Below are 66,901 nucleotides of genomic sequence, written 5' to 3' on the forward strand. Positions count from 1 at the left end.
TGTTAACCAAGACCTACAAAACTCCTTGTGTAGTGCAGGTTCATATAATTCATGTAGTTCAGCTCCAATTAAGATACTTACTGTATTTCTCTCCTGAAGTGATTTCCATTCCTCTGCTGACAAAGTGGATCCACTGAGAGTTTTACTTCCACTTTAAAGCAGAACTAGTTCAGCCTCCAGAGGAGATGAGCAATCTTGGCCGTCAAATTGTTTTTTTCACCAGTAAATCTTTCCTACTGTAACATGGAAGTGAAACTGCACAAGGCATCAGTGCACATGATTGTTAAAGACACACAACAGTTTTTTGTTGTTGAAGATGTGGGTTTTAGGGCATTCGCTCAGTTACTGAACCCTACTTACACTATCTTTGAGAACAAAAACCTTAAAATCTATGATAGAGGTCAGGTATACTGCCCAATGAAAGAAGGCCATTGCTGAGATGAGACAAATTGCTGTGCCAGCCTTACTGCTGATATGTGAACTTCCATGACAATGGATGTATATCTGGCAGGCACTTGTCACTACATTAGTGAAGAAATGAAGCTGTCCACTGATATTTTGTGGATAAGACAAAAATATTTTTGTGGTTTCCTGAAATGCATACAATTGCTCATCTTGCTGAAACCAAGGAACAACTCCTGGTAGTCACAGAGGGGCAGCTAACATGGTAGCCTGTGTGAACCTGTTACATCTGCAGCATATGGCGTTAAACAGTGTTACTTTATTGATGGTAGTTTTGTAGCGACTACTATTTATCATGAGTTTGAATCAGATTGGTTAACTTCTGAACACAGCCACATCCTCAAGAGAGTGGCATATTTATGGAACTGCATTATTTTAGTTTATGTTTATTTTCCCCCCTCTGAATTATACAACGTTGTGATTCAGTTGAATTGCACAGATTTTATGTGATATTAAAGTGGAAAAAAATCTGAAATTATTTATATTGATTTTTTTAATCATAAAAACCTGGCGTAGACTTTTTACATCCACTGTATCTTTGTTCTAATATGTTGCATATGTACAGTATATTTTCTATTCAATAGCTATTTTCAATATTTGAATACTGTCCTTCTTGGGGAAGGAATGTTTCACTCAGCTGTTGAGAAATCTGATAACACTTAAGTGAAGGGCAATGTTTTTTAATCAAATGACATTATGGTGTCATGGCATTTTTTTGCACATTATGACAACTGATTTTGTTGCTCAGTGGTTTTTTTTTTTTTGGTGGGTCAGGATGACACAATGTTGAGATTACACAGCTTTCCATTGGGAACTTCAGCAACATGCGTTGAAGTGTCACTTATATTGTCATACCAATGGCATGACATTATATATCATAAAGACACGCTCTCAGCCTCATGTTATTTCACAACATGTAATGAAACATCTTAATGAGCATTGTTGTTGGCAAAGGAAAAAGGAAAGAAGGACGATTGGGGGGTAAGGAATGAATGAAGGGGAGGAAAATGTGTGTGTGAGAGCCACTGCTGTTGTTAAAGAGCGATTCAGCTAAAGTCATCACAAGTGCAGTGCCCACATGGATTTACTTCTCACTGAATTGTAAGAATCAAATTCTCGTGAATTTTGGACATAGATTGCCCATGTCGTCTCTGTTCTGATGATTTGGTACTCTCTGTTCCTCTTCTGTCCAAGATGTGCCCTTGTTGTGAGATGATTATGCAAGATTTCCCGAACACCAGTAGCAGTTGGCTAATCTCCATCTCCCAACCGAGCATCACTCCTCTCTTTTCCACACCCGCACAAACTGCATCTTGCACCGCTCCCTGCCTCCCATGTTGTCCTCCAACCGCACACATACTTTTCCTTGTCCATTCAGTAAATTATGGCTTCTCTGACTAAAGTCAGAGACTCTGGTCTCTTGATTTGGGTTTGGTCTCCGAGCTCATAGAGAGAAGACTGGACAGAAAGGGATGGCTCTTTAAGAAAGAATTCAAATACAGTGAAATTGGGGTACAAAGGTAGATATTCATGTTTTTGAAAAATAATTACCAACATAGTAATACAAATATACAACATAGTGTGAGCATACATATATGTAAGCATTCTGCTGCAAGAATAATAACGGTCAAAGACATTTGGGTGGCAAGAGATGAACATGTGTTTAATCACATGTCACAAATGTGTATGCTTCTGTCTGGGGATGCTGGGTAATTAAACCATAAATTAGAATCTTGGAGTTTCTAGAAACTAGTGCTTCCCAGCCCCACAGTGGGAGAGTTTTAGAGATATAATTTATGATCTATTTATTAGACAGATTAGTTGTAATCTATAAAGTAATGGCTGGGAGGCTTCAAATTACAATAACATCTCCACTAGTCACAAGTCTGAATCTCATCAACACCAAATACCAGTAAACACCCAATATTTTCTTACATTTAATAATTCACCTTTTGCTTTAGGCCACAGTAGTTAATTCTGATCTGTATCCTCCCACCCCCCCACCCAAGTGAAGTTCATGTAACTTGTCTTGCACTCAGCAAAATCATCCATGATGGACTCCAAGTCCAAATTCCTGTCTCAAGCATTTTCAATAGACAGAACAGCCAAACCATTAAGTGTCTCCTGTCTTCAGAAATAAGGGTCCTGTTTATGAAGCTTTTGTTCTTGAATTTAATTAACATCTTCTTGTAGAAATTGTTCCCTACATACTATGTCACCATTCTTTCGTTCCTCTTTTTCTTAAATCAGGCAGACAAGATATGTCTGTTACTGAATAAGCAGAGTTACAGTTGTTTCATGAACACAAAGGCCTATAACTATTTTATGACTCTCTTAAAATGCTTTGCAGCCCACATGCAACATCATAAATTCCTTCCAAAATCAAGTTTTGTTTATACTCTCTTAATACCAATCTCAACAGATTAGTCATGTAGTTGTGTAACAAATTCTTGAAAACTGTTTAAGCAGCCAAGTAAGCAAATACTATAATATAATGGAAATACTATATGAACCTTTTAACACCGAGTACTACATGAAAATTAAAATTTCCCCCATAAATTTGATAGCTTCCACCAGTACTTCACAGAATACATCAAAAGTCAAAGTCTCTTCCTACATTAACCTGTAAGGCAGGCTCGAACCCAGGTGGGCTGGGTGAGCAACCACACACTAATGATGGTGGGCCTGTGCGCAGAACAGTTAGATCTCGAAACAGGTAAAACAAAAAGAAAACGCCACAGGAAGAATGGCAACCCTGATGCACTGGGGAAAACCAAACGAAAACTTCCCAAACAAAACCAGAAAACAGGGAAGCTTGGGAGAGAGACAGACTCAATAGGGGAGGGGATGTCTAAAAAGACACCCTCACAGGGAAGAAATGAGGTGTAGTATGAGGGCTCACAGACCTCAATACCTGAAATTACCAGATAGGAACTCAGCTCAAAACTTTAGCAAAGACCCAACACTGAGTGACTGGGTCACTGGGCTTATATAAGGTCTAGCCCAGCTGTTGGGCATCAAGGCTGATTAGTAGCGTTGTTGACTCGAGGCCTCCCTCTGGTGGCCAGAGGGGGCTTCAGCCTGGTGTCAACCCTTACATTTTCTAAATATTTACAATAGACTATTTGGATCACAATAAATATACATCATATTTAGTTAACACACTACTGGCCACATGGAAAATAAAATACAGTGTATGTGTGTGTGCAAAAGGATTTCTTGTAGGCCAGTAGAATGTGAGTTTGTCATTGTTATCATGAGTGTGTGTCTCTGCTTATTTTAAGTGTATGCATATGCAGTGCATGCATATCCAGTTGTGTGTGTGTGTGTGTGTGTGTGTGTGTGTGTGTGTGTGTGTGTTTGTTTGTTTGTTTGTTATTATTCTATCCTGGTGGGCATATTGACCTGAATGCAGAGTGACTCATGACTCACTTGGCAGGGCCCCACCAGACACTACAAAACAGTATCAGAACATGCCCCATGCAGTTTTCTAGGAGGCCCCCTGGGGGTAATTTTCATGACAAAAGACTGTGTGTATAGCTATGTGTGGGCAGTGGTAGCTCAGTGGTTAAGGTACTTGCCTTGTAATCAGAAAGTTGCTCGTTTTAAGCCCCGCCACTGTTGGGCCCCTGAGCAAGGCTCTTAACCCTTAATTGCTCAAGCTGTACTCAGTCATAAATTGTAAGCTGCTTTGGATAAAAGCATCAGGTGTAAATGCCCATAGTATTCACACAGAGTACTACAGTCCTCATAAGGTTTGGGAAGTGTGCTTCACTCTCTACTTGTCAAAAAAATATTACAATTTGGGAATATATTTTATCCTTTGTGTATTTTTTGACCAAAGATAGACATAAAATAAAAATAGATTTTCAAATGAATCTTTTGTTGAAAGTACTTAATCAAACTGGTGCCACTTGTTAAAAAAAGCAGAAAGAATAGCCTTGTCATTACCTGCCATTACATTATAACAGGCACCGTAACGTTACGATATGTTAATTAGTTAAGATTAGTTTAATCTTAACTAATCAATATATCACTGGTCAAATGAAGCACAGAGAAGCATCAAGACGACACAGACGATGTAGCATAGCTTTGTTACTTGCAGGACTCTGCATTGTGAGGAGTGCTGGTGTGTGGCTCACAGCTTAACGTTCCCATAAACCAAAGGTCACTGGTATTTTACTTTGTATATTATGGTTAAGAAAAAAGTGGAATTACTATTACACATAAAAATATTCATAGTAATTATGATTAATACATCTAAAAATACATTACAAATCCATTGGAAAGAACTATGTGGGTCCACCCAAAACCTGACTTAATGGTGATTGATGTACGTATGTGTTAACGCATGGTTGGATCGCTCCATAGGTGAAAGAAATCAACACGGGAGCATTACGTTGATATAATTTAACCCCTGCTCTTGAGAGAAAGAGAGATATTTATAACTTAATTAGTTATAGAGCAAAAGATCCATAACATCAGCAAGACAAAGGAGCTGATTGTGGACTGCAGCAAGAAGCAGGAGCGGCACTACCAACCTGTGAGGATCAGTGGAACCGCGGTGGAGAGAGTAGATAGTTTCAGGTACCTTGGAGTTAACATCTCGCAGGACCTGTCCTTGTCCTGCCACACCAACTCCCTGGCAAAGAAGGCTCGTCAGCGTCTTTATCACCTCAGACGCCTAAGAGACTTCAGACTGTCCTCCAAGGTGCTGCGGAACTTCTACACCTGCACTATCGAGAGCATCCTCATGGGGAACATCACAGCCTGGTTTGGGAACAGCACCACGCAGGACAGACAAGCTCTCCAGAGGGTGGTGCGTTCAGCAGGCGCATCACTCATATGGAACTTCCTGACCTGCAGACCATATATTATAAGCAGTGCCAGACCAAGGTCAGGAAGATTGTGAAGGACACCACACATCCCAACAATAGGCTCTTTCTCCCTGTTGAGGTCAGGAAAGCACTTTCGCTCCCTGAAGACCAACACAGAAAGATTGAAGAGGAGCTTCTTCCCACAGGCCATTCGGGTTCTGAATCAGGGCATCTGTATGATGTCCACAATAACATCATTAAGAAAACTGTAAAAACTGTAAATTGTACATTGTATATATGCATATTATACACCCCCTCTTCATTCAAAGTAACATATATCCATTTCCCTGCATCTCTCCTCGGCCATGGACAGAGCAGTTACAAAAAGCATTTCACTGCCAGTTATACCATATGTAACTTTGTAAGTGACAAACTTTGAACTTTGAACGCAATTCTGTAAGTATCATCTCATAGCTAAAACGAGACAGTCATTTCTGTTGATGACATCACAATGTGTATGAAGTCATCGAACCAGCTATTTAAAAAGCGTGACTGCCTAAGTTGTTACCATTACAGACAGAGAGCGCAAGCTGAACACTGCAAAATATAAATTGCATAACTTTTAGGCATAATCCACATATTGGATAAATTGGATAATTAATACAGTTGTTGATTTATTCAATATCAAAGGTAGGCCTAAAAATGTTTCCATACATTGTTTTGATTAAGATAAGTTTAGACAAAGTAATCTGTACTTATAAACTATTTAAATTGTGTTGTTCAGTTTAAGAGAATAGATTAGATTAAGAGAAACAGAAATGTATTTGTATATCAAAGTATATTTGCAAAATGTATTGAGATTCAAAGAATGTTGAATTGATTTTTTTTTTTTTTATCAAGAGACAATTAAAATCGAATTGAATTGATTATGTATGTCTAAATTATTTAGAACTTTTTATGTGTTCTATAATAATAATGGTTTATACACTGCATGGGCAAAAAAAAGGTCACTACCTGGAATTAACTAAGCAAATAGGTAAGAGCCTCCCATTGGATAATTACTGCATGGGTGATTATGTTTCAGCTGGTAACAAATTATTTAACCCTAACTGATGCAGTGAGTAGCTTCTTATTTGTTAAACAACCATGTCAAAAGACACACCCTGTGGTCATGGAAAAGATGTTAATCTGTTTCAAAAGGGTCAAATTATTGGCATGCATCAAGCAGAGAAAACATCTAAGGAGATTTCTGAAACTACTAAAATCGGGTTAAGAACTGTCCAACACATTATTAAAAAGTGGAAGGACAGTGGAGAAACATCATCTTCGAGGAAGGAATGTGCTCAGAAAAAAATCCTGAATGATCATGATCGGCGAGCACTTAAACGTGTGGTGAAATCAAATTGTAGAAAAACAACAGTAGAACACAGGGATGTGTTTAATAGTGAAAGTAAGAGTATTTACACACACACAATGTGAAGGGAACTCAAGGGATTGGGACTAAACAGCTGTGTAGCTGTTTAGCAGTTTCTTCTTGATGAGGTTTGTCAGCAGCACATCTACTGAGGTTGAAGCTGTTACATCACACAATCTCTCATTATTCTGGAAATCTAGAGGAAGTCAACACTCATCCAGACCATCAAAAATAAACATGATTTTGTAAGCATCAGAATCTATGAATTGTAATTGTTTTGAACTGGGGAAAAAATCATGAAGCAGATCCAACAGACTGAACTTTTTCTCCTTTATCAAATTCAGCTCTCTAAAAGGAAATGGAAATATGAAGGAGACATCCTGATTTGCTTTTCCTTCAGCCCAATCCAGAATGAACTTCTGCACAGAGACTGTTTTTCCAATTCCAGCAACTCCTTTGGTGAGCACTCTTCTGATGGATTTGTCTTTAAAGAGGTTGTTGCATTTGATGGGTGTCTCCCATGTTGCTGGTCTCCTGGATGCTGTCTCAATCTCTCACCTCATGTTCATTATTGACTTCTCCATTCCATCCCTTTGTGATATAGAGCTCTGTGTAGATCTCATTTAGAAGGGTTGAGCTTCCATGCTGTGAGATTCCTTCATGAAATTCTTTATATTCCTTCTCCAATTTGTATTTGTGGAATTTGGATTTTTCAATCCATCCTAATAGGAAACACAGAAAACAACAACAACAAATAATTTTACTATAATCGTAACTGTCTATTTAACAAAAAAACAAAAAAAACCTTAAAAAAAAAGTTGTAGCTGCTTTTTTGGTACATTTATGTAGTTATGTGTACTGTGTGCATTGTGTTTGTTTTATGTCACACCATGGTCTGGAATAAATTATATTTGTGTGAGCAAGTTATATGAAGGAATGTCAAACTTGACTTGATAGACATTACTGTCAGTATAAGCAGACATCCAGTAAATTAGGAGCCATGTCTATATTCAGATGTCACCTTCAGTAAATAAGCAGGGATTAGTATATTCAGATGATAATAATTGCTAGCACTGGTAGCAGGAATCTCTGAAGCACCTCCAGTCTGAACTGTGCTGGTGCTGGAACTGGACACTTCCTGAGCTGGAGGAGGGAATATTGGAAAATAAGAACTTGATGATTAAATTAATGATGTTTATTCCTCTGTTCAATCATAATTAAAGAGCCCAGACTCAGTGAGGAGGATTCACATTCATATTCATACATACTGCTACTGTGTCTTACTTTAATGGCTTTTTGGTCCTGCACCATCCTATCTGTTTTTCTGGAATTGCCCTGAGTAAATGTCGTTCATCTCAGTGTTTACATCTGACTTCACCTCACCTCATGTTCAGTAGGATTCACTGTTGACAAACCATTTGACCACTAACGTCACACTTCCTCGTCTGCTAGCTGAACTAGTTCAGTCTGGTTTAAAGAGGAAATAAAACATTCAGTGGATCCATTTTTTGAGCAGAGGAATCACTTTAGGAGAGAAATAAGTAAGTATCCTAATTGGAGCTGGAATATATGAAATATATGAAGCTGCACTAAATGAGGAACAATTCAATTGGTCTCAGCTAAAAAATAAACTATGTTAACTAATAACTTTTGTGTCAAATGCTTCATGGACAGTATCTTAACTAAGACCATGGTTTGTTTACACTGTAAAAATCAAATTCAAGATTTTTTTTAATGGACAGATTACATTAATGTTTTCCTTCCTTGCATATCTCAGTAAGGAAAACAAGATCATTTTAACTGGGTTCAAGATAACAATTTTCCAAAGAAACACTTTGCTCTTTTCTAAGACTAGGTGACAATGTGTGATTGATTGCATGCGTATGTGTTCCCTGTTTAGGTTTCTGTGTCTTCTTACATGTGGGATTGAGAAAATAAAGCTAACGGAAGCAAGTTGTGAAAATGGATGAATTAGTGCAGACCAACATCACAGCTCAGACAGGAGGGAACGTCTGTGCTCCTGTGCTGCATGGGAATCAGATTCACGCACCAGTGACACTGAACATTACATATGGATGTAAGTGATAAATCTGATTGCCCAAAGCAGCATTTTTCAGCAGAGACTGCAGCCAATATTTATTTGTACTCATATATACATATGTGGTATATGAATAGAACAGCCCACAGTTTTCAGTCTGTGAATCCTCCTCACTGATTCTGGGGTTCTTTAATTTCTTTGAACAGAGGAATAAAGATCATTAATTTAATCAAGTTCTGCTTTTCCTATATTGTCTCCTCCAGCGCAGGAAGTGTCCAGTTCCAGTACCAGCACAGTTCAGACTGGAGGTGCTTCAGGGACTCCTGCTCCCAATGAAGGTCAGTTTATACACATCACTACTTATTAATATAAGGTGACATCTGAATACAGCCATCACTGAGCTCATGAAGACATATAATATTAAAATGTTATTTGTTCTTTGTGTTTCAGGATGGTTTGAAAATTCTAAACTCCACAAATCCAAACTGGAAAAGGAGTATAAGGAACTCCATGAAGGACTCCCACAGCATGGAAGCTCAACCCTTCTGAATGAGATCTACACAGAGCTCTACATCACAGAGGGAGGGAGTGGAGAGGTCAATAATGAACACGAGGTGAGACAGATTGAGACAGCATCCAGGAGACCAGCAACACAGGAGACACCCATCAAATGCAACGACCTCTTTAAACATAAACGCATCAGAAGAGTGCTGACTAAAGGTGTTGCTGGAATTGGAAAAACAGTCTCTGTACAGAAGTTCATTCTGGATTGGGCTGAAGGAAGAGCAAATCAGGACGTCCTCTTCATATTTCCACTTCATTTTAGAGAACTGAATTTGATGAAGGAGAAAAATTTCAGTCTGATGGATCTGCTACATATTTTTTTCCCTGAATCAAAACAGTTACAAATAATAGATTCTGATGCTTACAAAATCATGTTGATTTTTGATGGCCTGGATGAGTGTCGACTTCCTCTAGATTTCCAGAACAATGAGAGCTTATGGGATGTAACAGCATCAACCTCAGTGGATGTGCTGCTAACAAACCTCATCAAGGGGAATCTGCTTCAATCTGCTTTCCTCTGGATAACCTCTCGACCAGCAGCAGCCAATCAGATCCCTCCTGGATGTGTTGACCTGGTAACAGAGGTACGAGGGTTCACCGACCCTCAGAAAGAGGAATACTTCAGAAAAAGAATCAGTGATCAGAGCCTGGCCAATAGAATCATCACACACATGAAGTCATCAAGAAGCCTCTACATCATGTGTCACATTCCAGTCTTCTGTTGGATAGCAGCCACTGTTCTAGAGAGAATGTTGGATGAAGCAGAGAGTGGAGAGATCCCCAAGACGCTAACTCAAATGTTCACATACTTCATGATCTTTCAGATCAAACACAAGAACAGCAAGTACCATGGAAAATCTGATACTGACTCTAACGAGACTAGAGAAAGAATTCTGGTATTGGGAAAACTAGCTTTTGAACAGCTAGAAAAGGGCAACCTGATCTTCTATGAGGAAGATCTGAAAGAGTTTGGCATTGATGTCAAAGAAGTGTCACTGTACTCAGGAGTGTGTACCCAAATCTTCAGAGAAGAGTTTAGGCTGCACCTGGGGAAAGCATTCAGCTTTGTACATCTGAGCATTCAGGAGTTTCTGGCTGCTCTTTATGCATTTCTTTCCTTCATCTCCAACAAAACAAATGTGTTGGAACAGCAAACCACTGGATTCCTACGTGGGCTTAAAAGATCAAAAACAATGTCTGACCTTTTTATGAATGCAGTGGACCAGGCCTTACAGAGTAAGAATGGACACCTGGACCTTTTCCTTCGCTTCCTTCTGGGTCTCTCTCTGGAGTCCAATCAGACTCTCTTACGAGGCCTACTGACACAGAAACAAAGTAGCTTTCAGTGCAAAGAGAAAATAGTTAAATACATCAAGAAGAAGATCAGGGAGAATCCCTCTCTAGAGAAATCCATCAATCTGTTCCACTGTCTGAATGAACTCCATGATCATTCTCTAGTGCAGGAAGTCCAAACATATCTGAGCAAAAGAGGCAACAGTCGTCTCTGTGAAGCCAGTCTCTCTCCTGCTCAGTGGTCAGCTCTGGTGTTTGTGTTGCTGAACTCAGAAGAGGAGCTGGATGAGTTTGACCTGAAGAAATATGACCCATCAGAGGAATGTCTACTGAGACTGCTGCCAGTGGTCACAGCATCCAGAAAAGTTGTGTGAGTATTTTCAGTCATAAACGCATTACTGCACTGGGGGTGAGTTTCCCAAAAGCATCATAAGACTAGACACAGAAGCCTAAGTACATTGTTAACGCCAACATAAATTACTGGCAATTAAGCATTCTCAAAAGTTGTATTAAAATAAATGACATTAAAATAAAACAAATCTTCTTTTATTGAATTCATGGTAATAATTTAGACCCTTGTTCATTGGGTAAGATTTAGTGGGCAAGATAAACTTATACTGAAGGTGTTGCATACTGTCTCAATGAGCAACTGTTTGGCCAGTAGCTCCAATTTTGCATTTTCTGGGCAGCAGTGGCCTACAGGTAATAGAAGTTGGCTTGGGACTGAAAGGTTGGCAGTTCAGAGTATTTTCATTCTAAAACACATAACTACACTGAGAGTGAGTTTCCCAAAAGCATCATAAGACTAAATAGAAAAGCATAGTAAGGTTGAATTCATTGTTAATTCTGACATAAATGACACTATAAATTCTCAAAGTTGTATTAAAATAGATTACAGGTCTTCTTTTAGTGTTTGTTTAGTGAATACATGGTAATATTTTACACTCCCATTGTTCAGTGGGTAAGATAACTGATATTGAAGCTGTTTGCATCTAAAAGAGTGAATTGTTTGGCCAGTAGCTCCAATTTGGCTTTTTCATTTTCATTTTTGATTCTTGATCAAATTATGTCGAGTTTGATATTGCGGAGCTGTATGTGGGGTGGGGCATCCTCTAGTGGAAGGTTTTACTCCTGTATTTGTCCAAGAACATGGGTTTGAGAAACATTGTAAATTTGAATAGTTAAAAATGCATGTTTTTGCTGAAGTCATAACACTTCTTGAAGGAAAGTTTCTTTTGATAAATTTCTTCTGATAAGCCAGTCCTTTTAGCTGGTTCTGATAAGTGGGTCCTTGTGGGTGTTGTTAGGGTCAGTCAGAGGGCAGAACTGCAGAAGGGAGGGTGAATGGTCATTCATATTCATACATATATATATATTCATACATATACCATTCACCCATGCACTTTGCCTGCACAGCTAATGAAGGACCTCTGTCTGAAACATCATGACATCTTGTGTATCTAGAAACTGTGTAAGAATGTAAGTTTATTTCTGCAGAAGGTCTACTATGTTCTCCCTGTGTCTGTGTGGGTTTCCTCTGGGATTTCAAGTTTCAAGTTCAAGTTCGGTTTATTTGTCACGTACATAATCATACACGGTATAACTCGCAGTGAAATGGTTTTGTGAGTGCTCTGTCCAAACTGAGGAAAGAAACAGGGGTGTATAAGGAAATATGTATATACAAAAATACAAAAAATATATATAACAATATATTTATAATATGTATATATACACAATGTACAATGCGTATATGGACGTATGTGTATGTACACAATGTACAATTCCAGTTTACAAATATACAGATATACAGATTTAAAGTCACATGGTGGTGGTGGTCCCCACAGTTTATCAGTTGCCCTGAATTTGAGAAGGGCACTATTTAAATTATTATAACCACTAGTAATAGTGTCCAAGCTAGTATCAGAATATACCCCCTCATAACCAGAGCACACACTTCTTCTATATATTATATACTATATACTTCTACTATATTCTATATATGTCTTGTATATTCTGCATTTTTAAGCAATAACTGTTACCCTCCCCCAGGGGTTTATAGGTTGTTGTTTATTGGCAAGTTGCACAGCTGTAGAGTGCGTAAGCTTTATAAATGCATTTCAATGTACAACTGTCTCTGACTTTCTGTTACAAATTAACTTGAAACTTCCAGCTTCCTGTGTTTTGTGTGCAAGCTAATGATGTGTGTGGCTGCATTTGTTTAAGTGTGTTTCTATGTACACGGGAGGTCGCGCGCTGCACAGATCAATCGGTGGCCGCTCTGCAGGACGCTCTGGATGACGCGGACTGGGACATGTTCCGGCGCAGCACTGATGATGTCAGCGAGTTTACGGAGGCAGTAGTGCGGTTTACTGGGAAACTGGTGGACGACACGATCCCAAGAATCACCATCAAGAAGTTTTCCAACCAGAAGCCCTGGGTGGACAGAACTATCCGCGAGGCTCTGAACTCTCGCACTGCTGCCTTCCACGCAGGGATCATCAGCGGGAACATGAACGAGTACAAGTCTGCAGCATACGGAGTGCGCAGGGCGGTGAGGGAGGCGAAGCGGCGCTACGGGAGGAAACTAGAGACACAGTTCCAGCAGAGTGGCTCTAGATCCCTGTGGCAGGGACTACGGACGATCACCGACTACAGGAACCCACCCTCCGGACTGATGAGTGCGGACGAGTCTCTGGCGAACGAGCTGAACACATTCTTCGCTCGCTTCGAGGCTACATCTAGCAGCGCTAATGGTGCTATCGGCGCATCGCCCTCTCATCATCATCATCACGGAGAGTGACGTGAGGAGTGTTTAAAAGGGGAGAATTCCATGAAGGCGGCGGGACCAGACGCTATCTGCGGGAGAGTCCTCAAAGCCTGCGCAGATCAGCTAGCCCCGGTATTCACCGGCATCTTCAATCTCTCCCTGACGCTCGGTATCGTCCCGTCCAGCTTCAAGCGATCCACCATCGTCCCCGTCCCGAAGAAACCTCGACCCTCCGGCCTCAATGACTACTGCCCTGTTGCTCTCACATCAGTCGTGATGAAGTGCTTTGAAAAGCTAGTCAGAGACTTCATCACATCTTCACTGCCAGCCTCCATGGACCCACTGCAGTTTGCATACTGCCACAACCGCTCCACTGATGATGTAATTGCACATCTGCTTCACACCATGCTGAGCTACCTGGACAAAGGAAGGGGTAATTATGTTAAAATGCTCTTTGTTGACTACAGTTCAGCATTTAACACTATCATCCCCTCCCTACTCACTACTAAGTTGTAGGATCTAGGACTGCATACATCCCTGTGCGACTGGATCTCCAACTTCCTAACAGACAGACCACAATCAGTATGGGTAGGCAACTGTGCCTCATCCACCCTCACCCTCAGAACTGGAGCTCCTCAGGGTTGTGTCCTAAGCCCCCTGCTTTACTCATTGTACACCTACGACTGCACAGCCACGTCCAGCTCCACCATCATTGTCAAGTTTGCTGACGACACCGCTGTCATGGGCCTGATCTCAGACAACGATGAGAGGGCCTACCTGGAGGAGATTAAACACCTGGAAAACTGGTGCCAGGAAAATAATCTCCTCCTAAACATCAGTAAGACAAAGGAGCTGATCGTGGATTGCAGGAAGAAGCAGGAGCAGCACTACCAACCTGTGAGGATCAGTGGAACCACGGTGGAGAGAGTAGATAGTTTCAGGTACCTTGGAGTTAACATCTCGCAGGACCTGTCCTGGTCCCGCCATACCAACTCCCTGGCAAAGAAGGCTAGTCAGCGTCTTTACCACCTCAGACGCCTAAGAGACTTCAGACTGCCCTCCAAGGTACTGCGGAACTTCTACACCTGCACTATCGAGAGCATCCTCACAGGGAACATCACAGTCTGGTTTGGGAACAGCACCAAGCAGGACAGACAAGCACTCCAAAGGGTGGTGCATTCAGCAGAGCGCATCACTCATACAGAACTTACTGACCTACAGCCCATCTACTACAAGCGGTGCCAGACCAAGGCCAGGAGGATTGTGAAGGACCCCACCCATCCCAACAATAGGCTCTTCTCTCTGTTGAGGTCAGGGAAGTGCTTTCGCTCCCTGAAGACCAAGACAGAGAGACTGAAGAGGAGCTTCTTCCCACAGGCCATTCGGGCCCTGAATCAGGGAAACTGATAAACTGTTGGGACCACCACCACCATATAACATATAACTGTAAATATGTTCAATTACCACCAAGTAACATATAACTGTAAATATGTTCAATTACAAGATGGAACTGTACATTGTGTACATACATATATACATATCCATATATACATTGTACATTGTGTATATAAACATAATATACATATATTGTACATAAATTGTTAATATATTTTTGTATAAATATAGATATATATTTCTCTATGCACCCCTGTTTTTCTTTTTCCTCAGTTTGGACAGAGCGCACTCAACCATTTCACTGCGAGTTATACTGTGTATGACTATGTATGTGACAAATAAACCAAACTTGAAACTTGTGTGCATGTGTGTTTGTATGCACTGTAAGCACAAGGGGTTTTTATCCTTCTCTCTGCAGGCTGTCTGACTGCAGTATAACAGGGGAAGGCTGTTTTGCTCTGGTTTCAGCTCTGAGGTCAAACCCCTCATCACACCTGAGAGAGCTGAATCTGAACCTCAATAAACCAGGAGACTCGGGAGTGAAGCAGCTCTCTGCTCTACTGGAGGATCCACACTGTAAACTGGAGAACCTAAAGTGAGTTGCTGACTGTCTCGTTACACACGCACATCACTGTATCTTTCCCCCACCCACAAACATGGTGTTCCTCTCTCTGTCACACACAGATACATGTACACACAAACGTTATTAACACAAACACACACATGTCTCTGTGTCATAGTGTGTGGTTGTGTGTCGCAAATATTTTGTCATTTGTGCAGCTGTATGTCTGCCTGTGCATGTGAGAGACATTGTGTGTGCATCTGCTTGTACGAATGTGTACGTGCATCTGTGCGCATGTATGTTTTTGCGTGTTCTGTATGTGTTTGTGTGCGTGGGTGTGGGTCATAGTGTATGTTTTTGTGTGTGTGGTTGGTTGTGTGTTGCTTGTGTATGCATGCCTATACATGTTTGTGTCTGTGTACACATGTGCATGTGAGTAATGTGTGTCCATTTTTGTTTGCGTGTGTGTGTGTGTGTGTGTGTGTGTGTGTGTGTGTGGACATGCAGTGCAGTGGTGAGACAAAGATGAACACTTTTACAGTATGTGTATGAGAGAAAGATGCATATCATGATGCATATTTCTGTATTTGGGTGTGTATGTTTTACACACACACACACATACAAACAAAAATGCAAGTGTTGGGCTGTAAGTGTGAGGAATTGTTCTGTTTCTGCAGCCTGGAACACTGCAGTATAACAGAAAAAGGCTGTGCTGCTCTGGCTTCAGCTCTGAGATCAAACCCCTCATCACACCTGAGAGAGCTGAATCTGAACTACAATAAACCAGGAGACTCAGGAGTGAAGCAGCTCTCTGCTCTACTGGAGGATCCACACTGTAAACTGGAGAAATTACAGTGAGTTACTGACTCACTGTATGTCACTCTCTCACACACACACACACACACACACACACACACACACACACACACACACACACACACGCCATCATTGTATTGTTCTCACACATAGTATCAGAATAACATGGTATCAGTCTGTCACACAATCACATACACACACACACACACACACACACACACACACACACACACACACACACACACATAATATAAAGGGAGAAATTATTTTATACCACTTTCACCGAAACTAGAAATATACAAACAACAAAAAACAAAAATGTTGTGTGTGTGCGTGCGCACGAATTGTAGCTTATATTTTGTGGTTGTGTGTGTGTGCGCCTGGATGTCTTTGTGTCTGTGTGCACAAGTGTGTGTGATTGCTGTCTATTCCTGTATTTTTGTGCTCATGGTAATGTATCTGGGTGACATTGTCTTTGCATGTGTTTGCATATGAAAGTGAGCATGTGTGTCTTTGCATTTTTGTTTGTGTGTGTGCCTGTGTGTTAGTGTATTTGTGTGTGAGAGTGTGTTAGTGTGTGTATGATGTGTGTATCTGTGTAGAATCTGTAAGTGTGAGGAGTTTTTCTCCTTCTCGCTTCAGGTTGTATGACTGCAGTATTACAGAGGAAGGCTGTGCTGCTCTGGCTTCAGCTCTGAGGTCAAACCCCTCATCACACCTGAAAGAGCTGAATGTGAAACACAATAAACCAGGAGACTCAGGAGTGAAGCAGCTCTCTGCTCTACTGGAGGATCCACACTGTAAACTGAAAATACTACAGTGAGTTACTAACTCATTACACACGCACATCACTGTATCTTTCCCCCACACACAAACACATTATGGTGTTTCTCTTTCTGTCACAAACAGACACACATGTACACACAAATGTTAACACAAACCCACACATACAAATGCACATGCGCCCACACACATGTATGTTTGTCGTATTATTTCTTTACACACATGCACACACATACACACCATCACTGCATGCATGTCTGTTTCCCTGAGCAGGTGTAGATTGTATTTGTGTTTGCCTGTATGTTGAGCTGTAAGTGCGAGAAGTTTTTCACCTTCTCTCTGTAGGCTGTCTTACTGCAGTATTAGAGAGGAAGGCTGTGCTGCTTTGGCTTCAGCTCTGAGGTCAAACCCCTCATCACACCTGAGAGAGCTGAATCTGAACTACAGTAAACCAGGAGACTCAGGAGTGAAGCAGCTCTCTGCTCTACTGGAGGATTCACACTGTAAACTGGAGAAGCTTGAGTGAGTTACTGACTTAGTATTTCTTTACACACACGTGCACACACACACCATAATTGTATTAGTTTCAAAAACACAAACACAGACATAAGTGTTCCTCTCTCTCACACAGAGATGGGTACACACATAAATTGTATAATTTCTTTCACAAGACCTTTGTTTGTGTGCTTGTATTTGTGTTTGCCTGTGTTTTGAGCTGTAAGTATAAGGGGTTTTTCTCTTCCTCTCTGTAGGCTGTCTTACTGCAATATTAGAGAGGAAGGCTGTGCTGCTCTGGCTTCAGCTCTGAGGTCAAACCCCTCATCACATCTGAGAGAGCTGAATCTGAACTACAATAAACCAGGAGACTCAGGAGTGAAGCAGCTCTCTGCTCTACTGGAGGATCCACACTGTAAACTGGAGAAACTAGAGTGAGTTACTGAATCACCGTGTGTCTCACACACACACACACACACACACACACACACACACAAAAGCATTTGCACAAACAAGAGTGTTTGCACATTACTGTATCTTCTCTCTAACACATACAAACCCACATATTGTAAAGGTCTTCCTCTCTTTCTCTCACACATGCACGCACACTTGCACAAACACAGGAATCAACAGCACTCGCACACAAATACAAAAACGCAATGACGTACACATGTCATCACAAATCGTTGTCTCACATAGGTGTGAGAGTGAGGGTGTGTGTATGTGTTGAGCTGTGAGTGTGAGGAGTTTTTTTTTCCCTTCTCTCTGTAGGCTGTCTTGGTGCAGTATTAAAGAGGAAGACTGCGCTGTTTTGGCTTCAGCTCTGAGGTCAAACCCCTCATCACACCTGAGAGAGCTGAATCTGAACCACAATAAAGCAGGAGACTCAGGAGTGAAGCAGTTCTCTGCTATACTAGAGGAACCACACTGTAAACTGGAAATACTAGAGTAAGTTATTGAATTACTGTCTCTTTATACACACCCACACACCATCACTGTATCTTTCTCACACACACAAACAAACCCTCTGTCATGCCTACACATATACATTAATTAATTGTATTTTTTTTTTTATAAATAAACACATACAAGTGCACATGCATTCACACAGAATACACACAAACAACAAAAAATTACAAAATTGACTAACTCAGGGGTTGTGTGTATGTCTGTGTATGTTAGAGGGAGAAAATTTGTGTCTGTTTGTGTTTGTACATCATAGATTGCGTTTGTGTACAAAAGATACTTTATTTGTCGTGTGAGTGTGTGCCTGTCTGTTTGCCTGTGTGTGTGTGTGTATGTATGTGTGTATGTCTGTGTTTGTGTGCTGCATGCATTCAATTGTGTATGTGTGTGCGTGTGTCTGTAGCACCAAATATGACTGTCAGTCTGATATTTGTTGATTCTTGAGAGTTCTGTGGCATTGAGATTGTGTTTGTAAATAACATTTGTAGGCTGTGTAATAGATATATTCATTTTTGTGTGTTTCTATGATGGAGAGACACAATGGAACTGTCTGTCTCCCTCTTTGTGTGTGTGTTTGAGTTCTCTAATGTCATAATTTCTCTTTTGCTCACTGTATGACTGTTTTTCAATAGACCAACGAGTGTGTGTCTCTGTGTGTTTCGTGGTAGTGTTTGCCAGTGTCTGCCTGTGTATGTGAGAAACATTGCATGTGTGTACACATGTGCTTGTGTGTGTGTTTGGGGTGGGGTGAGGGTGCATGGGCATGTGTGTATTTGCGAGAGAGAGATGAACAGTGTTTGTATGTCTGAGAGAGAAAGACGGTGTGTGTATGTGTAGTGGAGAACTGCAGACCCCCTTTCTTCTCGATTGCACTTTGACTAAACCCCACAACACCCATCCTGGATGACCACATCATAAGAGACAGAGCACACATGGCTCAAGTCTGAGCCGCACCACCATTATCAGGTTTTAAATTTTAAACAAATATTTATGACTCCTGCAAGGACAGACAGGCCAACTTTCCTGGTTCCCTGGCCTCTCCTGATGAGCTCAGGTGCTGTAAAATCACACTTGGACTTTGTAGATTTTCAAGTTTAGATGCTTATTAAAACTCTATATTCCTGAATGACTACTGAATCCTAACGTTTCCCAAAGGACATAACTTTTCATGGGCATTATAACAATGCCAAATTCGACACTTTCTATTGAAGAATCAATAATTACATATTTGACTGTTTTAAGCTGTGGACCCACAGTGACATCCACTGACTAACGGGATTCTCAACATGAACAAGTAGAATGTGCACTAACTCATTATAAAATAGCTTGTGGTGCATAAAACATTTGGAATTGCACTTAATCTCAATCAAAATCCAATTAGTCATTGCAATCATCAAATTGTTATCTGTTGTCTCCCTCTATCTAAACATATTGTTTCTTTGTTTTCAAGCTGAATTATGCAATGTATTAATGTCACAAGACAATTTTCCTACTTCAGGACATGTCCATGATCTTCTAGTATATATGTAGTAATGTTTGTATATTTTATTAAAACGTTGTTGCCTCCTCAACCTAGCTAAAGCAAAAATGAGGAAGTCTACCTTAGTCATAGACGCAAAATTAGCTCTGACATTTTGATAGACGCAGAGTGAGACGCGGGTGTTCAAAAAAACGAAAAGATTTTAATAAGGATAATACAAAAAAAAAAAAAAACAACACCAAGAATTGTTAAGAAGCATAAGCACGAAAAGGGATTCTTGATGAGCGGGCATGGCAGACGACTCATAAATTCAAAGCACTAGAGTGAGGCACCTGTGGGATTTAAATATGTAAACAGACACGTGAAAGTTGAAGGGAATATCTAATAATGAGGTGATTGTGATCAGGCAAGTGAATGGGCGTGATCACTGGTGGATGGTTGGCTAATTGGTGATGTAAGTACAACTATAATATTTATCTAGTGTCCCATGATAATCTGTGTTTTCTGTCTTGCATGTCTTTAGGGAAGTGTATAACCATTTTTCCTTATATATTGTGGTTGTTGCTTTATTACTTTCTTTTATTTGTAATTTAAAAAATTATCTTGGTGTTATCTAAGGAATCTTACGTCTTAGTGTAGGACTGATTCATTTTGCTTGGGTTAAGTGCTTAGAGTTCTGGATTTATGGTTTTATTCATTTTTTTTTTCATTTTGGTTCTTTATTCTAATAATTGGTCAGTTTCCTAGACCCGAGACACATCTGTTTCTCACATTTACTGTATCTCTTAATGCTTAGATTTTCTTGATATTGATTTCATTAATAATCTTTGTATTTAGAAATGCATTCTAAATAAAAATTAATAGGTCACTGCCTACATTTTGAACTCTTTTTCAGAATGAGACTGATATTGTACTGATTAGGCTTTTGTAATTAATATTCAGTAGTAATTAATAATTTCCCTATATTTAGGATGTTGCTCCAGTTGTCAATAATTTACCAGTTTAAACTCCTTTTCTCTGCAGGTTGGAATGCTGCAGTATTCCAGAGGAAGGCTGTGCTGCTCTGGTTTCAGCTCTGAGGTCAAACTCCTCTTCACGCCTGAGAGAGCTGAATCTGAACCGCAATGAACCAGGAGACTCAGGAGTGAAGCAGCTCTCTGCTCTATTGGAGGATCCACACTGTAAACTGGAGAAACTACAGTGAGCACCTGGCTCACGCACACACACATGCGCACACACACACCACACACACACCCAAAATCACCATCACTAGCCTGTCTCATGCATACAAAGACTTATTGTAATGGTGTTCTTCTGTCTCTCATACATACACACATGCACGTGCCCACATGCACATACACACAGTAGCCAGTGAGACATCATTTGATACCACTTACACCAAAACCTGAAACAAACAACAAAAACTATAACAAACATCAAAGTGAATTATGAATCAGGGAAAGGGAGTGCGTGCGTGCTATATGTTTGTGTGCATGTTGAGCTGTGAGTTTTAGTTTTTTTCTCTCGGCAGGCTGTGTGGCATCAGTATATCAGAGGAAGGCTGTGCTGCTCTGGCTTCAGCTCTGAGATCAAACCCCTCATCACACCTGAGAGAGCTGAATCTGAACCTCAACAAACCAGGAATTTCAGGAGTGAAGCAGCTCTCTGCTCTACTGGAGGATCGACACTGTAAACTGGAGAAACTAGAGTGAGTTACTGACTTACCCTGTCTTTATACACACACACACACACACATACAGAGTCACTATCCTTCTGTCTCACACTCACACAGACAATTTCTCTGACATCACTACCCATAGCCCCTTCACTAACTCATTCTTCTCTCTCTCTCTCTCTCTCTCTCTCTCTCTCTCACTCACACACACACACACACACACACAATTACTATTTCCAACTTTCTCTCTCTCACACAGCCACTGAATTAATCAGATTTCTCACTCACTTGCTCAGTCGGTTGCTGTCTCTGTTTACACACATACATTATCTCTGCCTCTCTCTCTATCATCAACATAAATAAACACACACACACACACACGCGTGCACACACACAAAACATGTTTGTGGTGTTTAGTGAATCGTGGTGCAGTTTCACTTCTAAGTGAGTGTGTGTGTGTGTGTGTGTGTGTGTGTGGAAGAGACTGTGTGTATGTGTGCACATGTGTTTACGCAAATGTGTGTGTACATTGTGGGTTAGACATTTTGTGTGTTCATGCTTGTGGGTGTATGTGTATGCGTGCACCTGGATGCTTGTTGAGCTGTAAGTGTGAGGTGTTGTTCTCCTCCTCTCTGTAGGCTGTCTTACTGCAATATTACAGAGGAAGGCTGTGCTATTCTGGCTTCAGCTCTGAGGTCAAACCCCTCATCACACCTGAGAGAGCTGAATCTGAACCACAATGAACCAGGAGACTCAGGAGTGAAGCAGCTCTCTGCTCTACTGGAGGATCCACACTGTACACTGGAGAAGCTAAAGTGAATTTTCTCTCACGCAAACTCATCACCGTATGCGTTTCTTTCACACTTCACATCTGTATATTACTCACACATGTGCACACTCTCTTTATCATGCTGTCGTTCTTTGGTTCACACGCACAAACAGGATATTTCTTTTTCGATTTGTAGTTTGTGTGAGAGAGATGTGTTTCACATATAAATATAATAGCTATTATGCCTTTAGCTTATGACACTACCACTTTCTGCTAAGTTTGGCAGCTTTTGGACCCATAAATCAGGAAATAAGGTCACAAAATTATTTTTAGATAATTGTAATTTCAAAATAATGAGTACAAAATACAGAAAAAAATACAAATGTGTACAAAACACAAATATGTACATTTTCTGGCAAAAGAAGAGAAAGATCATGTGTAGCCATATCCAGTGTTGCTATGTATATGCACGCACAAGCACACATATAAACACTTATGCATACATATAAGTACACACACACAAATATACCTGTATATACCTAATTACATCAGTCTACAAGATCAAAGCATTGTAAATGAATATACTCTTAAAAATAACAAGCAGTGTTTTCCAATCTGTTCCCTACACCAGCCATTGTGCAGATACAATTTGGTATAAACTGATATTGATAAATATAAAAAGAATGAAGGTAACTGGTGCATGGCAAACACTGATTCAGACAGACATAAAAAGCATGGAAAATAAAGAAAAAGTGTGTGTGTGTAGTCTGATGGCTGAGTGTGTGTTCATTTTTGTCCTATTCTTTGTCTTGCAGCATCTGGACACCACGCTGAGCTGATCTGAGTCTCACGTGGAGAAGAAGATGACCAAAGGCATACACACATATATCTCTGTACAAATGATTTTCCATGGAGAATGTGGATATGGCTGCCGCACAGGAGTGTGTGTCCTCCACAGGTCTTCCATCACCTGGACACCACACGCCTGACCTGGACAACATGTACTTGACTTGCACACAACACACCTGGCTTGGCTACCACACCTCTGCCCTGCACACAACACACCTGACCTGATCTAAAACTGCTGTTCTCTGGTGCTCATTAGTATGAAGTTTACAGAGATCATTAAAATTAAACCTAGATATGTTAAAGTTTAATTGTACAGTTTTCCACTTTTCCCAAATTATCTCTTGGATAACTAATTACTTAGTTCCTTTGAATATGAAACAGTATTAGTAATGTGGATAATGGAAATATTTGGACAGTGTAGTTACAAAGTGGTCTGAAGCAAATAAATAAAGATACTTGCTAGCCATATTAGCCTCGTAGCTCCAGTGCAAAAATAACAACAAAAGGTTGGACTGCATTTGCACAAAACTCAGGGGAGTACCCTGTGAATGTTACACATACTGTATCATATAACCAAAGATCAAGGATGTTACACTTACTACTGTATCATATAAGCAGAGCTCACAGAGCAGCATCCAGTGGATGTCACACTTACTACTGTATCACATAAGCAGCAGTGAACCCATAATAGAAGAACTTTGGGAAAGACCACAACCGCACCTTTAATATTGAGTGTGCGGTTGTGTGTGAGAGCCTTTCCCTTATGGACACTGTGTGTCTGTTCAAAGTCGAAATATTCACCATTGTTCAGAGGTTCAATACACATCACATTACATTCGCAAATGTATTTTATGATGCTGTAGTCAGGCAGTGTGTTCATGTGTTTTGGGGAGTGGATTTGGACTGAGAGCTGAAGGTAGGGGGTGGGACTTTTTGGTAGGATTTTGAAAAAAAAAAGTAGCTTACACTTGTTTTCTACAAAAATGATGTTCAGCTTTAAAGATAAATCTGTAGAATCCATAAATATATGGAAAAAGTTGGATAAATGTAAGATATATTTAAATGCTTGGGTTTTTATCGATATTTTAAGAGATATATAGATATTTGGTCCTTCACTTAAAGAAATTGAGGAGGGTTTTCTTCACACGCCTCCTATGGAGCTTTCTGAAGGCGCACGTAACGGCCCGAGAGCAGCAGGGCAAGGGAAAGAACGCAGACGCCTCCCTCGACGTCGCCGAACATGCGCTGCGGATAAATACGGAATAACGCGGATAAACAATAAACACGGGCGACACTCGCACAGTACCGACCAGTGGAATGTGATGAAACCACAGTTCACAGGACCATCGAGCACGAGTAGTGACCAATGATCACGGACACCTTCTCTACTGACACAGGGGTTTAAATGCATGCACAAATGACACGCGTGGCGAGGGGCGGGTGTGTTGGAATGCAGCGACGACAAGGAGGCGTTTTTACAAACACGAAGGCAGTCGCAGTGAAAACAGTCAACAAATACGACTCCCACGTGGCGGGCCATACCACTTGATATGTGGAAAGGGGAGCGTAGCGTTACAGCGCACAATTATGGCCTTATACGAAGATGCTTTTGAATTTACATGAATGAAAAAGACACTATATGAAAATGTCAGATTTAGTGATGGATTATGAGTTGTACATGAGTGTCTATGTGGGTGGGTCCATTTATTTGTAGTTCTGATTCTGCACATTTTGACTGATTATTAATCAACTTGAATGAGCATTAGGAACAGGAAGCTGAGGGTAGGTCACTATTTATCAGTTCTAAAAAAACAAACAAACAGTTATCACTCATGTCACCAGCACTTCCTCTGCCTCCTACACAGCTGAAGTAGAATAGAAACCAGGCCACAACAGTCAGTTCCTCTGTTTTTGGTATTTCTGGTCGGCGTGTATGTCTATGGTGTCTCGAGGGGATGGATGGTTGGAGAATCTATTGCTTCTGCAGAGCCTTTGTTGTTTTTGAGAACACGAGGTACATAATGATGAGTGTTGGATGGTAACTGTTGGTTTTATGCATTAGTTTGATGCCCCATTTACTCCTGAACTGCCTGTACAGAGATGCCTCTTGTGGCACTCAGTGCTACTGCATTTTACAGCCTCCTGTTTGCCCTTCTCAGGAGTTCAGCTCTGACTTCAGTACTCAGTACAGTTTCACTGTACAACTGAGAAAAGCAGCAAAAGCAGAGATCTAAATATTTGTTTACAACTTGGAATCTATTTGAACCACACACACACAAACACATGCGTGCGTGCATGCGCACAAACACACACACACACACACACACACACACAGTGTTTCATTGGGTACTGTAAGAGCAAAGAGGGCAAGAAGGAAACATTTGACAAATTTACACAATTTACATTAAACATTTGACAAATTTACACATAATAATGGCTACAATGGCTACACATAATGGCTTACAGATAAATATTGTCTCTGACATTGTTTTGTTTAAATTCACATGAAGGCCAGATGGAGTGTCTTTATTTGGTTATATAAACGTGTTTACAGTACAATGATTTGCTTCTCTTCACATATCTTTCTGAGCTGGGGTCAGTCATTGTACTGTACAGCTGCCCCAGTGCGAAGATGGTTAAGGGCCTTGTTCAAGAGCCCAACAATTCAAACCCATAATCATGCAGTTGATAGCCCAAAGTCCTAGACACTAGTCTCTCAACCAATCTTTAAGGCAGATTTAAGGCAAATTTCTTTTAGATTCTCACTCCTCAGTCACTGCATTCTGACTTTGTTTTTCACCAGTCTGAGCTGTAGAAAAAAAAAAATAATAACACCACAAACTTATTAAAAGTGACGGTGTTAGAATGTCCCACAATGATTACAATTCTCCCTAGTGGTAGAAAAGCATTATTGCATCTGGGTTTGCTGCTTGTGTCTTTGAGACTCACATTGTACAAATGTGGTGAGAGACGTTTGAGGCACAGAACCAGATCTTTGGAACCAACATGAGCTTTGGTGATCGATGTTGGTCAGTGATCCTCAGAAAGTTACTACAACCATATCATCATCTCCTACTGCTATTTTAAATTAATTTCTACTGCTGTCTAAATGTATTAAGGCAAATCCTCTACTGAGAGATTATTTCTAGATTTCTGAGCTTTTAGTCCAGTGTGTGTAAGGGGAAGAGTTCCTACCGTGAGCTCTGTAGCATTTGACCCCCAATATGATAGACACTAGAAGATATGGAAAGACTGCCAGGAGACTACTGACTAGCCTGATAACTGAGAAAGGATTTTCTGAACAAAAGACACACACACACACACACACAAATTATTTCAATGTAAACATTCCCCCGTGAAATGCCTTTAAGACAGGGACATCAGTACAAACACAGCTATAAAATTACATGTTTCATACTATTGCAGAAATTATTACCAGGATCCCAGATTCACTGTTTAGGAAGGACACACATCATGCTTGAGTGAGCAAAGGTTGGTTATTGAAAATACTGGCTGGGATTATTCAACAATACAGGACTGCAGTGGAAGGGTTCTCTGCTTGACCACTCAGCAGACTGCACCTTACTATACCCACTTCTCCACCACACAAACAGTACACAATTCCTTTCAGTGGAGAACTCTCACAGAGGGCCTAAAATATTCTAAAAACATGTTTTAAAAGACATTAGTTCTAATTTTATCTATTCATAATTTGAAAATCAACATATACAAATGTAACAGATACAAATTAAAAAAAAAAAATCATCATAGAATTTGACTGCTGAAGGAAATGAAGCACACAGTTCAGTTCCTGAAGTGGTAGAGTTCACATGCTGCTCTCAGAGTTGTTACCATGGTAATTACTCACCTTTAACAGACAGATGCACTCCGTTACTGTACCGTGATGATGTAGGCTGGTAATCTCTTTCTCCCCTACACCAGTAGTTATCCTGGTCTACTGGTGAGCTGATGGTGAAGGTGTTTATCTCAGACTGATGGACTGCAGTCTTACTGCTGCCTTTATACCACTGATACCTCCAGTTATGGTTAGACTCTATTTCACACTTCAGAGTGACTGACTCTCCAGTGAACACAGGACCCCGAGGCTCCACAGACAGTGTAGCAGTGGGTAAAGCTTTGGGATGAAGAACAATAATATTTTGATTTATATATCGTTAGAAATGTCCATCATTATCAGATTAAAAGTGCATAATTAAAATACTTTTGGATTTTTAAAAATGTCATTAAAATATTTCAGTACATGTTGCAAACCTCTCAAAACCACAATACTGTGACAATTTCAAATCTGTTTAATAATTTATAGTGATCTTGTATTACATGGCATTTTATAAGCATTTAAAACATGAACATCTCACTGTAAGAGTCTCTTTATTTAATCTAGTCAGACACCTTGCTCATATTTTCCAATGATGTGTCATCTTTAATTATGCCTGTGATGTCATACACTTTTATGTCACATTCATTTTCATGAGAGGAGAGAACTCTACTGCCCCCCTGTGTCATTATTATGTCCAGGCAGTTACACCCTCTCCTGCTGATTCACAGGTGAGTGTGATGGTCTCTCTACTCAGTATTTGTGACCAATTAGGCTGCACAGTCAGAACAGCTCAGGCTCCAGTGTAGAAATTGCATAGTACTGATATTCTGCTTTTATGTTCACATTTCAGTAAGCACATGGGTTAGAAGCTTGTAAAGCCTACTAATACTGAACACTGGATGCTCATTGCTGAAATGTACACATGTCTCTGCACCACACTGTGTGAGGTTACAGTGTACTCTCGTCTTTAACAAGAATAGGAAGTTCTTAATGAGATCATGTTTTATACATTTCAAACTCAAGTCGAGTAGGGCCACAGTACAGACTAGTTCAGTGTTTCACCTGGTCAGACAAAATTGACTAATTTTTATAAATGTTGTGTATCACGTTTAAAATGAAGTAGAAAGTTTGCATTTAACAGCTGTGTTATCATGCAGTTTAACTGTAATTACTGCTGGAGGAAATGAAGCACACAGTTCAGTACCTGAAGTGGCAGAGTTCACATGATGCTCTCAGAGTTGTTACCATGGTAATTACTCACCTTTAACAGACAGATGCACTCCGTTACTGTACCGTGATGATGTAGGCTGGTAATCTCTTTCTCCCCTACACCAGTACTGATCCTGGTCTACTGGTGAGCTGATGGTGAAGGTGTTTATCTCAGACTGATGGACTGCAGTCTTACTGCTGCTTTTATACCACTGATACCTCCAGTTATGGTTAGACTCTATTTCACACTTCAGAGTGACTGACTCTCCAGTGAACACAGGACCCCGAGGCTCCACAGACAGTGTAGCAGTGGGTAAAGCTTTGGGATGAAGTACAGGAATATTTTGATTTATATATTGTTAGAAATGTCCATTATTATCAGATTAAAAGTGCATAATTAAAATACTTTTGGATTTTTAAAAATGTCATTAAAATATTTCAGTACCTATTGCAAACCTCTCAAAACCACAATGCTGTGACAATTTCAAATCTGTTTAATAATTTATAGTGATCTTGTATTACATGGCATTTTATAAGCATTTAAAACATGAACATCTCACTGTAAGAGTCTCTTTATTTAATCTAGTCAGACACCTTGCTCATATTTTCCAATGATGTGTCATCTTTAATTATGCCTGTGATGTCATACACTTTTATGTCACATTCATTTTCATGAGAGGAGTGAACTCTACTGCCCCCCTGTGTCATTATTATGTCCAGGCAGTTACACTCTCTCCTGCTGATTCACAGGTGAGTGTGATGGTCTCTCTACTCAGTATTTGTGACCAATTAGGCTGCACAGTCAGAACAGCTCAGGCTCCAGTGTAGAAATTGCATAGTACTGATATTCTGCTTTTATGTTCACATTTCAGTAAGCACATGTGTTAGAAGCTTGTAAAGCCTACTAATACTGAACACTGGATGCTCATGGCTGAAATGTACACATGTCTCTGCACCACACTGTGTGAGGTTACAGTGTACTCTCGTCTTTAACAAGAATGGGAAGTTTTTAATGAGATCATGTTTTATAGATGTCAAACTCAAGTCATGTAGGGCCACAGGACAGATTAGTTGAATATTTCACCTGGTAAGACAAAGTTGACTAATTTTCATAAATGTTGTGCATCACGTTTAAAATGAAGTAGAAAGTTTGCATTTAACAGCTGTGTTATCATGCAGTTTGACTGTAATTACTGCTGGAGGAAATGAAGCACACAGTTCAGTACCTGAAGTGGCAGAGTTCACATGACGCTCTCAGAGTTGTTACCATAGTAATTACTCACCTTTAACAGACAGATGCACTCCGTTACTGTACCGTGATGATGTAGGCTGGTAATCTCTTTCTCCCCTACACCAGTACTGATCCTGGTCTACTGGTGAGCTGATGGTGAAGGTGTTTATCTCAGACTGATGGACTGCAGTCTTACTGCTGCTTTTATACCACTGATACCTCCAGTTATGGTTAGACTCTATTTCACACTTCAGAGTGACTGACTCTCCAGTGAACACAGGACCCCGAGGCTCCACAGACAGTCTAGCAGTGGGTAAAGCTTTGGGATGAAGTACAGGAATATTTTGATTTATATATTGTTAGAAATGTCCATTATTATCAGATTAAAAGTGCATAATTAAAATACTTTTGGATTTTTAAAAATGTCATTAAAATATTTCAGTACCTATTGCAAACCTCTCAAAACCACAATGCTGTGACAATTTCAAATCTGTTTAATAATTTATAGTGATCTTGTATTACATAGCATTTTATAAGCATTTAAAACATGAACATCTCACTGTAAGAGTCTCTTTATTTAATCTAGTCAGACACCTTGCTCATATTTTCCAATGATGTGTCATCTTTAATTATGCCTGTGATGTCATACACTTTTATGTCACATTCATTTTCATGAGAGGAGAGAACTCTACTGCCCCCCTGTGTCATTATTATGTCCAGGCAGTTACACTCTCTCCTGCTGATTCACAGGTGAGTGTGATGGTCTCTCTACTCAGTATTTGTGACCAATTAGGCTGCACAGTCAGAACAGCTCAGGCTCCAGTGTAGAAATTGCATAGTACTGATATTCTGCTTTTATGTTCACATTTCAGTAAGCACATGGGTTAGAAGCTTGTAAAGCCTACTAATACTGAACACTGGATGCTCATGGCTGAAATGTACACATGTCTCTGCACCACACTGTGTGAGGTTACAGTGTACTCTCGTCTTTAACAAGAATAGGAAGTTCTTAATGAGATCATGTTTTATAGATGTCAAACTCAAGTCATGTAGGGCCACAGGACAGACTAGTTTAGTGTTTCACCTGGTCAGACAAAGTTGACTAATTTTTATAAATGTTGTGTATCACGTTTAAAATGAAGTAGAAAGTTTGCATTTAACAGCTGTGTTATCATGCAGTTTAACTGTAATTACTGCTTGAGGAAATGAAACACACAGTTCAGTACCTGAAGCGGTAGAGTTCACATGCTGCTCTCAGAGTTGTTACCATGTTAATTACTCACCTTTAACAGACAGATGCACTCTTTTACTGTACTGTGATGATGTAGGCTGGTAATCTCTTTCTCCTCTACACCAGTAGTTATCCTGGTCTACTGGTGAGCTGATGGCGAAGGTGTTTATCTCAGACTGATGGACTGCAGTCTTTCTGCTGCCTTTATACCACTGATACCTCCAGTTATGGTAAGACTCTATTTTACACTTCAGCGTGACTGACTCTCCAGTGAACACAGGACCCCGAGGTTCCACAGACAGTCTAGCAGTGGGTAAAGCTTTGAGATGAAGAACAAGAATATTTTGATTTATATATTGTTAGAAATGTCCATCATTATCAGATTAAAAGTGCATAATTAAAATACTTTTGGATTTTTAAAAATGTCATTAAAATATTTCAGTACATATTGCAAACCTCTCAAAACCACAATGCTGTGACAATTTCAAATCTGTTTAATAATTTATAGTGATCTTGTATTACATGGCATTTTATAAGCATTTAAAACATGAACATCTCACTGTAAGAGTCTCTTTATTTAATCTAGTCAGACACCTTGCTCATATTTTTCAATGATGTGTCATCTTTTATTATGCCTGTGATGTCATACACTTTTATGTCACATTCATTTTCATGAGAGGAGAGAACTCTACTGCCCCCCTGTGTCATTATTATGTCCAGGCAGTTACACTCTCTCCTGCTGATTCACAGGTGAGTGTGATGGTCTCTCTACTCAGTATTTGTGACCAATTAGGCTGCACAGTCAGAACAGCTCAGGCTCCAGTGTAGAAATTGCATAGTACTGATATTCTGCTTTTATGTTCACATTTCAGTAAGCACATGTGTTAGAAGCTTGTAAAGGCTACTAATACTGAACACTGGATGCTCATGGCTGAAATGTACACATGTCTCTGCACCACACTGTGTGAGGTTACAGTGTATTCTCGTCTTTAACAAGAATGGGAAGTTCTTAATGAGATCATGTTTTATAGATGTCAAACTCAAGTCATGTAGGGCCACAGGACAGACTAGTTTAGTGTTTCACCTGGTCAGACAAAGTTGACTAATTTTTATAAATGTTGTGTATCACGTTTAAAATGAAGTAGAAAGTTTGCATTTAACAGCTGTGTTATCATGCAGTTTGACTGTAATTACTGCTGGAGGAAATGAAGCACACAGTTCAGTACCTGAAGTGGCAGAGTTCACATGACGCTCTCAGAGTTGTTACCATAGTAATTACTCACCTTTAACAGACAGATGCACTCCGTTACTGTACCGTGATGATGTAGGCTGGTAATCTCTTTCTCCCCTACACCAGTACTGATCCTGGTCTACTGGTGAGCTGATGGTGAAGGTGTTTATCTCAGACTGATGGACTGCAGTCTTATTGCTGCCTTTATACCACTGATACCTCCAGTTATGGTTAGACTCTATTTCACACTTCAGCGTGACTGACTCTCCAGTGAACACAGGACCCTGAGGCTCCACAGACAGTGTAGCAGTGGGTAAAGCTTTGGGATGAAGAACAGGAATATTCTGATTTATATATTGTTAGAAATGTCCATCATTATCAGATTAAAAGTGCATAATTAAAATACTTTTGGATTTTTAAAAATGTCATTAAAATATTTCAGTACATATTGCAAACCTCTCAAAACCACAATACTGTGACAATTTCAAATCTGTTTAATAATTTATAGTGATCTTGTATTACATGGCATTTTATAAGCATTTAAAACATGAACATCTCACTGTAAGAGTCTCTTTATTTAATCTAGCCAGACACCTTGTTCATATTTTCCAATGATGTGTCATCTTTTATTATGCCTGTGATGTCATACACTTTTATGTCACATTCATTTTCATGAGAGGAGAGAACTCTACTGCCCCCCTGTGTCATTATTATGTCCAGGCAGTTACACTCTCTCCTGCTGATTCACAGGTGAGTGTGATGGTCTCTCTACTCAGTATTTGTGACCAATTAGGCTGCACAGTCAAAACAGCTCAGGCTCCAGTGTAGAAATTGCATAGTACTGATATTCTGCTTTTATGTTCACATTTCAGTAAGCACATGGGTTAGAAGCTTGTAAAGCCTACTAATACTGAACACTGGATGCTCATTGCTGAAATGTACACATGTCTCTGCACCACACTGTGTGAGGTTACAGTGTATTCTCGTCTTTAACAAGAATGGGAAGTTCTTAATGAGATCATGTTTTATAGATGTCAAACTCAAGTCATGTAGGGCCACAGGACAGACTAGTTTAGTGTTTCACCTGGTCAGACAAAGTTGACTAATTTTTATAAATGTTGTGTATCACGTTTAAAATGAAGTAGAAAGTTTGCATTTAACAGCTGTGTTATCATGCAGTTTAACTGTAATTACTGCTGGAGGAAATGAAGCACACAGTTCAGTACCTGAAGTGGCAGAGTTCACATGATGCTCTCAGAGTTGTTACCATGGTAATTACTCACCTTTAACAGACAGATGCACTCCGTTACTGTACCGTGATGATGTAGGCTGGTAATCTCTTTCTCCCCTACACCAGTACTGATCCTGGTCTACTGGTGAGCTGATGGTGAAGGTGTTTATCTCAGACTGATAGACTGCAGTCTTACTGCTGCTTTTATACCACTGATACCTCCAGTTATGGTTAGACTCTATTTCACACTTCAGAGTGACTGACTCTCCAGTGAACACGGGACCCCGAGGCTCCACAGACAGTGTAGCAGTGGGTAAAGCTTTGGGATGAAGTACAGGAATATTTTGATTTATATATTGTTAGAAATGTCCATTATTATCAGATTAAAAGTGCATAATTAAAATACTTTTGGATTTTTAAAAATGTCATTAAAATATTTCAGTACATATTGCAAACCTCTCAAAACCACAATGCTGTGACAATTTCAAATCTGTTTAATAATTTATAGTGATCTTGTATTACATGGCATTTTATAAGCATTTAAAACATGAACATCTCACTGTAAGAGTCTCTTTATTTAATCTAGTCAGACACCTTGCTCATATTTTTCAATGATGTGTCATCTTTTATTATGCCTGTGATGTCATACACTTTTATGTCACATTCATTTTCATGAGAGGAGTGAACTCTACTGCCCCCCTGTGTCATTATTATGTCCAGGCAGTTACACTCTCTCCTGCTGATTCACAGGTGAGTGTGATGGTCTCTCTACTCAGTATTTGTGACCAATTAGGCTGCACAGTCAGAACAGCTCAGGCTCCAGTGTAGAAATTGCATAGTACTGATATTCTGCTTTTATGTTCACATTTCAGTAAGCACATGGGTTAGAAGCTTGTAAAGCCTACTAATACTGAACACTGGATGCTCATTGCTGAAATGTACACATGTCTCTGCACCACACTGTGTGAGGTTACAGTGTATTCTCGTCTTTAACAAGAATGGGAAGTTCTTAATGAGATCATGTTTTATACATGTCAAACTCAAGTCATGTAGGGCCACAGGACAGATTAGTTGAATATTTCACCTGGTAAGACAAAGTTGACTAATTTTCATAAATGTTGTGCATCACGTTTAAAATGAAGTAGAAAGTTTGCATTTAACAGCTGTGTTATCATGCAGTTTGACTGTAATTACTGCTGGAGGAAATGAAGCACACAGTTCAGTACCTGAAGTGGCAGAGTTCACATGACGCTCTCAGAGTTGTTACCATAGTAATTACTCACCTTTAACAGACAGATGCACTCCGTTACTGTACCGTGATGATGTAGGCTGGTAATCTCTTTCTCCCCTACACCAGTACTGATCCTGGTCTACTGGTGAGCTGATGGTGAAGGTGTTTATCTCAGACTGATGGACTGCAGTCTTACTGCTGCTTTTATACCACTGATACCTCCAGTTATGGTTAGACTCTATTTCACACTTCAGAGTGACTGACTCTCCAGTGAACACAGGACCCCGAGGCTCCACAGACAGTCTAGCAGTGGGTAAAGCTTTGGGATGAAGTACAGGAATATTTTGATTTATATATTGTTAGAAATGTCCATCATTATCAGATTAAAAGTGCATAATTAAAATACTTTTGGATTTTTAAAAATGTCATTAAAATATTTCAGTACATATTGCAAACCTCTCAAAACCACAATACTGTGACAATTTCAAATCTGTTTAATAATTTATAGTGATCTTGTATTACATGGCATTTTATAAGCATTTAAAACATGAACATCTCACTGTAAGAGTCTCTTTATTTAATCTAGTCAGACACCTTGTTCATATTTTCCAATGATGTGTCATCTTTCATTATGCCTGTGATGTCATACACTTTTATGTCACATTCATTTTCATGAGAGGAGTGAACTCTACTGCCCCCCTGTGTCATTATTATGTCCAGGCAGTTACACTCTCTCCTGCTGATTCACAGGTGAGTGTGATGGTCTCTCTACTCAGTATTTGTGACCAATTAGGCTGCACAGTCAGAACAGCTCAGGCTCCAGTGTAGAAATTGCATAGTACTGATATTCTGCTTTTATGTTCACATTTCAGTAAGCTCATGTGTTAGAAGCTTGTAAAGCCTACTAATACTGAACACTGGATGCTCATTGCTGAAATGTACACATGTCTCTGCACCACACTGTGTGAGGTTACAGTGTACTCTCGTCTTTAACAAGAATAGGAAGTTCTTAATGAGATCATGTTTTATACATGTCAAACTCAAGTCGTGTTTGGCCAGAGGAGAGACTAGTTCAATATTTCACCTGGTCAGACAAAGTTGACTAATTTTTATAAGTGTTGTGTATCACGTTTAAAATGAAGTAGAAAGTTTGCATTTAACAGCTGTGTTATCATGCAGTTTAACTGTAATTACTGCTGGAGGAAATGAAGCACACAGTTCAGTACCTGAAGTGGCAGAGTTCACATGCTGCTCTCAGAGTTATTATCATGGTAATTACTCACCTTTAACAGACAGATGCACTCCGTTACTGTACCGTGATGATGTAGGCTGGTAATCTCTTTCTCCCCTACACCAGTACTGATCCTGGTCTACTGGTGAGCTGATGGTGAAGGTGTTTATCTCAGACTGATGGACTGCAGTCTTACTGCTGCCTTTATACCACTGATACCTCCAGTTATCGCAAGACTCTATTTCACACTTCAGAGTGACTGACTCTCCAGTGAACACAGGACCCTGAGGCTCCACAGACAGTCTAGCAGTGGGTAAAGCTTTGGGATGAAGAACAGGAATATTCTGATTTATATATTGTTTGAAATGTCCATCATTATCAGATTAAAAGTGCATAATTAAAATACTTTTGGATTTTTAAAAATATGTCATTAAAATATTTCAGTACATATTGCAAACCTCTCAAAACCACAATACTGTGACAATTTCAAATCTGTTTAATAATTTATAGTGATCTTGTATTACATGGCATTTTATAAGCATTTAAAACATGAACATCTCACTGTAAGAGTCTCTTTATTTAATCTAGTCAGACACCTTGCTCATATTTTCCAATGATGTGTCATCTTTTATTATGCCTGTGATGTCATACACTTTTATGTCACATTCATTTTCATGAGAGGAGTGAACTCTACTGCCCCCCTGTGTCATTATTATGTCCAGGCAGTTACACTCTCTCCTGCTGATTCACAGGTGAGTGTGATGGTCTCTCTACTCAGTATTTGTGACCAATTAGGCTGCACAGTCAGAACAGCTCAGGCTCCAGTGTAGAAATTGCATAGTACTGATATTCTGCTTTTATGTTCACATTTCAGTAAGCTCATGTGTTAGAAGCTTGTAAAGCCTACTAATACTGAACACTGGATGCTCATGGCTGAAATGTACATGTAAGAGTCTCTTTATTTAATCTAGCCAGACATCTTGTTCATATTTTCCAATGATGTAACATCTATAACAAAGAGGAAGGAGTGATGGATAGATAACTAAGAAGACTATAACAAGTATATTTGGAGAACTCTACTGATGTGTATAGCAAATGTGAACAGCAGATTTCTGTCTCTAAAGTCTCCTTGAGTTTGAGTCATGTGCTATATAAATGTAAATAATAATAACAGAAACAGCAGCTGAGAATGAACAGGTATGTTGAAGAGGGTAAGAATAAGAACCACACCAGAACGATGTCGGGATGGCCAACACTGAAAATGTAAACAAAGTTATGTCCTTGGACATTGTGAGATTGTCACGTAGGGTCCGACTCTCCACAAGGGAGCGACGCCCACTCATAGTGAGACACAAGAGAAATGCTTAGCTCGTTCCCAATCACCTGCCTACTAACCCGGTTCTTTGTCTCTTCCCTCACCTATTTCAACCCACAGGTTGGTAGGGAGGACGCTGCGCATTATCAGCTTATCGTGAGAGGAGTTGCCGAGCTGAGGACGCTGCACATTATTGGCTTATCGTGAGAGGAGTTGCCGAGCAGAGCCAAGCCAAGCCAAGCCAAGCCAAGCCAAGCCAAGCTACGCCAAGCCACGCCAAGCTACGCCAAGCCAAGCCACGCCAAGCCAAGCCACGCCAAGCCAAGCTACGCCAAGCCACGCCAAGTCAAGCCAAGCTACGCCAAGCCAAGCCAAGCCACGCCAAGCCAAGCCAAGCCAAGCCAAGCCAAGCCAAGCCAAGCCAAGCCATGATCTTGATTTTCATTTTTGTTGCCAGACTTTTGTGCATTCACCTATGGAGCCTAAAGGGCACTTTCTGGCAAACTCGCCTCTTGCTCCCTCTGTGCCGCCACCGTCGCAGAGATTGTACTTTGCTCTGTTGTGCTTGGAAGTTTGTATTTAGAGATCATTCACATGAGTGCACTGTAAGAAGAGCCAGTGAGAGATTGAAGACGTGACTCATCTTTTCCATACAGATGATCTGATTGGGGTTTTGAGTTTGTAATCAATACCCTCTGTAATAAGTTCTTACTTTGCTGTTCATTTATATCCTTCTGCGCAGGTACATCTGAATTTATGCCTCCTGTAATTTAGATAGGGCCTTATGATTGTGTACTTGGCTTTTTGGAGGTTTTTATATGAGGCCCTGTGACGTCATACTTAAAAGTTATTTTCCCAGAGCCCTGATTGTGTTGTTGTAAGTATTATTCTTTTTTCACTTTCCTTGGAATTATAGGGTGCCATGTTTCTTTTGCCTTTCTATCCTTTTGTGGTGCTGTTCTTATGAATGCAAAACTAGACACAGGCAAAAACAATCAGAGACAAGGAAAGAGAACAAATGAACAAAATGAAAACAAAAGAGCACATGGAACCATACAAGGTGGAGAAAACAAGCCATGGGGAAAAACCAGGAACAAAGCCAAAGCAAGGACCACATGACAACACATCGCTGTGGCAACTACAATGCCGGGGGGGGGGGGGGGGGGGGGGTGATCGTGACACGGAGTTGACAAATGTTCTGGCAGTGGTGACAAAAGCATGGATTTGTAGTCACCAAATTAATCAGTTACTGCACTAAAACTAAAATCATTGTGAGGATGTTATTTTTTTTATTAAAATTGAAAGGCATCCCAGAGCCATTAGGCTGATGGGATAGTTGCTGTAGATGGGCATTTGACTCTTGGATGGGTATTTGGTTGGCTGTGGGGTAGCTAATTCTGTATATGTGAGATTCTGCTCTTGTGAAGGTTTTTTTTTTTAATTAGTTTTTATTAGTTTTTGCTAATGATTCAGAAGCAATTAGGATTAGTCATGGTTAGCCACATCAGATTTAAAACCCTGATGCCCACTAGCTACATAGTGGAAGACAATGGTCAATGCTGCACCATATGCTGTGATGTATCTAGCAATTTTGTACACTACGTGGAGACTCACTGTGCACTCTGATGTTGACAGGAACACTGCACCCGTTAAATTCAGACGCACACCAGTACTGTCCAGTGTCGAACCTGGAAAGCGATTTGATGGTGCATGTAGATCCTGTAATTGATCCCCAGTCTGATGAACAATATGACCTATAGTCATACAGGGTGTTTCGTCTCACTGTCCATCCAGTTAAGTAATTCTGTTCCTCACAGCTCAGTGAGAGAGAATCACCAACAAAGTATTTACTTCTGCTGGTATGGATGATGAGATGAACTGCAGGAGACAAACATAAATGAAAATACAAACTGTGTTATAATTGTCACCATATAGTTCAAGTATATTATTATTCAGAGTGGATTAACCTAATCAAACTTGTACATACAATAAAAGCAAAATATAAATATAAATCACCTTGAGCAAGCCCAGCTTGAACAAATGAAATCAGCACTATGAAAGAGAAACATATATAATTAAACAATGAAATCATTTATTTCTTAAAAAAAAAAACATGAGAACAAAACATTTCAGACAGCGAAAATGAAAGGAGAATCAAAGAACAGAAAATATTTTCACTTGAATCAGAATCTTTATACATCAACAATAAAAAAGCAAAAATAAATAAATAAACAAATAAAATACAATGTATCAAACGACCTATATAATTTTAGTCATGAATTCGGGAAGAATCCCTTCATGAGGCTTACTAAACCAGGAATGTCAAACCTGTGGGAATAGTGGAAATGTCACGGAACGTTCGCCTCCCGCAGTAGGAGGACTTTTGTTTGTGGCCACGCCTGCACACACCTGTACTTCGTTTTGTGTGTGTGTATTTAAACTCACGTCAGGGTGTGCGGCGTGGTTGGTCAATGTAGACGTAATGTCTGAATGTAATGTAAAATGTAAAGTTTGAAAACCATAGCCTGCGTGCTACGTCTCGTTCGTTAAGTGTATAAATAAACGTCTGTTTCAACATTACTTGTCAGCGCATCCTGCTTAAGCCTCCGTACGTTACAATAAGTATGAATTACTAAAACATTTGGCATAACGAATTATAAACAATAATGAATATTAACAAAATGCAGTAAGCAGGCTGAGAGACTGAATTAGGCATGTAACATGGAGGCAGGCAGGGCACTTTATTTAACAGATAAACAGAAACCGTAGGCTGAGTGCATGAATACATAATTAATTAAAAATGCTAGGGCTAACCAGAGGGGTATTATCTCTGGCTTGGCAGGATGCAGAGACGAACCGTGTTGAACACAGAGATATTTATTTGGCACACGTAACACAACGAAGAACAGCGAAGCACACAGGCTTACGTAGTGTTAAACACCAGTGCCTAAACAGAACCTTATATACCTGCACAGTAACAACATAAAATGAGGAACAGGTGTGATACACGGGGAGGGCGTGGCCATGCAAACTAACACACACCCAAGGATAAGGGGGCCTTGTCATAACAGTCAAACTTTAACTCAACCTTGAATTTTGAATTGAGCTAACTTCAGTTGCCACACACATAGTTATTGGTTCCAGAACAACCAGATAAAATTTCAGGGATTGAAGTCAGTCAACTCTGAGTAGATTAAGATTAACTGAAATGCGTTCATGGTTAACTTAAAAAAAACATTGGTCTTAAATATACAAATGAATGAGGGAATAGCTAGTACAGGTTAAAGAAATTACAGGCGGGGAATTAAACAAGGAGGCATAACCAAAACAAGGAAGCACATGGAACAAAAGCAGGAAGAAAACCAAAACGTAGCACAAAACGGCTTTTCCATGGGAAACGCAACTCTAGGGAGGGAGAAATTGTGACAGCATCCATAGAAAATATTAGAAGCCACAGGAAGCAATCTGGGAACGCTAAAAGAAAAGGCATAATGATGTGTTGGTCATCCCTTTGCTCTTCACAATTCTTTCCGTGGATGCTTGCTGTTGACAGTTAGTCTGCCAAAATCTTGGGTTTCACAGCCATCTTAAATTACATAGTTCCATCACATTGTGGCTGTTCTTAATTTACAACACACAAAAATCCCCAAATATAAAAGCTTGTAGATTTAACAGTAATATATTGATATGCTCTGTACTCTACTGTGATACTAATATAAATGCAGAGACTAGCTGGATTGTTTCAACAGTTCCCAGTACGTAGGTTTGCCTACTCATTCCCATGGTCATTCTTTGGATTTGTTCTCTATTAGCTTTGATGATATTTCCCAAATTGTTTAATTTGTTTTGCTGATAGTGATGGTGTGACTCATCCCCAACCAGGTAAGTAGGAGTCTTTGAGTTCCTCTTGACCATACACTTTCACTTAAACCCCATGTAATCTCTCACTAAACCTGACTTCTTCACCTCTACAACACTAGTCCATGGCTTCAGTAGCTCTTGGGTTGTTCGGAATAATCCTCTCTTCATTGCTAAAAGTTCATATCACGTCTGTGTTTCATCAGCTACACTGATGGTCTGTTCCCTTAGTGAATACAAATATGTGCAAGAACTTCTCCTCCTGCTCTCCAGCCTAGTACATCAAACAGAATGCTTTCCATAACACATACGTATACAGTGAGGACACATGACCACTTTGAAACTCACACCCGAAGCTCTGACACTCCCCTCTGAGGGAACTACACACCTAACTCCCTAAATCTATTCATTCAGGATCCTCAGACTGCATATTAACAACTTCATACAGCACCACTCATTCTAATGAAGACATAAAGAGAACATTTACTCACAGAGTATCACAGGGAGTGGACTGAGCTCCATATCATCACAGTAATTACTGACTGACTGGGCAACTGTTTCCTGTATTCTGACATTTAACATACACATCAGAAAGAGAGAGAGAGAGAGAGAGAGAGAGAGAGAGAGAGAGAGAGAGAAAGAAAAGAGGATGTGGTTCTCGTTCAGAAAAACTGACCTCATAATCTTGCTGGTTTGGAACAAATGAACTTGTGATACAGGCATGTGTCAGGCATAACATCATTCATGCATTCTTCAGTGTTTTGATGGTAAACTGCAACATTTTTGAAGCTCTCGCATTATTAACAGACAGATCATGTGAATTGATACAAAACTTTTTGAATAAGGGGCAAACATTTTTTTAATCTTTCTCACTGGCCCTGTGTGGATAGGCAGCACTGTTACCAGCTAGTGTTGACCTAGTGTTGACACAGAAACGCAGGGCGCACCCATCCCCAGGTCTCTGTGGTACTCCAACATCGTGAGCGGCAGATTTGTTCTTCATCCCCCTGGCCAACACGGAGCGCGGTGTGTTCAGCTAGAACCACAGCATGGTCCATTAGAACTACAGTGTGTTCAAATATAACTGCAGTGTGTTCATTTAGAACTGCAATGGGTTCAAATAACACTACAGATAACAGTGTCAAGGTACAGTGATATGCACTGGGGTTTAGTTGAGTTTATACTAACAGCTGTTTTGATAACAAGCTGGAACCCAGCATGCCAGTAGCTCCTTCTATTCCCGACTGGATCAGTAACAGAAGGAAAGGAGCTTTTTCCATGCACATACTGGAGAAATAGTTATTCCCCAAAGGAAGCACATACAACAGACTGTGAGCGAGTAAAGGTTTCTTTATTCTTCAACAGTGGTTGGAGAGAATAGATTCATCACAACACTGCTCTATAGTACACATATCTGCCACTTCCCTTTATGACACGCACTGATGTCATCACCCTCGTGTCGGCAGTTTAATATATAAAATAGTTCAGGGGTTTCCCAGAATACAATATGGATCTGTTCTACGTCTTAGAGCAACCACCTACTGCTCAACATTTCATATAAGAATAGTCAGGCATGCATGTAAATAAAACACACGTAATAACCAAGTCTATATCTGTGCCACATTAGCCTCAGAAACCCTCAGGGGCTTTCATTACCAGTACAAAAGTCATTCTTCTTACAGTCTCTGTGTAAGTGCTGCAGGGCAAGGTGCAGGACGTTCAGACTCCGTTGCCAGTAATAGACGTTTATTATGAAACACAGCAGACAAGGACACTCACACAAACGGAGTAAATGTAGTACATGAAAACATCGTGAAACACAAATACTGACGAGCAACGATACCCATCCATTTATGTTTCACGACTGACAACACAGCACACACCAACATCGGTTTAAATACACACAGACAATATAAACTAAACCATCTGCAGGTGTGCGCAGACACCAGGGGCGTGGCTACAAACAAAACAATTACAGTGAATTCCCACTGCATGTGGCGGGCCGAAGCATGTAACCAGTGGAAAGGGGACCTTGGCTCTGGTGTGTAGAATGTGTTAAGGTCTCTGGGTGTTCTAGTCACTGTTTCAGGAGCTCTCTTTCTCATACACTCTCCTGTAGCTGTCCAAACATGAGCTAAGATCATCACAGAAAGAGAAGATTAGTTAGAAATAATGACTCAGGATGAGGGGAATTTGTTCTGATACATTCAGAAACATCTTACGTTCTGGAAATTACATTTTATATATATTTTATGGTCTAGGATGGCACTAGTGACATCACTTCCCTTTGTAAGAATTCTAAGTCTGAAGAGTAAGAGGAGGTTCGCTCCTTGATCTGAATATAAACATGAGCAGTCATTAAACATTAATTCAGAGTTGTGGACCTTAAGGAACAGCATATAGACTAAACCTAGTCTTAATCTTCAGAGTACTGGTTCATATAATTAGATGAGTTGAATCAGGTGTGTTTTAGTATAGCAAACAATAAACTCAACCCTGCACCTGGACTGACTCCTAGGTGCAACCATTCAGCACGTAATGTAGCTCCTGTTCACAGACAGCACCAACAATCACCTTCATAAATACACACACACCTATTTGCAGTGATACTCACCACTGCCCCCTGTGGTGTGATGAGGACTATGAGTGGAGCTGGGTGATGATGATCTCTGGTGCAGATCCTACTTGTGTGGTTTCCTAATTCCAGAAAATCAGGTCATACAGGGATTGGAGCCAAGTCTCTCTCTCCTGCAGAGTTCAAGCAGGGGTCAGGGGTTAAATGAAGCTACAAGCCTCACAGACATATTATAAAAAGCTGAGGTGTGTGTCTGGTCAATATATGTTCAGATAATATATATACAAAGACCTTATTGATTTACACATGGATTTTGGAGGTGTGTTAGTTTATATTATCACTTATATTACTGTTGTAACCCACTTCCCCTTTTTGTCATCGTGTGCTTTTGTTTGTATTCCCAGACTCTCCATGTTGTCTCACTGACCCTGAACTATTCTAATGACTCTGATGGTGGATTTGCCCTTAATAAATCTTGCTCTTCTAGGCGTATGCACCCGCCTTGTGATCGTGCCACGTTACATCAGTATTAAATGTTGAAAGTTAAATTGTCCTCCTTTAGAAAAGGATTTAGGTATTTAATTGTTATTTTTATTTTGAAGGTTTTTAAATAATTTCTATTTTCCTAGGGCTGATGTCATAATAGCATCAGCGTATCTTAATGAGTTAACTGAAACTGTAACGTAGGCGGCCCGAGTGCCGCAGGGTAGGACGCACAGACTCTCTCGACAGTGAATGACGTTATTAACATAAAATGTAGACCACATTGGTGGCACTCACATAGAACACTTACGGTGAACATTACTACACACTTAACATTTAACAAAGATTACATACACATTAATAGTGACTACACACACAAACATTACCACTACATAGACATTTAACCTCTACAGCTACAAAGACATAGATGGTGACAAAGACCAACAGGGAGCACACACTGACAGGGGTTTAAATAGACAGACAGGCATGTAACATTCCCGGGGGGCGTGGTTACAAACAATACACACGTGAATCCCCCTGCATCACGTGATTCGTGGGGGGCGGGGGCTTCCGTGACAGAAACAATAATACAAGATACTGATGTTGCCACTGTAACCATTACCGATATTGTGATGTACACAAGGCTGAAAATAGCTGTATGTGCACATTCTTAATCAAAACACATTTATTGTTTATTTGGGAAAAAAATAGCAATAGATCATTAACTGTGTCAACAATACTTTAAGTACATCTACTAGTTTTGCAAATTTTGAGATTAAGGCTATTTTAAAATTTAGTTCTATTTATTTAGATGATTTTGTGTGTATTTTTCCAGTCTTCGTTGCTTCGCTTCAGTTGCTCTGGCACTGCACGTGGTCACAACTCTAGCAGGTCCGTGAGAGTTGTGCTGTAGATCAAACTTGTACTGTACTCGTACTTGTACGTGCCAAAAGAAAACGATGACAATGCGACTAAGAGTCTGACTTTTATCAAGTAATAAACCATCATCATGTCTCTGATGAAACATATCCACAGTGTCATAAATATGTCATACAGTATAAGATCTTTGTGTTCAATAAAACGTTACATTTTTGTTGAAGGGTTGATATATGAAAAATATATTGCATATGAAAGGGGCCCCTATTATTTAAAGATTATAAGTTTTATAATAACTATATTTCCTGATCTTAAGATCTTTTTCAGACCTTTTGAGAAATAAATCATGTCTTTGCCTTTTTATTTGCAGAATAATGAAGCAAAAATAATTCAATAAAATTATTTATTTGAAATATAATTTCAAGGGGTTGTATTACTAAAACATCAATAAGAATGATAAAACCAATAAAAACGTTATAATTCCATATCACAATGCTGTATTTTGAGCCTTGGAGCTCACACACACACACATGCGCACACACACACACACACACACACACACACACACACACACACACACACACACACACACACACACACACACACACACACACACACACACACACACACACACACACACACACACACACACACACACACACACACACACATACACACACACACACACACACACACACACACACACACACACTATTAAAACCAGCGCAGTGGTAGCTCAGTGGTTAAGGTGCTTGACCTGCTGCTAATCGGCTGCGTGATGGTAATAAGACCATTGCTTGTTCAAGCCCCACTGCTGTCAGTGTTGGGCCCCTGAGCAAGGCCTTTAGCCCTCAATTGCTCAAGTTGTACTCAGTCATAATTGTAAGGGGGTTTAGCTTTTAGAAAAGCATCAGCTAAATGCTGGAAATGAAGTGAAGACAAATGTGATGTCCAATTATGTGATATTCCCACTATAGTAAAGCAACAGTGGAGGTTCTGGTGTCAATAGATTTAGAAGCTGAATGTTTATTAGATTTTTCCCGCAATAACTGTCCTTAAAGGAAAAAAACGTTGAGGACATGGGCAAACAGGGTAACAAAGGCATTGACATTTACACAGCGAGACAAGATTTATACACCATAATCAAAAATCAAGAGGACATTCCAGAAAGCAAAAGTTAAACTACTATCCTGTATCAGTTACCTCCAGCCAGGTATGTAACTTTATATTGGAGTGTGTGGTGCTAGAGACCCCTGTCATAGCACACAATGGCACAGGAGAAGAACATTCCTTCATCGCTCTAACCACAAGGTCCTTACATACACAATCTGCACTAATCACAAAAAAAACAACAAAAAAAAACAAAACATGTCACTCAAGCAGAAACTTCAGAACTTCAGAACAACTTAAAAGAAAGAAAGTCTCTTGGCTGTGAAGCCACACAGATCTCACACACTCATCTCTTAACACCCCCCCCACACACACACACACACACACACACACCAACCACTGAATTTGCTTCAACTGAAATGTTTATGTTACAACCAAAAAACTTGGTATGAAGATGATAATCACCACAAATAAAACAAATAAAATGTTCAAAGAATTTCTACAATAAGAGTGAAATGAGCTCATTATGTTTATTATGTGAAAACTGTTTTCACTTAAGAGTTTTTACTTCTAACTTGTTACCCCTTAATCTGACACTGAACACCTTCCTGCTATAGATTTGATTATCTGAAATTCTCATTTAAAACATGATTTTACTAAATAAATGAACGAACACTTGAATAAAGCAGTTCAAAGCTGTTGAAGCTTGGAGTGAGTAAGAAGAGGATGAACTGGTCTGTTTCCTCTCTGACTTCTGCATGTACAATCTCTGCTTTTCCTAACAACCTCGAACAGATGATTTAAAAAACATTCATTAGGATCAGAATTTCTGTTTTAATCTGCAAAGAATCATTTTCAGTTCAGCTACACATTGCCTGCCCTATATCTAACAAAGCTGGTTTGTTTCATTGTTTGCAAGTAAATAAACAGTGAATGGCTGTTGAGTTTCATGGGTTTTTTTATCAGTTATTATAAACCTGAGCTGTTAAATGATGCCATAAGTCTTGGAGCTCTGACCTTTGAGTGAGTCCTGCCTCAGCTCTGAGTACACAGAGCTCACACTCTCCTCACACTGGTCTTCTCTAGTAGTGGGCAAAAGAGCCTGAATTAAACTACAGGAAGAACTACAACCCTCCAATGATTAAAGCAGAACATGACCTGAATACAACAGATAACAAAGCATGCAATATTACTGAGCATTAAATCCAATGTAAATTATTGGTAAGGCCCACTGTATCTCGGTTTCCCACTAGGGGTCACTAAAGCCTCTCATTTTACTGTACGTTGTTTTTTCTTTGCTTTCTGTTTGGGTTTCATTTTAATCCCAGCATAAGTGACCTCACTGGTTCCATCACCAGCACCTGCAGTAACAGAATAAAACCAAAGCAAATGCAGTCATAACCTCTCACTGACCTTTAGCTTTCTATCAAATCAGCCAATAACATCACGTCATACACAGTTCATTCCCACAATGCACTGCTGCTACCTTTTGGTGACCAATTAGCACGTGATTCCTTTTTTCCATGTGATGCTAATGTCTGTAGTAGAGTGATATAGAGCAGGCTGTATTATCCAGTGAGTAGTTACACAGAACCTGTTACTCCCTCTGACTAATTCTGGGAGTAAATGGCTTGTGAGTCCTGGACTCTGTGTGTTATCTGCTAATTTTGTGTATGTGAATTAAATTCCAGTGTGAGGGTGATGTGGATGTACCTTTATTCCTGCTTTTGCTGTTGTGTATCATGACCTGAGCATAAATTACATCAGTGAGTTCATCTGCCGCTTCATCTGATAGAGAGTACAGTGTATTAGTCACTAGAAGAGGCTTCTGGGCTTTACAGTATAGCTGCAAACTATGGTCAGACGTTTCTAGAGTTAGTGAGAAATAAATTTTTTTTACCTATGCCACTCCTGTCTGCTCGGCCAACAATGTCATATGTGTGGGCTGTTTATAGGTTTAAAAGAAAACATAATTTTATAAACACCAAACTTCAAGATTATCAGGTACAGTATAAATGTGAAACAAAAGTGATGTAAGATTTAAACTGTTTTATTAATGAAATCAAAGCTTAATTGCTAATAAGGAAAGTTGTTAATGGCTCATTGCCTGAGCAGTGTGCAGTGGTGTGTATCCTGCCTGACACCCCTCACCTCCTGACTCTGTCTGGGTCTGATCTGATGTCTGATTGGTGTCTGATTGATTTCCAGTGCGGTGATACAGACATTCTACACCTGAACAACATAGAAATAAAAGAAAAGTGCTAATTAATTTAATTAGGCATTACACTGAATATCATACTAAAATATAACATTTAAATTATTCAAATTCTCTGCAGAAAATATCAGACCTTTGCTGGTTTTGTAGAACCATAACAGGACAAGTGAGATGAAGAGCAGAACCAATCTCAGTCCCACAGACAACCCAACCAGATCAGGATTGGGAAAATAACCATCTGAACACATGGGAACAAGAAACTTACATTTAAAGTAAAATTAATTATATAAAAACCTTTTTGTCTGCTCAATAATTATATCAGGTTTGTTGGCAGTAACTGAAGAAAACAACTGTGACTATTCACTAACACACACAAACTTAAGGAAATGCATTTCTAGTACAGAAACTACTTTATGCAAAAGCAAGTAACAGGCCTGTCTGACATGAAAGAAAAGACTTAGATTCAAAGCATTTGGCAGAGGCTCTTATCCAGAAATATTTATATATTTATCAGTATGACAATACGTGTGCACACTTGGGAATCAAACCCATGATCTTAGTGTTGTTAAAACTTTGCTGTTACAGGAGTATCTTACAATACCTTACAAGAAGAATTTTCAAACTAAATTCAGTGCTCAAAAATTATAAATTTCTCATTTCTATAGTAGTTATAGATCATAAAGAGATATTCACCAGTAATGTTTACCCAGAGTGCATCACTGTAGTGTGTGTAGTAGACTGGGTTTCCTCTGCCAGCTCTGCACCAGTACTGGCCTCCATCAGAGGGCGCCACTGAGTTGAGGGTGTAGGAGCTTGTTGCAGTGTTGGTCTCATTCTCAGGGTTCTGTGTGTGTCTGGACCAGTAAAGGCTCCATCCAGCAGACTGCTCCAGCTTACAGTGCAGAGTCACTGGGTTTCCCACAAGTGCAGCTCCTTTAAGGTGTGATGTGAGTTCAGGTCTAGGTTTTACTGTGACAAATTAAAATTTAATTGTTTATATGGATTATGCATTAAGTGGCATTTTACAAGAGTTTAAAACATGAACATCTCATTCTCACAGTTCATTAAATGGCAGTTCATGAGTTCACATGCTGCTCTCAGAGTTTTTACCATGGTAATTACTCACCTTTAACAAAGAGATGCACTCCATTACTGTAGTGTGATGATGGAGGGTAGTAAAATCTCTTTCCTCTACACCAGTACTGATCCTGGTCTACTGGTGAGCTGATGGTGAAGGTGTTTATCTCAGACTGATGGACTGCAGTCTTACTGCTGCCTTTATACCACTGATACCTCCAGTTATGGTTAGACTCTATTTCACACTTCAGAGTGACTGACTCTCCAGTGAACACAGAACCCTGAGGCTCCACAGACAGTGTAGCAGTGGGTAAAGCTTTGGGACGAAGAACAGGAATATATATATATATATATATATAATGTTAGAAATGTCCATCATTCTCAGATTAAAAGTACATAATTAAAATATTTTAACAATATTCTAAAGCATTTTAAAAATATAAGTCATTAAAATATTTCAGAACATATTGGAAACCTCTCAAAACCACAATGCTGTGACAATTTGAAATCTATTTAATCATTTGTAGTGATCTTGTATTACATAGCATTTTACAAGAGTTTAAAACATGAACGTTTCAATGTAAGAGTCTCTTTATTTAATCTAGCCAGACACCTTGTTCATATTTTCCAATGATGTATCATCTTTAATTATGCCTGTGATGTCATACACTTTTATGTCACATTCATTTTCATGAGAGGAGTGAACTCTACTGCCCCCCTGTGTCATTATTATGTCCAGGCAGTTACACTCTCTCCTGCTGATTCACAGGTGAGTGTGATGGTCTCTCTACTCATTATTTGTGACCAATTAGGCTGCACAGTCAGAACAGCTCAGGTTCCAGTGTAGAAATCACACAGTACTTATATTCTGCTTTTATGTTCATCTCTCATGTGTTAGAAGCTTTTAAGACCATTAAAACTGAACATTGGATGCTGATTGATGAAAAGTACACATATATCTGTACCGCACTATGTGAGATCACTGTGTACTCTCGTCTTTAACACAGAAGGGGATTTATTAGTCACATCAGGTCTTATAGTACAGGATTGGAGCAAATGCCTTTAATATCAAGATTGTAAAAAACAGTTAAATGCACTAAATTGGGTTTAGTTTTGACAAATATTGTTTGCAATTTTAAACAATAACAATTATTTTTTTGAAAAAACAACAACAACAAATCATTATTTTTTACTATTGTGATTTAATAAATAAAAAGTATATTTACCTTATGGGTCAAGTGGTGGAGTAATTGGTAGAATACTCAATTACTAAAATAATCTTTACCTAATTATGAATATTCTGTAACCAATAATTTCCCTTTCTCTTAACAAGTACAGTACTGTGCAAGAGTTTTAGGCAGGTGTGAAATTTGCTGTAAACTAAGAATTCTTTCAAAATTGGAAGTAATAGTTTATTTTCATCAATTAGCAAAATGCAGTGAATGAACAGAAGAGAAATCTAAATCAAATCAATATTTGGTGTGACCACCCTTTGCCTTCAAAACAGCATCAATTCTTCTAGGTACACTTGCAGACTGGTAGGTTGTTCCAAACATCTTGGAGAACTAACCACAGATCTTCTGTGGATGTAGGTTTCCTCAAATCCTTCTGTCTCTTCATGTAATCCCAGACAGACTCGATGATGTTGAGATCAGGGCTCTGTGGGAGCCATACCATCACTTCAGTGCAAAGAAGAACAAGAAGTCCTTGAAGATAGTTCTTAATGACAATCGCTGTATGTTTGGGGTCATTGTCCTGCTGCGGAATAAATTTGGGGCCAATGATACGCCTCCCTTTTTGGTTTTGCATGAAGGATAAGTAGCTGCCTGTATTTCTCCATTTCACCATTAATCCTAACCAAATCTCCATCTCCATTTGCAGAAATGCAGCCCCAAACTTGCAAGGAACCTCCACCATACTTCACTGTTGCCTGCAGACACTCATTATTGTACCACTCTCCAGCCCTTCAATGAACAACCTGCCTTCTGCTACAGCCAAATATTTCAAATCTTGACTCATCAGTCCAGAGCACCAGCTGCCATTTTTCTGCACCCAAGATCCTATGTTTTCATGCATAGTTGAGTCGCTTGACCTTGTTTCCATGTCGGAGGTATGGCTTTTTGGCTGCAACTCTTCTATGAAGACCACTTCTGGCCAGACTTCTCTGGACAGTAGATGGGTGTACCTGGGTTCCACTGGTTTCTGTCAGATCTGAGCTGATGGCACTACTGGACATCCTCCAATTTTGAAGGGAAATAAGCTTGATGTGTTTTTCATCTGCTGCATTAAGTTTCCATCTACCATCCTCAACATTGCCCGTTTCTTTGTGCTTCTACAAAAGAGCTTGAACAGCACATCTCGAAACCCCAGTCTGCTTTGAAATCTTTGTCTGGGAGAGCCCTTGCTGATGCAGTATAACTACCTTGTTGCTGTGCTCAGTCTTGCCATGGTGTATGCGCTGTGACATGAAACTGTCTTCCACAACCTCAGCTTGGTAGCAAAGTTTGGCTGTTCAGTTTTAAGCCTCCTACACAGCTGTTTATGTTTCAGTTAATCACTATGTTTCAACCTACATGTGAAATTGATGATCATTAGCACCTGTTTGGTATAATTGGTTGATCATACATCTGACTATAATCCTACAAAATCCCTGACTTTGTGAAAGTGCACCTATAAGAATTGATGCTGGTTTGAAGGCAAAGGGTTGTAACACCAAATATTGATTTGATTTAGATTTTTCTTTTGTTCGCTCACTTTGCATTTCATAAATTGATAAAAATAAACAATTATTATCTGTATGTTTGAAAGTATGAAAGTATTTGTATGTTTCACACCTGCCTAAAACTTAACAGTTGTATGTTAAAAAGAACATTATATTGATTGGTCAAAATAGTCATGTGATACACATCCAAAATGTGAACCCTCCTCCCTTTTCCCCTTCCAGATTCATTTTGGTGGTTAATATGTGCACCTCCAGTTTTAAGCTCATTTTGAACTATTTGTACTTGTTCACTTTAACACTAGTTAACTGAAATTGTACACATAGCACAATGATCATTTAGGATTCAAACTGAAGTGGACACTTGGGACAAGACATCCATTCACATCCAGGCTTATTTTCCATCATTTAGGTTTCATTTGAGCTCATCTAATACAGAAGAAGATGTAAAAAAAAATGTTAAAAAAACTTTTATTTTTGGTTTATAATGTGTACTTTGATGCTAGTAATTCATTTTTAGCCATTCACTACATTTCCCGATTCACTGGGGTCTTGTCTAATTAATTGAACACTTTATGTATGTATTTTTTACTAGGTGTGCTAGACATCTCCAAAGTGCCCAAAACCCTCTCCAAATGCATGCAAAGTCATCAGTCACTATACATTGAATTTGCAAGCTTCTTGTTGCTAAACAATCAAAACAATGTTCAACAACTTACTAAAAAACAATATTAACTTCATACCTTCATTGTTAAAGGATAAACAATATTAGCTTCATTGCTATTAGCTTTATTGCTGTTAGACTAAAAGGTTATGCTGGGAAAATTCTGTAATGCTGTAAATGCTGTAATGGTGGCTGAAATAGTGTGCTTTCTCATTTGTACTTACAGTTTGTACCTGGATGACGAATTTTCCCAGGAATGAATGGAAACATCCAATGATTTGCAAAGTAAATATTGAAGCTAGTCCATGCTAGAAGACACTGAATTATCTCTCAGCTTCCAGCTCATAACTGCACCCAAACAACTCCACATAGACTTCAGCTAAAATAAGCTTCTTCCTTTCCATGATGCCCAATAGTATTGGTGATCAAATCATTCTTAAATCTATTTCTATGACTTCTATGTCAGTTTCCCCAAACAGCGTCAGATGCATGCACTACACTTCATCTGATTATGTATGGCTGTAGCTGACTAAATGGGTAAATAAATAAGGCAAGTGAGGTGTCTTAAGTTTTCGTCTAAACATCCTCTATTTGTTGAAACAGCTGTCAATCACACCACTTGAGCCTGGAAAACACTTGTGAAGTAATTTGATAGCCCCCTTCCCCTTCTCCCTTCACACCTTGGTCAATGGTAGGTGTGAATTGCTGTCACTCAAAGCATATAGACCTTTATGCCCCAACACCAATGATGGAATCTGAAAGAGGAGGGTGTTGGGATCTATCTAGGAACACTTCTATATGAGTAGCATGCATTTTGTGGTAACTAAAGGCTTGCTAAAGGTATTTTGTGTTAGATTATAAAGGAAATGAATGCATCTTTTTGGACAAAGACATGAGCAGGCAAATAAAGAACTTTACTAGCATTCCATTTGCTATTTCCTATTACTGAACCTGAAGTTATCTTATACCAGAACCATGTTTTAAAATGCCATTTAAAAGGCACGATTGTTGTTGACATTTACCAAAAAACATCGTGTACTCAGTGTGGGAGTTCTGGCAAACAGTTGCACATAGCTGGCTGAAAATTGGTAAGGAGGTACTTATATTAGTCCTAAGAAATATGTTAAAAGATGTACTATATTTTATGAATATTCAATGTTATCAAGTGATTTATTTGAAAATGCCAAATTGGGTCCACCCACGGGACCGTTAGAGGGTGCATGTGCAGTAACCAACTCTACATACTTCAGATATTTATTCATTTATGATATGTGCAAGAAACAAATAGGTTCATACAGTTTGTACAAACTCAGTGCAATTACTGTCAAGACAGTATGACAGTATGACAGTTTGCCCTTTTGTCATTATAGTACTTTTTACATTTACAGGATTTGGTAGATGTGCTTTTGTGCTTTGTCATCTTTATCAAATGTATGTCTTCATGTGAGCATATGTGTGTTAAGAATATGATCAGGCTAAAGCCCTGGCTAATGTGGAAAAGGGTTCTTTTTAGTGAAGAGGTGAGTCTCCATGGACTGCACTGTAATGTTGATAGGACTAATTCTCCCTTCAGATTAAGAATTCTAAAAATAATTTCTCAGATACTCCACTGGAATTGCCTTTTTTTATTTCTTGTTAAACTGGTTTAATAATAAACAAGTGAAATAATTGCTTTCTTACCTCTGACTGAGACAGAGCTGGGTGGTGACTCTCCCCTCTCTGGGTGTTTACAGTGGTAGAAACCCTCATCTGACTTTGAGACAGTGTGGATGATCATCTCTCCTGCAGATTGGTTCTGGATAAGTAATCCATCTTTATAGAAATCAGCTCTGAGGTCTGACTGGATTGTACTTGGGCGAAGTAAACAGTGTAGAGTCAGAGGATCTCCCTCAGTCAGAAGATGGACAGGACTTTCCAGGATCACATCACCAACTAAAACAGAAAAAACTTTACTCATCATTTACAGTGAGAAGGACTGTAAACAAATAATTGTACTGACACAAATATATACATTCATCAAAGTGGCATGTGGTCATCACATTCATATTTGGCTTCTGTGTGTAATAAAATTCACATCTAAACTTTATTTAAACTTTATTTAAAACTGTATATTTGATTTTGCTTCTAATGTAGGCACTTTGAATTTAAGAAAAGTGCAATATTATTTGAATTTGTTGTTTTCATTTGACACCCTGAAGCAATGATAGATTTGTAGGTCACAGTACAGCCCTGTTCAATGTTTTACCTGCTCTAACAAAGCAGATTCATCTCAGGTGTAAACAGTCAATGCAGTAGTGCTGCACCCTTCCTGTTCTAGAGATAATCCACTCACTTTTTAACACCTGCACATTTGTCTTTGCATGCTTTTCACACATGTGAAGTTAATTCACCAACTGCTCAAATCACCACATGGTTTTTGTAACAATAGAGATGGAGGAAGGTTAGTGGGATTGTAACGTGTGAGTAGTGGAGAGCGAACACACTTGCGAAGTGCCAGCACGGTGGATGTTATGCGTAAATGAACTAACCAGGGAAGCCATAATACAAGGGACGAATGCGAGAATTACAAACTGTGTTTATTAACCAATACAGACTAACAATACCGACTAGAACAAGGAATAGATAGACAAACATAAAAGGTAATAGGCTAACAGAACAATAACAGGCTAATAGGGTTAGGGCGAGACTAAGTTAGACAAATGACGTTGAAAGCAAGAGACAGTGAGGGTAACTAAACAGGGACCACGGGGAGAAAACACAGTTATGAGGGGCGAGAGCAAATGGGAAAATACTAAACATGTACGAGCGAAGATCAAAAACTAACCATTTCTAACCAAACACACAAGAGTGAGGATAAACGAGATCTAACTAAACACATAAGCAGGGAGCTATGACTAACGGGATCTTACCAGAAACATATTTTAGCAAAACACATATTAGCGAAGGCTCGACGAGAAACAAGAGCTAACCAGAAACAATGACCGACAAACAAGAGACGCAGACACAAGGTTCAAATAAGACTACAATTAGGGACAATTGGGGAGGAGACAGGGAACCATAGAGATTGACAAAAACCCAGAAGTGACTAGTTTGCTCGGGAAACGCTCCGGTCTGCGGGCGTGACAGAGATCCATATACAGGCTTTACTGGTGTTTACATGAACAAAGAGGTCAAAATCAGAACAGAGAAAAATCAGCACAGGCAGAGGAACAAACACACCATCCAAAAACACAACCAGGGAGAACAGGCCAGAAGTAGTCAAGCCACAGAAACCAGTAAAGAGGCCAAGACCAAAACACCAGAGAGAGGAATGAAAACAAAAACACAAGCCCAGGGCCACAAGACCAGAAAAGTCAATAGTAGAAAAACTCAGCCTTGTCAAGGAAAGAACTGACGATGATTCACAATGGCTGAAGGGAGGAGAGGAATATGTATAGGGAGGGTAAAGAGGGGATGATAATGGACAGGTGTTGGAGATGAGAGTTGCTATGGAGACGGCTAGTATTCAGGAGATGAGGTCTTCTGGTGTCTAGAAGCGGTATCGTCACTGACAGATGTATGGCAGTCACACATGGTGTTGTTCATACATCATTCAAGGTGGTCAAATCCGTGTTCTTTTTGTGGAGTTTTGATGAGTAAAGGCTAGTGCTCAGTCTTTGTACAGTACTGTCTCACCCTCCTCTGTACACACCTGTCAGCCTTGACTTCCTGGGCCTTCTGACTACCAGTACCACCCTTACACACCTGCTGCTCATGTCCACCACACAACTGTCTTGGGTGGGTTTGTCTGCGATGATTTTTTATTTATTTGTGCATATTTCTGAGATATGTGTCTGTTGGTCAGGTTTTCTCAAATGATTTTGTTCTTAATACTCACTTTGTGAATGTATTACTGATGTATTACTGATGTATTACACAGATTGTTTTATTACTTCCACATCACTCCCTTAAACTTTTCTTTTATATTCTCTTTGTTAGAAGTAAAACCAGTGGTTGTGTAGATTTATAACAAATGCATTTGAAGTAGGAGTGTCCTGTAATGGCCCAGTACAGCCATGCTGAGTGTTTCACCCGAACAGCAGTGCAATAGCATTGCTGTGTTCAGATCACCAACCAATTCTAAAAATGACAGAATTCCTGTTAGAAGGGGCAGTTTGACTCTTAGACACTAATACTTTCTAATATTCTGTGATCAAGCATTTCCTTTTCCCCTTAACAAGTGCGTGAACTACATGGAGACTCACTGTGCACTTTGATGCTGACAGGATTACTGTTCCCTCCAGATTCAGACTGACACCAGTACACTCCAGAGTGGGATGGGTAGATGAAGCTGGCGCTGCAGGTAGATCCTGTATCTGATCCCCAGACAAAATAACATTCTAACATCCTCCCACTGTGTGTGTATCCTCTTACTCTCCATCCAGTAGAGTCACTCTGCACCTCACAGCTCAGTGAAAGAGAGTCACCACTAAAGTGTTGAGCTCTGCTTGGACTGATGATCAGAGACGCAGGAGGAGACACACCTTACAAACAGAAAATATAATTATGATGTGCTATTAAAATGTTCTTATCATAATTCAAGTGTTGTTACCATATTCAACATGGAAAGAACTAGTCTTACACCTACTTTGATTATATAAAACTACTATAAGGACATCTAGTTAAAATCCTGTCACTGAGTGTGTTCAATTGCTCTTTTATACATTTTAGATTTTAATATATACTGATTGGGGGAAAATGTATTAACATTGTATACTTTTCTATGTGATCTTCCTCTTACATGCTACACTCCAACACATATTGTTGTTGTATTTCCTCACCGGTGATCCATAGTGGCTGTGGACTGCTAAACTCTGTCTGATAGCGTGCTTCTCCTCTCTCTGCTCTGCACACATAAACTCCTGTGTGATGAAGAGCAGCAGGACTGAGAGTGTAGGAGCCTGCAGCTCCTCTGCTGCCGTCTGAGAGGAGCTCTACAGAATATCTCACAATGCCATACATGTTTCTTATTGGAGTTAATCCTTCTCTGTAGGGAACAACTCTGTACCAGCTGAATGTCCAGCCTGTAGAGGAGTTTCTGACCTCACAGTTTAGAGTTACTGAGACTCCTTCAGTCAGCCAGCTTTGTGGAGACACACTCAGTACTGCCTGGAGTATCTCTGTAACACAGCAAATAAAGAATGCTGAGCCTGTAAAATTACACATACAGAACAGTAATCTTGCCATTAATGAATAAAGTCATAATTTCATCTGTCTCTGCACAAACACACAAACTCACCTGAAATAATCAATTCAATACTATCACTGAGTGTCACTTCTTCTGTCTCTTCTTCTACTTTATATCAAACATTGCATGGCTGTATCACTAAGCTTGTTACAATGTTAGAGAAGCATTATGTGAAGCACTAGTAAAGCCCTCTGCTGAGAATATCCCCCACTACATTTAGACACTATCATCTCTGGAGATTTCACTAGCTTCCATTTGTTACTAGTTGATGGATTTGGTCACAGTGGAAATAGTAAAGAGGGATTTAGAAAATGACAAAGTAGATATAATAATCTATTATATAAAAATATAATATAGTCTTTTTGCAGAATATCATATCAATATTGACTATTAATAATAGTATCTGAGCAAAATACACTGATGATGTGATAGAGGTAAATCCCCCCCCCCCCCCATGCGTTTGGCTTTACGTATCAAAAGATGGTCATTTCAGTGCCCTCCCCAGATAACATCACCCCTCGTAGACATGAGTAAAATAGGTTGTAAAACTATTCTTTTGATATTTCATTTAAAATTATTGACAACAATCTAAACTATTTTTGAACTACAAAGATTGAAAGGAAAAACTTGAATCTTATCATTATTTTTTCTGACATCTATTTATTTCTTAGTAAAGACTTTTTTACAGCTTGTTTTATGACAGGTGTCAGTATTTGTGGAGGGTGCTTTATGTCTTCAGAAATACATTTTCTTAAAGACCATGCCATCAGTGGGCTAATCCATGCTCAGCTGTGTATTATATGATGTCAAAGCACTCCACAGAGACGACCAGGCCTCTCCTCCAGTTCACGTGTTTCTGTGCCCCTCCACAGGTGTGTGTTGAAATTGTAAAATCCACAGATTAAAACACAAGTGAATCAAACATGCACAGACAACAAAAAGCATGAACACGTAGTAATTACCTTGTGCGGGCCAAGCTCGTAGTGAAATCAGCGCTAAAGAAGTTAGAGGAAAAATTAACATAAAATAAGAAGAACAATTAACATAATGTAAACACTAAAGTTATTCATTTATTTAGGAAAACAGGACAACCTGAAAAATAATATGAGCATCAAATAACAGAAAATGTTTTCACTCAGTGGGCTCTATTTTTGTGGACACAGTACAAGCATAGAAATAAGACCACGTTTGATCGTTTTATGACCAGCAGAGATGCACTAATCTGCTGCAATTACAAAAAGAGATGAGACTAGTTTGATATAAGCAGTGCCTCCCTTTGTGGTCAGTGAGAGTAGCCTGCTGTAGTGAGCGGAGAAGCTGAACAGAGAACCGTCAAACCAGACACTTTTACCTGCCACACCCACGTGTGCTCGCAGATCTAACAGGATTCATATGTACAAATATGTAACACTTCTTTGAAGAATATAAAATCCTATTTCACATGTGAGGTTAATAGAGACACAGTACACTATGCTGTAGTAACTACAGTTAGTGGGTACATGTTTGTGGGCAGATATTCTAGCCACTGCGAATTAAGCTCTGTTGTCATCAAACCATCTCTCGGTTCATGCGGCCAAGTGAAGAGCAAATGCAACATCTGGCTCTGAAACCTGTGGCTGCCTCGCTGTCGTGAGATTATGACGGCATGTGTCACCATGCTGTACTGATGGCCGATGTTGCTAATGCAAGTAAAAAAAAAACAAAAAAAAACCAATGACCATCATGCACTGTGTGAGCCAAGCAGCAATAGGTCTGTGCAGCGCCGCGTTAAGATGAACAAGCGTAGTGGGTTAGAATGAATGCATGATCAGCAGATGTGGTTAGGCATGCTGCAGCAATGTCTAACCAGATTAACTTCTCTACTTCCTTTTAAAAGCTGAGCATGAGCCTGTGAAACAGAACAATGACAATTTCATACAGGAACTAGAGTGCAAACAAAATTCATGCATGTCAGGGAGGTAAAGAGTCCAAACACCAAAATATATGGCACTTGAAGAATTATTATTATTGTTTGTTATGATGAGATTAATTCAGAATTTTTAGATGATGAATTATTTAAATTATGTATTTTTCTGTGCTTATTGATACACCAATTGTCGGATTCACATTTAAGTACCAATAGAATTATTTTTTCTTTTAAAAAAATCAAACAGAACCCTTTCAATACCAGACATGGATACAGTGAGGACACCTGACAATATGGAACTGAAGCTCTGATACTCCCCTCTGAGTGAACTACACAACTAACCCACTGGACCTCATTATTCAGGATCCTCAGACTGCATATTAACAACTTCATATAGCACCACTCACTCTAATAAAGACATAAAGAGAAGATTTACTCACAGAGTATCACAGGGAGTGGACTGAGCTCCATACTGTCACAGTAATGATGGACTGACTGATCAACTGCGTGTTAAAAGCTCAATACTTCATCAACACTTCCGGGGAGTATGTTGCAGCAGGAGGGACTTACTAATTTATTTCACGTCTCTCACAGGGCCCTGTACATAGGAAACAATGGGGCTGACTGTTCACCATAATTAATATAAATATGCTTTATTTGAGAATTTTAAAATCTTTGTGAAATGAGTGTATTGCTATGACATTTTTAGAACTAGACAGATGTTCTAGTTCTTTCCTCTTTTCATGAAGAGATTGCATTCTCCCTCCCTTGCTGACTCACATCGTGATACGGAGTAGAATGAGGAGGAGCAGAGCAGGTTCCAGTGAGTCTAACCCTTCACTAAAACTGATATTAGATGTAACTTATTATTGGGGTGGGACACTTTTAGTGCTGTTCCAGGACCTCCATGCTGGGGAGGGCAATAGGAGGCAGGGCTGCTACCCTTCATTCACCTGGAGCAGACACCATGATCTGGTACCCATCACCAAACCACCATAAGAAGAAACTGCAATGCTCGCATACCGGAACATCTCCTGTTTCCATGGCTACATGAATCACTTCCTTGTTTTCCTGCTATCGTCTGTTTCTATTGTTCCCTGTCTCCTCCTCTTTAGCTCCAGCTGTTCCTTGTTTGTCGTTCGTTAGTCTTACTATTCAAGCCGTGCTTTCTCGTCTTATGTTTACTGTTTTTTCATTCCTCCTTTGTCTGTTGTGCTTTCTCGCTTTGCTTCCTTCTAGGTTATGCTCTCACAGTTATATGCAAGTATTGTCCGGTTTTCCCCTTGTCTCCTCATGTCTATCTGCAACTTTCTGGTTTCCTCTTTAGCCCTGTCTCTTCTTACGATTGTCTTCTGTTGTAGTCTAGTCTCTCTCTTGTCTAGTTAAGTATCCTGGCTCTGCGTCTTCACCTTCGTCTTTTGTCATGCTCATTATTTATGCTATCGTATTTTAGGTTTATGCTGCATCATTGCATCATTGGTCATTCCTTTCTGTTTCCTTTCTTTAGTGTCTTGTAATCATTCACGTCCCTTTAGCCTGTTAATCTGTTGTATGTCTTGTATTTCTGGTTGTTTATCTATATTAAATTTGCTCTTCATTTGTGTTATCCTGTTTTGGTTGTTCATATGATTTCCCTTGTGTCTAGTTTTGTTCGTTCATCCGAGGTGATGTTACTTCGCGCGTGTGTTTGCCCTCAACCACCCCAGCGTTACAGAACCAATGCAAACTCAGTGTGACCAGACAGGGTAAAGTCAGTTTCCCCTAATTATTAAATAGTGCAAGCTGTTTTAGTTTGCAAATAAAGATGGCTGTGCCTTTCAAAAAAAAAAAAAAAATTTGATTTAACCAACGATTTAACTGCTGTTGCATTAATCCAAATCCCTACACACATAAAAATATGCATGTTTATATTTACTAAACAGTTAGAAGCGTACAAAGTCATTAAAACAAGTCTGATAATAGAGGCCTCTCCTAGCAGCGAACATAGAAAGGTAGTCAAATGCAGGGGAGAATAAGAGGTCTGCTCCAGACATGTACACCACAAAGAGCTGGAGTGAACTAAAAAAAAGAGTGCAAAAAGATAAATTGTTGGTCTAGGTTGGTTAGAGCAAGACCAATGCTCACAACGCTCCATGTACAGCAAGAAAAAACCTACACAAAGGGAAGAAAACAGCCACCAAACTGCCCAACAGCTGAAAACCAATGCAAGAGTCTAGTGAAATCAAGCAATAAATTTAGCTAAGAGCTCAAGTAAAACCTCTTTATCTTAAGAACACTTCACACAACCAAATGAAGGCAGAAGTTGAAAAACATTTATAACAGGCTACAGACTGTTTTAAAAGCCAAGGTACCATCACAAATCCATCACCTGTAACTAATAACTGAGCAAGAGCCATGGTGTGCTGGAGGGGAGGAAATGTAGCTATATGCTGCGGAAACGCAAACTCTGGGGAAAGTAGAAGAGAGAATGTACAGAGGTATCAGTGTGAAAATATCTTGTGGTCACTGTATGTGAAAGTAGATGCCTATAAATGGCATGTGAAATTCTCATGAGTACCACAAGCGGCATGAGATGTGCTGTGATGCAGTTTAAGGAGTCACACTGAATGACAGTGGCTTTTGTAGGCTGAAATATCTTGTTAGTTACAAATGTCTTTTATGATGACAACTGCTGTTAAACAGACCAAAATATGTATTAGAAATAATAAACATTTGCATTAACAGAGTTGTATATGTGTGTTTGTTTGGGTGTTTGCATGTATCTGTGATTCTGAACATTGTAACTGTATATTATTAAACTTGACTGAGTATCAGGAGCAGAAAGTAGAGTGCAGGTCACTATTTATTACCTCTAAGTACATCATCACCCCCTCTCACCTCAGCACCCCTCCTGCTCCTTCACAGCTGAAACCACATAGCTGAAGTAGAATGGAAACAAAACTGCAGCAGTCAAATCGTCCATCCTCTCAAGCCTTTAGTTGTTTCTGTTCTCTCTCTCTCTCTCTCTCTCTCTCTCTCTCTCTCTCTCTCTCTCTCTCTCACTCACTCACTCACTCAGTTCAGTTCAGGCCTATATTTATTTATTTATTTATTTATTTATTTCGGACATGAAGCATTGCTCATGAGAGATTTCAAACAGAACAACAACCACTTCAGTACAACACAATTCTTGAAATGTCCATTTTAAATGCTAATTTCTGACCACTTAATTTACACATTAGGCCCTTTAGTTAAGCCAGTAATAGTCCTTACTCAGTGTACCTCTGTACATTATTCATCCATAGGAATGCTTTGCTGTTTTGCAGGTAAACAATGTTCTAAAGTCACAGTGATCTCAGATGCGTTTCTCCAGGGACAATGTCATTTAGTCAGAGATTAGACTTGCTCTGTGTGTAGAGGACAATATCATAGCTGTAAAAGTACATGTGAAATTAAGTGTAGTCTAACTGAGTGCAGTGGCTCTCAGGTACATACAGGAACAGCAGGGGGTGCTCAAGACTAAGGACATCGTGATCAAGCTGCTGAGGAACAGCAGCACCAACCAGGCCAGTGTAAACCAGAGCAAATGTGTGTAGTCAAAAGACTATGGCGAGTGAACAACACAAATGCCCTGATCCTAAATCACACTCACAGTTTCTCATAGGTGCATTACAACATACCCACCAATAGCACTTTACATATGCTTTTATCCAGAGTGAATTTCAATAACACTTTACATATGCTATTATCCAGAGTGAATTTTTCAATCATGTTACAGGTGTAATGGACAGGTGTAATGTTAGGAGTCTTGCCCAAGGACTCTTATTGATGGAGCATAGATCACTTGTTTTGAACCCCCGTCCCCCACAGCAGAGGAAGTATTGTTACCCACCACACACACACACGCACACACACACACACACACACACACACACACACACACACACACACACACACACACACACACTCACGCACGCACGCACGCACGCACGCACGCACGCACACACACACACACACACACACACCCACACACACACACACACACACACACACACACACACACACACACACACTCACACACACACACACACACACACACACACACACACACACACACACAAGCTTAGAGTCAACAACACTTAAAATAAAATAAAATATCCTTACATTTCCAAACACTGACATGATCTATTTTTTTCCCTTATCATTTAGAAACTTCATCATCCAGACATACACAGGCACACACACACACACACACACACACACACACACACACACACACACACACACACACACACACACATACATACATACATACATACATATATACTTAAATCATACGCGCACATATGTGAAACTTTGACTGTCTGTTCATTTATTAGATTTTATTAATTTATTGCCCATCACAACACTCATTTGTGGGCTACTGTTGCTCAAATCTGCATTACGCTAAAACACGTTCATCTAGAAATGGATTAACAATTTTTACACAAACCATGTTTCAGTAAGACACTTTAAATCTAGGTTGCATTATCTTACTAGGCCACTTAATAGAAAAGACAGGTTGGTCAGACATTATAAAAAGAGTGACTTTTGTACTGGTAATGAAAGCCCCTGTGGGTTTCTGACACTAATGTAGCACATATAGACTAGACTTGGTTATTGCATGTGTTTTATTTACATGCGTGCTTGACTTTTTTTCTGATATGAAACTTTGAACAGTAGGTGACTGCTATTAGCAGTAGGACAGATCCATACTGAATTCGGGGAAACCATCGAGCTATTTTATATATCTAGCAGCTGATGCACGAGGGTGATGACATCAGTGTGTTATGAAGGGAAGTGGCAAATACGTGTACTATAGAGCAACGCTGTGATGACTGCATTTCCACAGCTTGGCACCCCATTCATGCTTGAAGAATAAACCTATACTCCCTCACATTCCTTATGTTACTGATCCAGTCAGGAATAGAAGGAGTTATTGGTTGCAAATGACTTTTAAGACTTTTAAGACAAGAGGTTAAACAGACTAAAAGATGCACTGTAATGATTGTACTGCACGTAATGTGAACATTTGGATGAACAGAGTTATATATATATGTGTCTGTTGGGGTGTGTACATTTACAGTATTTGTGATTCTGAATATATAGAGTATCAGGAACAGGAAGAAGAGTGCAGGTCACTATTTATCACTATTAAAACCCCAGAAATGAAGGAGAGAAGGAAACACTAAAGTCTAAGAATAATAGTCCAGTAGTACTTGTAATAAGATTTATTACAGGCAGTAATGCAAAAGAGATGTAATTTATTACTTCTGCTGAGCAATTGCCATTATAGATGTCCAACTTTAGCTAACCCTAACAAAAACATTTGTTTCCTTGTCACTGATACAAGCATTCTGATCTGCATACTGGATATTCATTCCCATCAAAGCAGGGACAACCAAAAAGGGAATTTTCTGGAATTTATACATAATAGATTTTCATTCACTTTTTTCATTCACTAAATTATCTTAATTAACCAGAAATCATGCAAATAGTCAATGCTATTCAATCATGGTGCTAGTGCATAACATGGGAAAACACCAATACAGGGATTTGTATGTTAATTTTCCATATATGAAAATAGAAATATTGTTAAACATATAAAAGGATAAGCCACCATGTCACAAAATAGAAGTGAAACAGGATTGATATGAAATATGTAGGAGGGGTAAAAGCCTGTATATTTCCAGTGTGCTATGTGAACAGGCTGACGTTTCTTATTTAGCAATTTAGAATAAAGCATGAGCTTGAATGGAATTTGAAAACAGGTGGTGTTTTTGGACAATTACTTTAAAAGCCTTCTGAAATAACTAAAATAAAAATAGTAAGTCACAAACGCATCATTTGACAAACCAGTTCTATTGTAAATAAATTGGATTTTAAATATGCCAAATAAATCTGGTTCCATTTTGCCATCAAATTTGAGAGAATTCCTGAGTGTCCACACAGGGACAGACACCATGTTCTGTTATACAGTTCACATCATTCAACCATAATAATGAGATGATAAGACTTTATATGCAAATATGCAATATGGAATATTATATGGAAATATGCAACCTCAATCTTTGTGGAAAGTACAGAAGAGAAAGAACAGAATAATGTGTGTGCCAAAATGTTGGTGACACTGCCCCAAGTAGTTTTAGCTGTAATTCGATAGTAGAAGAATACAAATGTCATATGAGGTGTCCAACAAATGTCCTTTGGTACAAAACTAACATGAGATGGTGTTGTGATGCAGATTATGGGGTCACACTGAATAAAAACCATGAAATAAAAACATAACCACTGATAGTGTTTTTTTATGCTGAAATGTAAGTGGTAAGCATACCAAAAGAAGCATGAGATGAACATATTAGTACGAACTTGTATGATTGTGTAGGTGGGTGGTGCATTTATTTGTAGCTCTGATTTTGTACATTTTGACTGATTATTAATAAACATAAATGAGTATCAAGCACAGGAAACTAAGGGCAGGTCACCATCATTTCCTGCAAAAAAAAAAAAACAAGCCCCCCCCAACACTTCCACTCCTTCGCCCTTGCCTTGACCAGTCACAGCTGAAGAAGAATACAAACCAGACCATGATAGTTAGCTCCTCTCTGTTCTCAGACCTCTGTTGTTATTTTTGAGGGGTAGGGTGTGTATGCGGGTGTGCGCGTGTGTCTGTGCAGGAAATGGGGTCGAATAAGAATCTATTGCATGTGCAGACCTTGTTGAGAGAAAGCGGTACATAATGATGTGTGATGGATGGTAACTGCTAGTTTTATGCATTAGAGGGCCCATTTATTCCTGCAGTCACTGTGCTGAGATGCCTCTTGTGGCAATCTGTGGTACAGCATTGACTTTAGTTGTACAGTGAAACTGTACTGAGCACCGAGATGAAAAGTAGCAAAAGCAGAGCTATATGTTTGTTTAGACCTGAAGTCTATTTGAACCACACACACACACACACACACACACACACACACACACACACACACACACACACACACACACACACACACACACACATATACACACACACACATACACACACACACACACACACACACACACACACACACAAATTAAAGTAAAACTGGGATTCACAAGAAAGGATTTTCTCCTAACAAATAGCATTCCAACTTTGTTTTTCACCAGTCTGAGGTGTGTGTGTGTGTGGGGGGGGAATTAAAAAACACACAACAAAGTGAAAGTCTATGTCCTGCTAAGATTACAATTCCCCAAAATGGAAGAAAGGCATTATTGCATTTGGGTTGTGTTGCTTATGTCTT

At 39.5% G+C, this 66,901-nt stretch overlaps 4 protein-coding genes across 12 annotated transcripts in view; 1 reads left to right on the forward strand and 3 right to left on the reverse strand.

Moving 5' to 3' along the window:
- LOC145652810 (NACHT, LRR and PYD domains-containing protein 3-like) overlaps positions 1-119 on the reverse strand; it is a 22,156-nt gene extending 22,037 nt beyond the window's left edge. For 5 of the 6 annotated variants that reach the window (XM_081704354.1, XM_081704351.1, XM_081704353.1 and 2 more), the window contains exon 1: positions 82-119. The gene's annotated coding sequence lies outside the window, so the exon portion shown is untranslated. The remainder of the gene's footprint in view (positions 1-81) is intronic. The other variant, XM_081704352.1, reaches the window with a different exon arrangement.
- An 8,050-nt stretch (positions 120-8,169) lies between these two features.
- On the forward strand, positions 8,170-25,729 carry LOC113568609 (NACHT, LRR and PYD domains-containing protein 12-like). 3 transcript variants are annotated; one of them, XM_081704339.1, is made up of 14 exons: positions 8,170-8,234; positions 8,594-8,770; positions 8,995-9,069; positions 9,182-10,958; positions 15,169-15,345; positions 15,990-16,166; positions 16,771-16,947; positions 17,257-17,433; positions 17,664-17,840; positions 18,178-18,354; positions 20,876-21,052; positions 21,384-21,560; positions 22,166-22,342; positions 23,112-25,729. In XM_081704339.1, the coding sequence occupies exons 2-14, from the start codon at positions 8,656-8,658 to the stop codon at positions 23,128-23,130; spliced, it is 3,579 nt and encodes a 1,192-aa protein (XP_081560465.1). In that variant the 5' UTR covers positions 8,170-8,234; positions 8,594-8,655; the 3' UTR covers positions 23,131-25,729. The 3 variants fall into 3 exon arrangements, with proteins under 3 accessions (XP_081560465.1, XP_081560467.1, XP_081560468.1); XM_081704341.1 differs by lacking the exon at positions 23,112-25,729 and having other exon boundaries at positions 22,068-22,299; XM_081704342.1 differs by lacking the exons at positions 20,876-21,052; positions 21,384-21,560; positions 22,166-22,342; positions 23,112-25,729 and adding an exon at positions 19,005-20,869.
- Positions 25,730-25,731: 2 nt separating this feature from the next.
- Positions 25,732-41,754, reverse strand: LOC145653001 (B-cell receptor CD22-like). Its single transcript, XM_081704873.1, has 12 exons — positions 41,699-41,754; positions 38,508-38,803; positions 35,631-35,897; positions 34,400-34,666; positions 33,169-33,435; positions 31,938-32,204; positions 30,707-30,973; positions 29,476-29,742; positions 28,245-28,511; positions 27,014-27,280; positions 26,341-26,442; positions 25,732-25,954 (listed from the first exon to the last, which is right to left on the reverse strand). The coding sequence occupies exons 1-12, from the start codon at positions 41,752-41,754 to the stop codon at positions 25,908-25,910; spliced, it is 2,637 nt and encodes an 878-aa protein (XP_081560999.1). The 3' UTR covers positions 25,732-25,907.
- Positions 41,755-45,352: 3,598 nt separating this feature from the next.
- LOC113567505 (Fc receptor-like protein 2) lies at positions 45,353-60,105 on the reverse strand. 2 transcript variants are annotated; one of them, XM_081704358.1, is made up of 12 exons: positions 60,044-60,105; positions 58,660-58,692; positions 57,291-57,629; positions 56,715-56,993; positions 54,151-54,402; positions 49,137-49,403; positions 48,704-48,979; positions 48,144-48,248; positions 47,947-48,027; positions 47,696-47,740; positions 47,509-47,583; positions 45,353-47,156 (listed from the first exon to the last, which is right to left on the reverse strand). In XM_081704358.1, exons 1-12 carry the CDS (start codon positions 60,072-60,074, stop codon positions 47,065-47,067), a joined length of 1,875 nt encoding a protein of 624 aa, XP_081560484.1. In that variant the 5' UTR covers positions 60,075-60,105; the 3' UTR covers positions 45,353-47,064. The 2 variants fall into 2 exon arrangements, with proteins under 2 accessions (XP_081560484.1, XP_035377325.2); XM_035521432.2 differs by having other exon boundaries at positions 58,660-59,376; positions 60,044-60,100.
- Positions 60,106-66,901: the final 6,796 nt, after the last annotated feature.

The sequence above is a fragment of the Electrophorus electricus genome, chromosome 21 (assembly GCF_041902795.1).
Source record: "Electrophorus electricus isolate QZ-2024a chromosome 21, ASM4190279v1, whole genome shotgun sequence".
NCBI lineage: Eukaryota > Metazoa > Chordata > Actinopteri > Gymnotiformes > Gymnotidae > Electrophorus > Electrophorus electricus.

What these genes read in the sequence shown, in the direction of transcription:
- LOC145653001 (XM_081704873.1), bottom strand. Translation starts at nt 41,754, where the DNA reads ATGAAGAACAAATCTGCCGCTCACGATGTTGGAGTACCACAGAGACCT. An exon ending in AGTGCATCTGTCTGTTAAAG is followed by an intron (nt 33,436 to 34,399) that starts GTGAGTAATTAC and finishes TTCATCCCAAAG; the next exon opens with CTTTACCCACTGCTACACTG. An exon ending in CAAATGCTACAGAGCTCACG is followed by an intron (nt 25,955 to 26,340) that starts GTAGGAACTCTT and finishes TTTTTTCTACAG; the next exon opens with CTCAGACTGGTGAAAAACAA.
- LOC113568609 (XM_081704339.1), top strand. Translation starts at nt 8,656, where the DNA reads ATGGATGAATTAGTGCAGACCAACATCACAGCTCAGACAGGAGGGAAC. An exon ending in GACTCCTGCTCCCAATGAAG is followed by an intron (nt 9,070 to 9,181) that starts GTCAGTTTATAC and finishes TTTGTGTTTCAG; the next exon opens with GATGGTTTGAAAATTCTAAA. An exon ending in TGTAAACTGAAAATACTACA is followed by an intron (nt 16,948 to 17,256) that starts GTGAGTTACTAA and finishes TTCTCTCTGTAG; the next exon opens with GCTGTCTTACTGCAGTATTA.
- LOC113567505 (XM_081704358.1), bottom strand. Translation starts at nt 60,074, where the DNA reads ATGGAGCTCAGTCCACTCCCTGTGATACTCT. An exon ending in TGTCAGCATCAAAGTGCACA is followed by an intron (nt 54,403 to 56,714) that starts GTGAGTCTCCAT and finishes TTTCTGTTTTAG; the next exon opens with TTGGTGATGTGATCCTGGAA. An exon ending in GTTCTACAAAACCAGCAAAG is followed by an intron (nt 48,028 to 48,143) that starts GTCTGATATTTT and finishes TATGTTGTTCAG; the next exon opens with GTGTAGAATGTCTGTATCAC.